The sequence below is a fragment of the Akebia trifoliata genome, chromosome 3 (assembly GCF_017979445.1).
Source record: "Akebia trifoliata isolate Shusen 1 chromosome 3, ASM1797944v1, whole genome shotgun sequence".
Taxonomy (NCBI): Eukaryota; Viridiplantae; Streptophyta; class Magnoliopsida; order Ranunculales; family Lardizabalaceae; genus Akebia; species Akebia trifoliata.
In genome coordinates, this window is record NC_141377.1 from 29,510,968 (window position 1) to 29,567,189 (window position 56,222).

Consider the following 56,222-nt stretch of genomic DNA (forward strand, 5'->3'; position numbering starts at 1 on the left):
ATGTTCTTCTCCGTTTGAAATCTTCTTTTGAAACTTCTTCTCAATTTTTCCAGCAAAAACCTCAAGCTTAGATGGTATCTATTTTACTTTTCAATATGAAATTCAACTATTCCAATGAAAGCATAGTTTCATGAATTTGGAGGAGGGAATCGACTTTATTATAGGAAGGTGTGAGGGTTTTAAGCATAGTTGTAACAAATGATTCCTAACTTAGGCCAAGTACATTTAGGAGTGATTACATTTTATTCTTGTCATTTAAAAGCTTTTCAATAACAACTAGGTCATCACAAATGCCTTTGAATGCCCGAATGTAATCAGAATTCTTACTCTTAGGGTTTTCATACCTCTGCGACAGTGTCAAGTTCGATTACTAGACCAAGGATTTCCTCTGATAATATACTAGTGACCCATCCACGAAAAAGACTTTTATGTTGGGTTTTAAATCTGATTAATAGAGATCTAGAGTCTAAACAAAATCATACACAATTATGAGTTCCGATCACATACCTGTAGAAGTGGAGATCTAAAAAATAAGGTTATATAGATTGAATAGTATCTTTTTCCTGTTCTTGATCTAAAGGTAAGATTCCATCAAGCTTAAAGTTAGACTTCTTATATTCAATATGCAAAAATAAGGGTTAATAAAATTGTTGTGCTTTACCCCACCCCCCTACACATGTTGAAACTAATAGGAATGGGAATTTTGTGATGTATGTGAAAGGGCAAAGTATCCATATTTTTAGACCATTATAGAAAATAGAAAGACTCTAACTAAGAGGATATCTCTACCTTTATTTTAGCCAACCACGTGATCAATATTAGAAATTAAATTAGATTGCACAATCGATTTTTAATTTATATCCTTGTATCATTTTAAACAACATCTCAATTGTTGCATACTTTATTGTGCACACTATTAAAAGATTAAGAAATTGCAAAAATACTATCCTTAATGGACCTTGAACTATGAATGTAACAAATCAAACCCTAGGCATCAAAATCTACAATGCAATAAAAATGATTGTAATAAAGGCATGACAAATAGTATAATGCAACAAAGATAACTTGAGGGGAAGCCCCAACATCGAACCTCAAGGATTGAGTTAGTACTCTTAAACTAGAGTTACTACGAACTAAACAAGAAAAACAGAAAGGGAAAAATGAAATTCTCAAGTGTGTTATGGAATGTGGGAAGCAAGTGTTATAAAATGTAAGTAAATGTGCTAGAGAAAATGTAAATGAGAACAAAAAATGGAGGGCCAAGACGTTAAGATTTGCCCCATCCCTTTTTGTTGATTCCTTAAGGGTGCAAATTTATAACATGGAGAAATTGAACTAACAAGTTGATTGTGGCGCCCCCAAATTCTAACATGAATCCCCATGATTCCATGTTAGAATCCAAAACACTAAAAATACTATCCAAACATAATATAATCATAAATATAATTATATAGTGATAACAACAATAACATAGCAACAAAAAAAGAATACTATATAACCAAATAATATCAGAATGTAGAAACTAAATATCAATTAAATTATGGTTTACTTACAATAATCCAAATACATAACCTCAACAAAATGAAATAAACAAATAAATCCTAAAAATATCTTTAAACATACAGGGATTACAACTCGTCGGTAAAATAAAATCCATGTATCATAAAACATTGCTTCTTAGGATTATATGATAAGTAACATGGGAGTTACCCAGCAAGAAACAAATATCTCAAACTAACAATCACCTAAGTATGGGGAAAACCATTCTAAATCATTTAGAATACATGCAAAGTTTTCAATAATTTTTTTTTCAAAATGCTTAAATCATACTATATTTTTTTAAAATAACTATCGATGATGTCGTAACATAAAATTTCTGAAATAAACAATAACTGAAAAGCAATAAACATACGTATCTTTTATGAATCTACTAGTTCTATTATATATAAAAAATACCGAGCTTTAAAACGTTATGGAATATTTTATAATATAATGTAAACCAATCTAAAAAATAATCAAACATTTTCATCAACCTGTAAATATTTGAATTTAAAATCTCGTTCTTCCACCTTTCACAAAATATTTCTTAACATCAAATAAAATATATTGGAATTATAATCACAATATTATTTAAAATAGTTTATAAAATAAATTTCAGTTTTATAAATTAAAATAAGCTAGGTTCAATAATTTAAGTATAAAAAATAGTAGTATGTTTGTTAAAAACATTGTGAACCATGACTGGATACATCTTAATCAGGATTTGAATTATTCTAGACTTCACCGATGCTAAACCCCATTGTTAGTTCCTGATTTTATGGTTGGTCACTACAATTTATCACATTCAGGTGACTATTTATCCGACTCAGGTTGGCCGTTGATTGTAGTCATAAGAAACAGGTCTCTTCGCAAAGTATCAATACATTCGATTGCTACTAAATAATTAATGATCATTGACTCGTCATCTTCATCCAATCTTATCAGGCAAACATATGGTTCCCTAAGACATCTTCATATTTTTCACAACTATCGTTATTGTAAACATGAGATGTTAATCATGGAACCTTAATACTACGTTATTTGGAGTCACCACCATTCTTGTTTGGAAATAGATGTGAATAGACACCTAAAATAATTTTTTAGGAAAATCATTTTTCATGACATTGTAGTGATTCTCATTCATAAAAAAGGTATAGTATACCTAAGATTTAGATAAAGGGATTCGATTAAAGAATGAGAAATGTGTTAGGCACCCCATTCTTTTAACCTAGGGTGATTACTTTTTTAATTTGATCATTTTTAAGATAATTAGATAAAAGAGTAACAAAATGCATAGGATGATGAATAGGTGGATATGTGCACATAGTGAGAATGCACCTTTTAAAAAAAATGATTTAATGTTAGTGTTGACATATGAGAATACCCTATAACAAAATATATGGAGTCATTATATTTTACATGAGTTAAAATGTTTGTTTAGGATTTTAGAGAGATTCTATTGATGAAATTTATTTTATCCGCAATCTTGATGCATACATGCTTGGCTAGGAAACTTAGTGTTTCAACTTTACTAAGAGAGTTACACATTTTTTTCATCATGCCAAGCATGTGTGGTGTGTGTGCATAGTGTACATTATGATGCATGAGAGATAAAAAGGTTAAAAAAGAGCTTCAACATCTATCATTTTGACCAAATCGCATCAAGTATTCCATACCCAAGGTTGAGGTTCAACCTACTTGAAATGAATGAGGGTTCTCTATTACATCCTAAGGATTTCTAAAAAGAAAAAATAAAGAAAAATAAAATAAGAAGTTGTAAATATTTAAAATAAAACTAAATCCTAACCTACCTTGTCTAGTAATAGTCTTGAATGAGATTGTCTTGAGTAGAAGAACTTGATATTGAGTTTTCGTTAAGTATTGGAGGTAAAAGATGAGTGATGATTTTTGTTTGAAAGATTGAAAGTTGAGAAATGAATGCTTAAGTTGAGTAGGATTTTAGAAGAGTTTAAGGTTAAGAGATGACTTTAGAGCATGAATTGTTCATAGGAAATGAGACTATTTATAAAGTTTTTAGAAAATTTTTACGGGTAAAGTGATTCAACCTTAAAAATAAAGATAAATAACATGAAGATTAAATTATTTATTTTTGGATTTTTCATTTTTATGGGGATAAATGTGAAATTTGTGAGAAGAAATCATAAAAATATTTTTGGTACTTTATTTTTTGGTAAATAAAAGTGAAAGAACAAAAGTACTTTTGAAAGGGTAAGTAGGAGAGTGACATGTGTAAAGGTGAAGTAGTAGGTAAAAAATAAATCTTGTTTTATTTGTAAATAATTCATAAAGTAAGGGTGTATATATATTTTTGAAATGGACTAATGGAAGAACTCCATATATGTACTAGAAGATTCCTACCTTTTAAGGATAAGATTGAAAATTCTCTCAACTTTAAAGATTTTACCAAAACCAAAGTACATTTTTGATTTGATATCACTTTTTGATAAGGGTATTCTTAGATTTTTTCTAGAGAGTTGACTCTTTAATTAGATTAAAACATTAGGCATTAGGATTTATAAGAGACCACCATGTGTTATATTTTAAGGGGGTATAAGAGAATAGGCTTAGCATTAGATTTTGATTTTGGACTTGGGTTATGGGCTCATGACGGTTTGGATTTGGATATTTGGCCTAGACTTGAAAATGGGCTTGGTATTGAGTTGGGTATGGATTATGAATTAATTAATGGAGATTGGATATGGAATTGGGAAGTGAGTATGAAATTGGGTTGAAAATAAGTTATGGAGTTGGATAGATTAGACTAGGAAAAAAGTTTGAACATGCAAATTAATATAAAATAATGTATGTATACACGTATGCATGAAGAAATGTGTCAAGTAGTAATTATTATGTAATGCGAATGATTTTAAGTTTTTAATAGAAATCAACTTGAGATTTTTGAAATTTTCTAATAGGTTCGTACAAATAAGACTGTCTTCAACTGTCCTTCTTTGCAGGAGTTCTTTGTAAAGAACTACAAATAATATATTGGACCCTTATTTGTGCGAACCAAAAATATGTATTATAAATGATTGAAAACCTTAGATGGATTTTAATAGAATTTGATTACCTAAGTGATAATTGTAAAAATTAATTATATTTATTCCTAATTTATGATGATTAATTAATGATAATTAGATTAATATGATTTAATTAGTTGAATTTTCTTTCTTGTATGTCTTGGAGGTTCAAAATGATATAAAAAGACTAAAGATGGATTTTTGGTAAATAAACTATGCAAAAGGTGGAAGAGCAATTATGAGACAAGTAAAAAGAAAGGATAAAGAAATAAAGAAAAATTTCCAAAAAATGAAAACTCTACACATTCTCCTACGTAAAGGAATAAAATTATCTCATATTTTGTTTTATTCTAAAAGATTAAATACATTTCTTTATATTTTTCTTATTTCTATTTCTCTTTAGCTTTCCTCCACATGTTAAATTCTCTCTCATCCCATACCTCTCGTCTTCTATTTTAATTGATTTATATTTTTCTCTATTCTCTTAACACTACTTATTTATCTCCATTTTTAATTTTTTCTTCTTATTCTCCAATCTTCATCTCTAATCTCTCTCTATTTCTTTAATTTCATTTAGTTTATTTTTTTAAGTTTTTTATTCAATAATTTTGATGGACTCGTTTATGGATGTTGTTGGCTAAAATCCTAATTAGGGTAAATGGTGAAACTTGAAGATTGTAATTTTATTTCAATCAATAATGGTAGATTAATGTTTATATTTTTTGAATTAATTTAAGGTGAGTTAATTATTTTTATTTATTATATATCTATAATTTTTTTTTTGAGTTTTTCTATTATCATCACATTGAATGCTTGAAAATTTTTCTTGATTCATTGTGGATGATTGTTACATTGATTGCTCAAGGAATCTCTGTAGTATGTGAATGTGCAACACTTAACAACCTTATATTTTCAAAAATAATTTTTTTTATTTAATTGTTAAACCATTTGATTATGAGGAATCTTTATTCGAACCTAATCAAGAAAAAATATTGAATGAATAAAATTATGATTTTTGAGTGGATCTTCGTTGTCTTAACGCTTTTTAATTTTTATTTTAAATATTTTAATTTTTAATCCAAACGATAGTATGGAAAATCATTTTTTAATAGTTTAGGTCAAATCTCCTTTCATCTCATTCGTGTTTTATTTTAATTTTTATATAATTTTCATGGATCAACTTTTGACTTTTGAGATTTTACTACTTTGTTACAACTTTGCACTTAGGAGTATTTAGCTTACACTATTTCAGTCATAGAAAGTTTTTTGGCACTGTTGTCGAGGATTGGCGTTAGTAATTGTTCGGATCGAGGATAATCATGAAATTTTCTTATTTTTTTAGTTTTTCTTCTTCTTTCCTTCTTTTAATTTTTTTTATTTTACTTTAGTTTTTTATTTCGTAGTTCTAAATTTTATTTTAGTTTTAAGGTGAAACGAATAAGAAGATCAAACTTTCTTTAAGACTAATTTAGAAGTAGAGTAGGATTAATTTAGGTTTAACTTTTTTAACAATATTTTTTTTACTCATTATTTGTTTTTAATTATTTGGAAAAGTCCGGATTGTAATAAAATTAAGGACGGAATGACAATGGGGCACAACTGTCTCAGCCCCTTGGATTCGTATTCCGTAATTGGTGTCAATGGTCCAAGTCGACTCAACAGGGCATTCCTCGTCTAAAATGGGAAGTATCTTTTCACACTCCTGACTTCCTATTAATGGATTATTGTATTGTCTTTATCTAATTATCAATTATACACATCTAGTGCATTGATATCTTTAGATTCGAGGGCACCCCTACAGGGGAGACACGATAAGATAGGAGTTGGATTTCATAACCAACTCTTGCCCTTCATGTTTAATAAAAATTGATTCACATAACTCAACAACCTAAATTAAAATTTGCGTAACTAAAGACCAGTCTTCATGCTCAATAGGAAAAGTCCCGTATCGAGTTAGCCCAATAATTTTTCTTGATCCTTAATTAGTGTCTAGCCTTGGCACCAATGACAACAATTGTAAGCGTACTTTTAGCACCGCCATTTTCTCTAGTTGACCAAACTGGTCGATTTTGGTGTTAGAAATATGAGTTGGAAGGCTTGTTGCACAATTTCACCTAGTTAGTAGCAGTCTAGTTACTAGAACCTATTAGTTGCTAGGTTTTGTGTTATTTTATTTTTTTAATTTTTTTTCTATGTGCTTCCCTTAACTAACTTCGGATATAGTTTTTTTATTTGTCTTTGTTAGTTGCATGACCATTTTGGAGTGGGATCGAACAAATCACTTTCAAATGATAAAATTAGTAATTTTTGTTTAAAATTAAAACTTAATTAAAGATAATCTAGTAAATCATAAAAATATGGTTGATTTGGAAAGTAATCATGATGACAACGAAGTTCGTAATACTCTTTGTATAATTTTCCCTACTAATACAAGAACCTTTGACTTGAAATTGACTAATGGAAGAACTCTATATATGTACTTGAAGATTCTTACCTTTTGATGATAGGATTGGAAGTTCTCTCAACTTTAAAGATTTTTACCAAAAATCAAAGTACCTTTTTGGTTTGATATCACTTTTTGATGAAGGTATTCTTGGATTTTTTTCAAGAGAGTTGACTCTCCAATTAGATTAGAGCATTAAGCATTGGGATTTATAAGAGACCACCATGTGTCATTTTTTAAGGGGGTATAAGAGAATAGGCTTAACATTGGATTTTGGTTTTGGACTTGGGTTATGGGCTCATGATGGTTTGGATTTGGATATTTGGCCTAGGCTTGAAAATGGGCTTAGTATTAGGTTGGGTATGGATTATGAATTGGTTAATGGAAATTGGATATGGAATTGGGAAGAGAGTGTAAAATTGGATTGAAAATGAGTAATGGAGTTGGATGGTTTAGACTAGGAAAAATATTTGAGCATACAAATTAATGTGAAATGATGTATGTGTACATGTATGCATGAAGAAATGTGTCAAGTGGTAATTATTATGCAATGCGAAGGGTTTTAAGCCTTTGATCGAAATCAACTTGAGATTTTTAAAATTTTCTAATACGTTCGTGCAAATAAGACTGTCTACAACTGTCTTTCTTTCCAAGAGTTGTTTGTAAAGAACTGCAAATAATATATTAGACCCTTATTTGTGCGAACTAGAAATAATGTATTGTAAATTGTTGAAAACGTTAGATGGGTTTTAATAGAATTTGATTACCTTAGTGATAATTATGAAAATTAATTATATTTATCCCTAATTTGTGATGATTAATTAATGATAATTAGATTAATATGACATAATTAGTTGAATTTTCTTTCTTGTATGTCTTAGAGGTTCAAAATGATATAAAAAGACTAAAGATGGATTTTTTGTAAATAAATTATGCAAAAGGTGGAGGAGCAATTATGAGACAAGTGAAGGAAAATATAAAGAAATAAAGAAAAATTTTCAAAAAATGAAAACTCTACACATTCTCTTACGTAAAAGAATAAAATTATCTCATATTTTGTTTTATTATAAAAGATCAAATACATCTCTTCATATTTTTCTTATTTCTATTTCTTTCTATCTTTGATCTACATGTTAAATTCCCTCTCATCCCATACCTCTCATATTCTATTTTAATTGATTTATATTTTTCTCTATTCTCTTAATACTACTTATTTATCTACATTTCTAATTTTTTTTCTTCTTCCTCTCTAATCTCTCTTTCTTCCTCTCTCACTCTTTAATTTCCTTTAGTTTATTTTTCTAAGTTTTTTATTCAATAATTTTGATGGACTCATCTATGGAGGTTGTTGGCTAAAATCCTAGGTAGGGTAAATGGTGAAACTTGAAGATTGTAATTTTATTTCAATTAACAATGGTAGATTAATGTTTATATTTTTTGGATTGATTTAAGGTGAGTTAATTATTTATATTTAATTATATATCTATAATTTCTCTTTGAGTTTTTTCTATGATCATCACATTGAATGCTTGAAAATTTTTTCTTTATTCAGTGTGGATGATTGTTACATTGATTGTTCAAGGAATTCCTGTAGTATGTGAATGTGCAACACTTGACAACCTTATATTTTCAAAAATATTTTTGAAAATTTTTTTTTGATTTAATTGTTAAATCATTCGATTATAAGGAATCTTTATTCGAACCTAATCAAGAAAGGATATTGAATGAATAAAATTATGATTTTTGAGTAGATCTTCGATGTTTTTACGCTTTTTAATTTTTATTTTAAATCTTTTAATTTTTACTCTATACAATAGTATGGAAAATCATTTTTTTAATTGTTTAAGTTAAATTTTCTTCCATCCCATCCATGTTTTATTTTAATTTTAACATAATTTTCATGGATCAATTTTAGACTTTTGAGATTTTACTACTTTGTTACAACTTTGCACTTGGGGTATTTAACTTACACTATTTCAGTCGTAGAAAGTTTTTGGCACTGTTGTTGATGATTGACGTTAGTAATTGTTCGGATCGAGGATAATCATGAAACTTTCTAATTTTTTTAGTTTTTCTTTTTTTTTCCTTCTTTAAATTTTTTTTTTTTTACTTTAATTTTTTATTTCGCAGTTCTAAATTTTACTTTAATCTTAAAGGTGAAACGAATAAGATCAAACTTTCTTCAAGACTAATTTAAAAATATACTAGGATTAATTTAGGTTTAATTTTTTTTAACAATACTTTTTTTTACTCATTATTTATTTTTAATCGTTTGGGAAAGTCTGGATTGTAATAAAATTAAGGATGGAACGACAATGGGGCACAACTGTCTCAGCCCCTTGGATTTGTATTCCATAATTAGTGTCGATATTCCAAGTCGACTCAACAATGCATCCCTCATTCTTAATGGGAAGTAAGTATCTTTTGATACCCATGACTTTCTATCGGTGGGTTATTATATTTTTGTAAAATCTCGAGTTTTCAATTCGTATCTCGAGAAGAAAAAATAGTGAAATTTTTATAAAATCCTAAAAGTGGGACTTAGGGTAAAACTATAGAATTTAGTTCTGATCATTTTTAATTAAATCTGACCTTATCATTAGAATCAAAATGATCAAAAAACATACTTTGGTCTGTAAGCATGCTCAAATGCAAGTCCGAATAGAAAAATTACCAAATCCTCGATTATCGAGTCGGATCAAACTAAAATAATGACTTTTTGCTAGAATAAAATTTTTTAAAATTTGATTATACCATTGGGTTTGTAATGAAAAATTATAAAATATATACTATTTACTTGTTATTTTTAGAGTCGAATTATCGTCAAAAACGAAAACGACGTTAATTTTAGGGTCCCCCTAGGTCAAAAAAATAAATTTTTGCTAGAAATATAATTTATAGAATTTGACTACACCATTAGATTCAGAACGAAAAATTAGATAAAATAGAATATTTATTCGTCACTTTTGAAGTCTGAACGGTCAAGTTATAGTCAAACGAAATAATAGCTAAAATACTGATTTCGTCTCAAAAACATATAAATAATTTTTTTAAATTTTTTTACTATTCATTGTCATTTTAACTCATCAAAACTAGTCAATGTAATGTAAACGAAAATTTTATTTTTCTTCAAAACTTCAACCTCAGATTTGTCGCAACGGTCCGCCTTCGACGACCGATGCAGAAGGAAAAAAGGTCTACAGCCTCGACATCCATAAAACCCATCCAATATCTCTTCGTTTCATTTTCTCTTTCGCCTCATATCATAAAAAATTAGTTGTATATATATACCTGAGTTTAATAACTTCGTCCTTGGATTTCGCCTGTTTCAGGATCAAACCGTCCTCCGTCGCAGAAGGGAGAAATGACGATGACGTCGAGATCTTTGAAATCACAGGGTCAAATTCAAAAATCAATTATCTCGAAGTTCGATTCACCTCGATTTCTATGTCAATCGTCTCAATTTTCGTGCACACACTTCGCTCATCTCGCATAGAGATTATAAGGACTCTCAATTTCTATCGATAACCTTATATTGTGAAAATTTTATTTAAGGTTTTAACGAAAACTTGTAATGTATTTTCAAAAGTATAGAATTTTTTTTGTTATTTTAAATTCACGTCAGAACTTGAACATTTGATATGTTTAATTGCATTTTATAACAAATCGTGAGTAAAATATTTCACCGGGTTATTTTCGCCAGTTGGGTTCTGTGCACTACTCAAACCCTGTTTTGATATAAGTTTTATAATTTTTCAATGTTACTGATAAAAAAATAAATTTTATAATTGAAAAAAAATGATTTAATATTCAAGGAACTCGTATTTAGTTTATCAATATCAGAAAGTGAATATCTTGTTCGAAAGATTGAGAACTACGAAAATTGGAAAAAGGGGATGAAACGGTAAAATGTCAGAATGTGATGTCTTTACTCTATATCCGAAAAGATGGGATGTCACACCTCGTGCACGTGCCAAACTGGGCCCATGATCAGCTGGGATAGCGATGTGTTAGTAGTGCTACACATGGTAGGCTCCATGAGCTGACACGTGACTACGAGTAGGAAATACGGTCAATGAGTGATGTGTGCATTTTACATTACGTGTTGTGTGTAGGTTGGTGAACGGATATCCAGGGATACTGATTGGTTGCATGTTTATTTAAATTCTGTTGGCGTAGAGGCTCTGAATTCTGTTATTTATTTTAGGCCGAGTGGCCACAGTTGCATGGTAGGAAACTGGATATCCATTCTCAATCTTATATTATTATATATATATATATATATATATATATATATATATATATATATATATATATAGCTATTTTGTGAGTTGTTAAAGAGTCTGTGAATGCCTGAAGGGATAGTACATCATATCATTCGGAGTGGTATACTATCCTGAAATGTACGGTAGGGACGACCAAATTCATACGTGGTATGAGACGTGTCACAATTGGAATCCAAATTCTTTCTTTCTATCTTTACTAATGAACTTGTAATGTAAAGGTGATAGTATATAAATAGATTGTATATTTGAGATTCACATGCACGTCTGATAGGCATAGACGAAGATGATTAGTCAGTGATCACTAACAATCTATTGTAGTTGAACGTTCTGACATATCGAAAAGAGACCCATTGCTTACGATCACGTCAAACGACCAGCCTGAGCCGAATAAATGGTCCCGCAAGTATGGTAAATATCAATCAGCTATAAAATCAAGAACTAATACTTTATTATGAAAGATCATATCCCGACTGGGAGTGATCTAGTCGTGAATCCCAACTCTCTAATTCTACTACTCCACCATTGTTTATTATGTATTTGTTGCATTATTTTGATATATAAAATGAAATGCATGTTTAATGTTTCCATTTGGTCAATTAGATTTGTATAAAAAGAAAATGTTATATTGAGTACTGTTGATTGATGTAATGTTAGTTTTAAAATATTTTTTTGCTCATCATGTACCAGTTTATTGTAGTTTTTTCTATAAAACTTTGTATTGTTAAAATGATTCAGTATGCTTATTTGTTTATGTTAGGAGGGGTTATTGGCAGAAATTGTTTGTTTTCCTACTGGGTAACCATTGTTACTCACCCATTCCTTTTTATTTATCTTTTAGTTCAGAGCCTGCAGTTACCGAGGTAGACGTAAAACCAACGAGTGGGGGCCATCTAGTGGGTCAGATAGACGACCAGAGCCCATTACCTGGTGAGTACTGGAGTTATTACCCCAAGTGGTGTCAGTTAGACCAGGAGTATTATAGATTTTGTATTGAGCGTTAGGATTTTTGTTAGAGTGGGGATTTTCAAAGTAATCCTATATATTGTTTATAATTTCGCACTCTAATCTATCTTACATGGCTAGATGTATATAGATCTTTCGTTGTTATTCTGTTCTTGTATGCATATACAGGATATTGTCGATTTTTTTTTATCAGGTGAAACAGGTTGAACGCCTTGGAATGCTAACATAAACAGAGGAGACCATGCCGAAATTTTGAGACGCCTCCTAGTACCTTAAGATCTAACATAAGACTTTGTGTTAGCGTTTGGCAAAATGCCACAATTGCCTTTCTCTAATTATCAACTATACACATCTAGTACATCGATATCTTTAGTTTTAATGGCATCCCTACAAGGGAGACACACGGTAAGATATGAGTTGGATTTCATCACCAACTCTTACCCTTTGGGTTTAATAAAAGTTGACTCACATAACTCAACAACCCAAATTAAAATTTGTGTAACTAAAAACCAGTCTTCATGCTCAATAGGAAAAGTCTCGTATCGAGTTGGCCTAACAATTTTTCTTGATCCTTAATTAGTGTCTAGCCTCAACAGTAATGACAACAATTGTAAACATACTTTTAGAACTGCCATTTCCTCTAGTTGACCAAACTAGCCAATTTTGGTATTAGAAATATGAGTTGGAAGGCTTGTTGCACAGTTTCGCCCAATTAGTAGTAGTCTAGTTACTAGAACCTATTAGTTGCTAGGTTTTGTGTTATTTTATTTTTTTAATTTTTTTTTCTATCTCCTTCCCTTAACTAACTTCGGAGATAGTTTTTTTTTATTTGTCTTTGTTAGTTGCATGACCATTTTGGAGTGGGATCAAACAAATCACTTTCAAATGATTGAATTGGTAACTTTTATTTAAAATTAAAACTTGATTAAAGATAATCTAGAAAATTATAAAAATATGGTTGATTTGGAAAGTAATCATGCTGACAACGAAGTTCGGAATGATGTGCCAAAATCTTTAAGGGAATATTTACCATCTATAAGAACAAATACTTCTTTTTGTATAATTTTCCTTACTAATACGGGAACCTTTGACTTGAAATTAGGGGTAATCCAGTTAATTCCTAAATTCCATAGCTTAGACTCTGAAAGCCCTTACTTGCACCTTAAAGAATTTGATGAGGTTTGTGCAACCTTGCACTACGCCAGCACTACCTTAGATGTGGTAAGACTTAGGCCATGTTCGTTTAAGCTTTAAGAACTAGTTTTTTTAGCTTTTAAGCAAAAAAATCAAATAAATGATGTTTGTTTGGGTTTTTTGGTTCATGTGAATTTCAATTGAAGTCCAAAAATAACTCCTAAAAGAAGTCCTCTACGAGAGGCTTCTTCAAATGATTTTTGCGGGAAGTAAAAAATGTAAAACGACTCAAGTGTAGTTACCAAAATACCTTTTATCTTTAATCAAATTTTCAACTAAACTTAATCTTAAGAAATGAAATGAGATTACTAAAATACCTTTCATCATTACCAATTATCAAAATACCCTTCATTTTCAAAATACCCTTCATCTTTAATCAAATTTTCAACCAAACTTAACCTTAAAAAATGAAAGGAGACTATCAAAATACTCTTCATTTTTCAAAATACTCTTCATCTTTAATCAAATTTTCAATCAAACTTAATCTTAAAAAATAAAAAGGACTTTGTAAAACTCGAAATTTTTTATTCATATCTCGAGAAAATAAATAGTGAAATTTTGAGAAAATTTTTAACGTAGGACTTAGGATAAAATTGTAGGATTTTATTTTGGTCATTTTTAATGAAATCTAACCTTACCATTGGATTTGAAATGGCTAAAAAATATATTTTAGCCTGTAAGTATACTCAAATGCGAGTTCGAATAGAAAAATTGTAAAATCCTCGATTTTTGAGTCGGACCAAATCAACATAATGACTTTTTGCTAGAGTAAGAATTTTTAAAATTTGATCATAATATTATATTCATAACAAAAAATTATAGAAAATGAATTATTTACTTGTTATTTTTGAAGTCTAGAAAGTCGAATTATCGTAAAAAAACGAAAACGACGTCAATTTTAGGGTCCCATTAGGCCGAAAAATTGAACTTTTGTTAAAGATAAATTTTTTAAAATTTGACTACACCATTAGATCTGAAACAAAAAATTAGACAAAATAGAGTATTCATTCATCACTTTTGGAGTCCGAATGATCAAGTTATTGTCGAACGAAATAATAGGTAAAATGTCGATTTCGTTTTACACTTATATAAATTATTTTTTTTAATCAAAATACTATTCATCATCACTTTAAATTGTTAAAAACAAGCAGAAGGTTTTAACAAAAAAAAAATTATTTTTTTCAAATCTTCAAACTCCGATTCATTGCGAACAGTTTGTTTTCGACCTCCAACATAGAAGGGAAAAACATCCGCACCCTCGTCCTCTACAAAACTCACCTAGTTTCATTTCATTTTATTTTATTTTTCATCCTGTATTACAAAAAATCAGTCGTATATGATACAAGGGTTTTGAAACTTCGACCCTAGTTTCATCTATTTTGAGGTCAAACCGTCATCCATCGCAGAAGAGAGAAATGACAACGACATCGAGATCTTCGAAACCATCGAGTTAGATTCAAAAATTAACCGTCTCAAAGTTTGATTTGTCTCGATTTCTGTGTTGATTATCTCAATTTTCGCACACGTGCTTCAATTCTGTCATTTAGAGATTATAAGGATTATCAATTTCTATTGATAACCGTAGATTGTGAAATTGCATTTAGACTTTTAACGTAAACTTGTGATGTGTTTCCAAAAAAATATAGAATTCTTTTTGTTATTTGAAATTCACGTCAGAACTTGCATATTTGATATGTTTAATTGTATTTCATAACAAATTATATGTGGGTAAGATATTTCATCGAGTTATTTCCGCTAGTTGGGTTCTATGCACTGCTCAGACCCTATTTTGATATAAGATTTGTAAAGTTTCAATTTAAATGATAAAAATGAATTTCAAAATGTGAAAAAGAATTTGATATTGGAAAATGAATATTTGAGTAAATGAATTCGAAAAATGAATGGTATGTTTGAAAACGTAAAAAAAGTACAAGAATAAAAAAAAAGGGAAAAGGAGATGAAACGATAAAATGTAAAAGTCACACCCGAGGGTGATGTCTGCATTTTACATTGTAATGTTGCGTATAGGTTGGTGAAGGTGTAAAATCTTGAGTTTTCGATTCACGAGGAAAATAAATAGTGGAATTTTGAGAAAATCCTGAAAGTGAGACTTATTGGTAAAATTTTAGGATGTTTCTGATCATTTTTAATGGAATCTTACCTCACCATTGAATTTAAAATGATCGAAAAACATACTTTAGCCTGTAAGCACGCTCAAATGCAAATCCGAACAAAAAAATTACAAAATTTTCGATTACCAAGTCGGACCAAGCTAAAATAATGACTTTTTGTTAGAGTAAGAATTATTAAGATTTGATCATATCATTGGGTTCGTAACAAAAAATTATTGAACATGAACTATTTACTTGTCATTTTTGGAGATCAAAAAGTTGAATTATTGTTAAAAATGAAAACGACGTCAAATTTAAGATCTCATTAGGCTAAAAATATAAATTTTTGTTAGAGACAGAATTTGTAGAAATTGACTATACCATTAGATTTGAAACGAAAAATTAAATAAAATAGAGTATTCATTCATCACTTTTGGAGTCCGGAAGTTATCGTTAAACGAAACAATATGCAAAATACCAAAATTGTCCCAAAATTTTATATAAATAATTTTTTAAAAATTCTTAACTATTCATCTTCCAACTCGTCCAAAAAAAACCAGCTAACGAAATTTTACGAAAGGCGGAGTTACAATTGGAATCCAGGTTTAGTCCTCTCTATCTTTATTAGTGAACTTGTAATGTAAAGGTGGTTATATACGAATGGTTTGTATATTTGGGAATCACATACACACTTGATAGGCATAGACGAAGATGATTAGTTAGTGATTACTAACAATCTATAGTAGTTAAACATTCTGACACATCGAAAAGAGACCTATTGCTTACGGTCACGTCAAACGGCCAGCCTGAGCTAGATAAATGGTCCCGTAAATATGGTAAACAGCGACCAGCCACAAAATCAGGAACTAATACTTTATTACGAAACATCATGTCCCGATTAGAATCGATCCAATCGTGAATCCCAACTCTCTAATTCCACTACTCCACCATTGTGTATTATGTATCTATTGTCTTATTTCGATATATAAAATGAAATGCATGTTTAATGTTTCCATTTGATCAATTAGATTATTATAAAAAGAGAATGTTATATTGAGTACTGCTGATCGATGTAATGTGAGTTTTAAAATGTTTAGTTGCTCATCCCTAACTATATGTACTAGTTAATCGTTGTTTCTTTTGTAAAATTTTGCATATTTTAAAATGATTCAGTATATTTATTCGTTCATGTTAGGAGAGGTTATTGACAGAAATTGTTTGCTTCCCTACTGGGTAACCATTGTTACTTACCCTTTTCTTCTCAATTTTTTTAGTTTCAGATTTGAAGCTTGGCGAAGCAGGTGTAGAACACGAGTGATGACTATTTGGTAGGTCAGATAGATGACCAGAGTCCGTTACCTAGTGAGTATTGGGGCTATACCCCTATAGGAGTATCAGTTCATTCAAGTAGTTTTATGGATTTTGTCCTGAGTGTTAGGACTTTTGTTAAAGTGAAGAGTTTTGTATAATCTTGTATATTAATTCCTTCTTCCACATTCTGATCTATCGTACGTTATTAGATGTATATAGGCTTCCGCTAGTTATTATATTTTGTATGTATGTACATGATAATCTATATCGTTTATCAGGTGCAGGTTGAACACCTTGGAATACTAACATAAACAGAAGAGATCATGCCGAAATTCTGATGCGCCACTTAGTATCTCGAGATCAAAGCATGCACATCATAGAGATATATCAATCAAATCATGGCATATTAGATAGACAATCAATTAGATCATGGCAAAATAGAACAAAAGTAATCAATCAAAGATGGCACATAAACATTGAGATAGGCACAAGAAAATTTTTTCAAAACAAAAGGATTTTTATTTTTTTTATTTTTTATGGTCCAATCAAGGATCACTTTGAGCAACCCGAAACAAATTGAGTTTTCACCGAACATTGAATTGAAGATAGATTGATAGTTGTAGAGATAAGGAGTAATAAACCTTTTTTTATTTTTTTTAAATTTTTAGAATTTCATCAACTATAAACACGTGACATTGGATCATTTTTTTTCGGGTGTCACGTGGCAAAGTCAATGACCCTTAGTAAGAAAGAAACCTCACCAAACTAGTAAGCCTAGCCCAAGCATTCTTTTTTTTTTTTTTTAAATAAAACTATTATTAATTAAAAAAAAAAACTAAAATGCTACCTAAAAAATTATGTTGCCACACCAACTACACTTTTGGAATCAAAAGCAAAGTCTTGATGCAATGCTATGAGTAAAAATTGGTGTGACAAATAGTAACTCAAAAAAATAAATAAATAAATAAACAATAAAAAAAATTCTCAACATCCCAAGAGAAAGAACTGCTAGCAAGTATTTTTTGTTTTTATCTTAAAAAAAGTGCAATTATGATATTTTTTTTTTTTTGCTTTTTTTTTTAGCAAATTATTTTTTTCAAAAAAAGACATTTTTTTTTATTTATTAAAAAAACAAAACAAAGAGACTTTTCTTTTATTAGACAAGAATCAAATCTTTTTATCAAACAACTTATATTGGCTTCAGTTTCACAAAGGTAGATTTTGACTAGAGATTTAAGAGTATTAAATATCGTAACTTGTGAGGAGCACATAAAAAAAAAATCTCAACCCCTTTTTCTCTCTCCCATCATATGTGTGATCTCAACTTCATATTCAACTTATTTTCTAACTTTCTGTTGACCTCCAAAATACACCATTGTTGGGATAGCAAGTAAGATAAAATGTAACCCATACAGGCGCATTGGTTTCCTTTAGTAAGCGAACCATCCATAGGTCCCTGGACAACATCATCATCGGCTAAGGTACGCATTAACCTGAAACAATCGCATCAACACTTCATTAAAAAACGTGAATCTTCCACCATTATCGCCCAAAAACCCACTACTTTCAAATTTATCATGTCGACCTCGACAGAGATCGTCCGATTCTCAAAAAATCATCGTTTTGTCTATTTGAGTATGGATCAATAAAAGAATTCGTAAAGAATACCCCAGAGCGAGAAATTTATAGATCAAAAATTAAGAGTTATGATTGATAGTTAGTAATTTCTGGTTTGGCTGCAAATTGTGGGTTTATTGATCAAGACTTTGATACTAGAAAAAAAAATAGATCTGCTTTAGAAAGCTCATCCTCTTCTTTTAAGTAGATGGATCGAAATTGTGAATATATTTTTTTTAAAAGAAAATATTTTGAAGAATGTGTGAACCGAATTGGTAGAGTTTCTCTGAGCATGGGAACGAACAGGAGCTCTGTTTGTTTTTGAAATCACCGCAAATCTAAATATATGAGAGAGAAAACTTTTTTTTTTCACAGAGAAATCAAAATTTCTACGTCTTGGGTCTTTGTTGGGCTGTTGTAACAGAGGCAATGGAGTAGCAATAGGTTGATGGGTGAGAAATAAAGAAGATGGCAGAAGTTGTTAGTGGCATGAAGAAGAGGTGATGAATGGGTTTTCATGATAATTCTCTCCATGTGGTGAGACATCAATACAGGGAGAGAAAGAGCACACATTACCTTGGATTTTCCACCTTTCAACGCCAACACCTAAACAGCAACCATGTCTTCACACACCCTCTCATCGTCCTCTCCATCACCATCATTACTCCCTAAAAGAACCGCTTTGATCGCCCTCTCAAATCAACAATGGTCCAGAGATGAAATCTTTATGATTAGTTTGACATCCAAATCATTGATTAATAGAAAAAATCAATCGATCCATTCGAATTTCTTTTCTTTTCGGGTTGTTTGCCTTATTAGTCGAGAAAATCGGGGATCTTTTGGTTGAGAAATCAAACAAAGAGAAAAAAAATTCAAGGGGAGAGATCTCCTCTGTTTTCTTTGACGCTTGGTTGGTGGTTGTTCTCTATGGAGAGTTCAAGGCCGTCTAACGTCCGAGATGATTTAAAAATAGATAAATATAAATGAGTGATGGAGCGAGATATATATATATATATAGAGAGAGAGAGAGAGAGATGAAGGGAGAGGGATGAAGGCGTCCCTTTCTTGCTATCTTCTTCTTTCTCATCAGAGAAGAAGATAGAAAATAGAAAAAAAATAAAACATTAATAGCACACCACCCACATAATAAACCCAATAGGTGTTTGATCATTAAAAAACAAATTTACTGGGGGCACACCACCCTTAAACAGAACTTTAGTTGCTGTTGTTTGTCAACAGCACGCCTAAGAATTTTTTTTTGATTTTTTGATTTTTTGATAAAAAAAACTGATTAAAAAGGTTTTTTTATTTTTTTTATTTTAAAGTTATTCTTATAACAACATTCCCAAAAGAAAACGCCTTAGTTGTTGCTATTTGTCAACAGCACATCTAAAAGATTTTTTATACATTTTTTTTTTGAAGAAAGAAATACACCATCCAACATTTTTTTTTTATAAATATTTTATTGGTCAGCAACAACATAGCAGAAAAAAATAAAATAAAAAATTTGAAAAAAAAAGTTTGAAGAAAAAAGGAGAAAGTCTTTACCCTTTTTATTATTATTTTTTTTTACCATTCATCACGTGAAAAAAAATTACCAATTTAAAATAAAAAAATGATCACTTCCTATCCCCACCACCATTATTCCATCCTTTAATGAGACTAAACTCTTGAATTATTTAGTGTCATCTTAAAGGACCTTCGGTTGAACCAAAGAAAATAATATACCAAATCAACGCACTCAAAATCGTACCGAATAATTAATGATTGGACCAACAAATATAGTAAAAAAAAATCGATAAGCAAACAATAAAAAAAACAAAACTAACTAAAAATTAGATAAAAAAAATAAAAAACTAGGCCGTTGGCAATGTTCCCATACTTGGGATTTTTCAAGTCTGATCCTCAAAAGTCCCTAGTGGAGTCGCCACTGAAAGCGCCCTCGATCCGCGAGGTGCACGATCCGCTTTTGACCTTTGAGGTTTGGGAGTCGCCACCTACTTATTACTGTCTAGGAACCGAACATCGACCCTAAAAGGATAAAACAACTAATCTACCAAAAAAAACTAAGTTCGGGGATAAAGTTACGGGGTTGGAAGGTGTTAGGCACCAACCCCGCCCGGCAAACGCCGGTCTCTATTAATTCCCAAATAAAACTACATTGCTAACAAGACCTAAATAATAATAAATAAATAAAATAAAAATATTTATCTTTTTCAAAAGCAACGATTTTGTTCCCTCAGATCTGATAGAACAACTCATTGTATAGTATTCTTCGCTTCGTTCTGTTGCCGGATCTGATTTCTGATATCCCAGTTGAGGTATCTTCTTCTTAGATCAGTGAGTTTTTCAATTTTTTTTTTATAGATTCTAAGGTATTTTAGAAGGGTTTTTGAGTATTTTTTGAGCTAAAGTTGGGGTATGGATGTTAGGTAAAGAGTTGGGGCTTCAAAATTAGGGTTTATGGGAGGCTAGGGAAGCTTTTTGACCTACTTTTGTAGGATTTATTTTTTGATACGAAAATAGGTTGTAGGGACCCCTATTTATAAATTTTTTAAGTACTTATTTTGATAGAGTTAGTGTTTAATTATAATTCTTTTAGAGAGACTTATTGTTTAATTAGAATTATTTTAGGTAGAGTTCTATTTTAATTAGAATTATTTTAGGTAGAGTTATAGTTTAATTAGAATTGTTTCAAATAGAATTAATGTTTAATTAGAATTCTATTAGGGTTTTGACTTTTAGTCTCACTTGATTGACTTTAAGATTTTGACTTCTAGTCTTACTTGATTGACTTTAAGATTTTGACTTTAATCTTACTTGATTGACTTTAAGATTTTGACTTTAGGCTCACTTGATTGACTTTAAGATATTGACTTTAGTCTTACTTGATTGACTTTAATTTTGACTTTAGTCTTACTTGATTGACTTTAAGATTTTAACTTTAGTTTTATTTGATTGACTTTAATTTTAATTAGGATTTCACTTTACATTAATTCATATTTTAATTATTAATTTCAGAATTTTTAATTATTAAAATTGTAAAATTATCGTTTTACCCTCGGAGAGGACTTTTTACGTTTTAAGTCGGTTTTAAGTCGGTTTTAAGTCGGTTTTTGACGTTCTAGGATGTTTTGAAATCGATTTTTCATAAGGAATTCAATGAGAATATTGGTTTGTGTCATTTATGAAATTTTTGTGCGAAATGGTCGTGAACCTTATGAGGGGCATTTTCGTAATTTTGTCGAATATTGTGAAAATTGAAGAAATGGTTTATTTGATTTTGATTTTTTGTTTTATGTATTTGAAATGATTTTCTTAAGCGTAATGATATTTTCAGGTTAGGGGTATTTTGATAATTTGATTATTTTTTAGCGATTTTTATCGTAAAGCTTATTTTTGTCGACAAGATGATGATTTCTACGTTTTTAGGGTTATATTTTCCTAGAAAAGTGTGATTTCTATAGTTTTATCAGTTTGAGATACCTCATCTGAATTTTTGAAACATATCTAGCAACAAAATATAGCAATGGAATAATCATCCATCATTGGGAACCGTTGCAATCGGGTTAACGAGTTGATTAATCAGGTGAGTGCAAAAATGGGGTGTCTACACTTTTCAGTTTATAATTTGAAATATAACAACAGATACATAGTACAAGTGGTGGAGTAATGGAATTTGAGCGTTGGGATTCACGACTTGATCGCTCCCAGTCGGGATGTGATATTCCTCAATAACATCGTAGTTCTTGATTTTGTGGTTGGTTGTTGTTTACCATGCTTGCAGGACCATTTATCCGGTTTAGGTTAGCCGTTTGACGTGACCGTAAGCAATGGGTTTCTTTTCTATGTGTCAAAACGTTTGACTACTACTAGATTGTTAGTGATCATTGACTAATCATCTTCGTCTATGCATATCAGGCGTGCATGTGATTCCCAAAATAACATTCCACTCGTATACGACCACCATTATAATACACGTTCACTGGTAAATATAAGAAAGAAATGGACCCGAATTCCAATTGTGACTCCACTCTCATACAAGTCTCATACCACGTATGAGCTTGGTGGTCCCTACCGTACATCCCAGGATAGTGCACTCATCCGGATGATGTGACGCACTATCTCTTCAGGCATTCACAAACCTTTTAACAGCTCACAAAATAGCTACATATATATATATATAGTTTTTCATTTAAAACAAAAGAGAAATTAACAGAACAGGGTTGAGAATGGATATCCAGTTCCTACCATGCAACTGTGGCCTCCTTGACCTAAAAATAAATAACAATACTCAGCGCATGTGCTAACATAATCTTAAATAAACATGCAACCCTTTCATTAATAACCTAGATATCCTTTCACCAACCTACATATAACATATAATGTAAAATGCAGACATCACCCCTCGGGTGTGATTTTGACACTTTATCGTTAATCATCTTTTTTCATTCTCTCGACATTCTCACTTTTCATCTTTTCAAATCAAATCATTCATTTTTAATCTTTCAAAGTCATTTTTGATCTTTCCATCGAAAATCATCAAGGTTTATTCAAAACGAGGTCCCAGCGATGCACGAAATCAACGTTGTTAAAAATAAGAAAAGTTGGTGAAAATTTGGCTAAGTGTCGGAAACTCAACTTTTCAAAATTCTCGAAATTGAAAACGGGTTTTTGGAAATGAAAGCCTCAAACATGAGATTTGACATCATATAAAATTTTATAGCTTAATTCAAAGTAAAGCGAAAGTTATTACATCTTGAAAATTTGTCGAAAACGTCGAAATCTACGTTTTGTTCTTGAAATCAAAATTTGGATTTTGATCCTTTGAGATTCGGATCTCGAAACCATTCCCATTGTTCCGAAATTGGGGTTAAAACATTAATTTCATTAAAGAATTTAAAGTAAATGGAATACTTAAATATTTTTAATGAAATACATGGTGGGAAATCATGTACAAGTCATGAGGAAGGTAACCCAAAAGCCAGAAGCAGTTTTGATCAAACTATTCTGTCGGTGGTAGAAACATGATTCTATTGGTGGGACAGCAAAATGGCCTTCGGCAGGTGTCGGTGGAACTAACAGCTCCTGTCGACAACACTGAACACATTCGCAAAATTTTGATCTATTTTTTGGATTTTTCTTCCGTTCTTCAAATCATTCAACCCACCCACGAGTTTATTGTTAAAACTTGATAAAATATAATCAAAACATCTACTTCTACCATGAATTTGAAATCAAACACCAAATTTCTACGATTTAAATGCAAATAATAAGTTTTGTTTCAAAACTTAAATGCACATTTTGGAAATCTAAAGTTATTAACAAGAATTGAGAGTCCCTTATCATTGTGGACGCCAAGGGTATAAGCTAGCACTACAAATCAAGGTTGGATGGCTCGAGAGTTGAGGTTGGACTGACTTGGATGCAAAATGAGTGAGGGTTTGCAAGGTATCCGACAACGACGTTCTCCTTCTCCTCTATAATAAAATATAGACCTAACTCCTAACTCGATGAAGCCCTCGGATGGAGTGTTGAGGTTCACTCGAGCTACCCGACTGGTTTTTTATGGAGGTGAAAGCGCCCTCGATCTGCGGGGGTGCGCGGATCCACTTTTGACCCTTGAGGTTTGGGAGTCGCCACCTAGTTATTACGGTCTAGGAATCGATCAATGACTCTCAATAGATAAAGGACTAATCTAGAACAGAAAAAAAAAATTGAATTCGGGGATCATGTTACGGGATTGGAAGGTGTTAGGCACCAACCCAGCCTGGCCAAAGTCGGTCTCTACTAATTTCCCAAATAGGTTATATTGCTAAAAAAACCTAGATAATAATAAAATAAAAAATAAGAAGTTATACCTTTCCGATAGCAAAGACTTTATTCCCTCAGATCCGACAAAAATTGCTCCTTGTACCGTACTATTTGCTTCGTTCTGTCTCCGGATTTGATTTCCGATCTCCGAGGCAAGGTATCTCTTCTTTCTCAGATATGAATTATTCGAGTTTGTTAATGGATTTTGGGGTGTTCTTGAAGGGCTTTTAGGTGTTTTTTAGGCTAAAATCGAAGAAGGGATGTTAGGTAAGGAGTTGGGGCTCCAAAACTAGGGTTTATGGGAGGCTAGGGGGGCTTTTAGACCTACTTCTCTTAGGGTTTATGATTTGATACGAAAATAGGGTGTGAGGACTTCTATTTATAGAATTTTTTAAGGGTTGATTTGGATAGAGTTAGTATTTAATTAGAGTTGTGTTTTAGTTAGAATTGTTTTAGGTAGAATTATGTTTTAATTAGAATTGTTTTAGGTGGAGTTGTGTTTTAATTAGAACTCTACTAGATAGAGTTATTATTTAATTAGAATTCTATTATAATTTTAACTTTTGATCTTATTTGATTGACTTTTAATATTTTGACTTTAGTCTTAATTGATTGACTTTTAATATCTTGACTTCAGTCTTGCTTAATTGACTTTAATTTTGACTTTAGTCTCACTTGTTTGACTTTAATACCTTGACCTTAGTCTTGCTTGATTGGCTTTAAATTTTTGGAGAACCCCCCTCTATTATATCTTTAATTCTTTGGACCCCCAAATGGAGGGGTCCTTAAAGAAATATCTCACGAACCTCAACAATTTTACTTGAAAGTCCGATTGATCGATTTTTTTAATTCAAAATTTTAAATTAATTTCATTAATGTTTCACTTTAATTATTTAATATTTTATTTATTAATTTTGAAAATTTTAATTATGAAAATTGTGAAATTACCGTTTTGCCCCCGGAGAAGACTTTTCACATTTTAAGTTGGTTTTTAATGTTCTAGGATGTTTTAGAATCGATTTTTCGTAAGGAATTCAATGGAAATATTAGTTTGTGTCATTTATGGAATTTTTGTGTGAAATGGTTGTGAACTTTATGAGGGGCATTTTCGTAATTTTGTCAAATTCTGTTAAAATTTGCGAAATGATTTATTTGGTTTCGATTTGTTGTTTTATGTGTTTGAGAGAATTTTCCTAAGTGTAACATAGGTTCTAGGATTATTTTTGAGGTTAGGGGTATTTTGGTAATTTGATCAATTTTTTAGTGATTTTTATCGTAAAGCTTCTTTTTGGATCTGCAAGATGATGATTTCTATGTTTCTGGAGTCATATTTTCCTAGCGTAGCGTGGTTTCTAAGGTTTTGTCAGTTCAAGATACCTCATCCGGATTTCTGAAACATTTTTGGTAACAAAACAAAGCAATGGAAATAACATTCATCATTGGGAATCGTTGCAATTGGGTTGACGAGTTGATTAATCAGGCAGATGCAAAAATGGGGTGTCTACAGGAGGATGGGGAAAACGAACAAGAATGGACAACCAAAGATGGTGAAGTTGTAGCCATCGTCGTGACCGACAACTTTGCCTTCTTCGTCGAGGTTCAACTCGGCCTCGCTCGCACTAGAATTTGATGGGAATGGGTTGAAACCCTTGGGTTGGGAAGTAGCTGTCATTTGGTTCTTTGGAGAAGAAAAGAAATGAATAAAAAAAAAGAACCTAACTTTCTTTTAATCAAAGAGGCTTGAGGGTAAACTTGTAATTTGTTTTCATGGTTTCTAGTTTTGGCGATAACTCGACTATTCGGACTAGAAAAATGACGAATGAATATTCCATTTTGAATAATTTTTTGTTGCAGACCTAACGGTGTCATCAAATTTTCCTGATTCTTGTTCTAACGAAATTTCACTATTTTGGATCCCACTTAACGCAAAATTCGAGGATTGTATAATTTTTTCCTCCAAACTCGAATTCGAACTTGCTTACAGGCTAATGTATATATTTCGATCCTTTTGAATCTAATGGCAAAGTCAGTTTTCCTTGAAATTTATCATAATAATATTCGAATATTTTACTCTAAGTCCCTCCTTTGGTATTTCCCTCGAAATCTCACCATTCAATTTCCTCGAGATATGAGTTGAAAATCCGGGGTATTACAGAATCTATAGAGATGAGAAAAACAAAAGGATGGAGGAACACTGTGAATTTTCGACAAAGAAACACGTCCAGCCCCATTCTCTATCTCTCTCTTGCAAATCGCAACCCAACAACATCTCCTTTTATGATGTCATTCTTCATAGTGTAAAAGAGAAAAACTGAGAAAAAAAGGAAAATTAAGAAACTAAATTTTTTTTGTTTCATCTATCACTGTTTTGTAGGTTTTTACTAAAAAGAAAGGGGGCATTAAGTCATTTTCTATCATCATAGAGGGTCAAGGCCGAGATCATCATGATCTCCGAAATCCGATGATCATCATGATCTCTGGTCTTCGATGATCACACTAGTATCCTTTTTATCCAATGAAGTAGTTGGAGGCGTTTGCAAATAGGTGTTGTAACTGCCCCTGTTTCAACAATTTTATTTAAGGGTAGCGTTCTTTTGACAAAATCCTAGACAACATTCTAAACAAAGTTTTGTCTTATATGACAAAAAGGTTTTAGAATGGACTGATTTTTGTAAGAATAATCTCTATTGTCAGTAGATCATCCTCACAAAAAATCAGCAAATTCTGAAACTTCTAAACACATGAAAAGTGGTTACAAACTAACGTTAAAAATTGATGATTCACGATTCTTGATCTTATAAACTAGGGTTAGAAATTTCAGAATTGACTGATTTTTTGTAAGGATGATTTTATCATTATAGAGATCATCCTCACAAAAAATTAGTCCATTCTAGAATTTTTAGCCCATATAAGACAAAATGCTTTGTCTAGAATGTTGTCAAAAGAACGCCACCCTTTATGTTAAAAAAAAATGTTTTCTTGATAGAACACATTTTGTACAAGTAATTGTGTTGAGTTTAGTCCCACATTAGACACAAACTCTCACCTTAAAGCTCCCGGGCCTCTATGTTCACTGCCAATTTGTTTTGAGTTGGACCCTCGGATTTATCATGATATCAAATCAGCCCTTTTTTAATTCATATCTCCATGTGTGAAAACCCAAGACCAGTCGAGACTAACATCATGGTCAGTAGATGTTTTTTTGCGGGGACAATTAAAGATTGAAAAAAAAAAGTAGTTGCGTGGGCAACTAGGAGTGAATTTTTTATTTATTTATTTTTTGTTGTGTGAGGTCAATAGTGGTAGATTTTTTTTTATCTACCGCTAAAATTTGTTGCAATAGCTCTAATCCATTTGAAAATTCTTGTGGGGGCAAGTGCCCCCACTATATATCTGCCCCTGGTCAGGGCCAATCTACTCTTGAGTCCCTCAAATTTTTTGAAAATTACTAAAGATCCCTTCTAAAAGGATGAAATTGTCCACGGGACCCCAAAACGCTAGAAAAACGTTTTGAAATCTCGACAAAGGTTAAATTGACTTGGGGAACATAGAAATTATGAATTTTTAAGAAGGTATTTGAACTTTTTGAATCATCGTCGATGTACATTTTATCGATTGGCCTTCTCTCACTTAGCATTATAAACCTTTACTTACTCAAACTCTACAATGAAACCTCAGGCACATCATCTAGAATAAATAAATAAAAATCATTGTTTAAGTAGCCCAAAGTAATGTTGATGCTCATCCATTAATGGAAATAATTTGTCCAACTCAATTGCTTTATTCATTCCAATTGTCTTTGAACTAAATAACCATCCATAACTGCATTGAAAAGGAAACATGATTAATAACACAAACTTTATCTTCAAGGGATTCTTTGTTTAATATTTCAATTCGTGCCAAGAATTAGGTCGAATTGATCAAGGCATTTTACGACATGCTAAAAACTTTCCACCCCGTTGGAACGAATTAGGTGCTTCATCTAATATCATATTTTGGTAAAAAAAATTTGATATGTTATATGTCTCATAGGATCACATTGGTTAAACGTGCATAAACCTAGCCACTTATGTTCTAGTTTGATTCAAACACTTCCACTACCTTTTGACAAGAGAGTTATCATTATCTCTCTATCATACTTCTGACTTCACTTGACTTCGTAAATCACCTTTTGACAAAATCAATAATCTTATGGAAACTAGAGCTACTTTGAGGTCTTAATGAGAATTAGATGTCAAAATGTAAGGAAACTACAACCTCCATAGGTTAGTCATCTTTTGGTAAAGCGCAATTCTACTTCAATACGAGTCCTCAAACGACCACCTAACTGGTCTTTCTAAACCCTTATAGGTTAGACCTAACACTTGATAAGGGCAAAACATATATCTAAGTTTATTGGGGTAAATATCATTTTGCTAACATTAATTCACTCTATTCTAGCTAATGCGACAATTTATTTTCTTCAGTTATATATTGAGTTACTTGATAAGTTATGGACGAGAGAATGTATGTGAATATCCTATTTCTAATTTTTCCAAGAACGCGATCTTCAATTTATTACACATGCCAGCCTAAGCATAAAATCTATGTTCATCAAAATGTACATCAGGTTACAATATGCAAATTGGTCCAGAACATATCCAATTCATAGAGCTCGAAGTCTTCATCTATTTGATTACTTATCGGCGCCTCAAATGGACTTAAGGTAGGGCCCAAAAACTTAAAAACATCAACCAATAAAAATACTGGTCAAAGATCTATAGACTAATCAAATCGATAGAGCATTATGCTTTGGTTAATGAGTTACATTTTTGGTCAACTGAAGTTGACTTGATTTAGTCAAAATCCAAGAATCCATTCTAACAAGTGAGATATGCATTGAGTCAATGGATACGGTCAAACATGCCCAAAACAGCTTCTGAAATAATTGATTCTATAAATTACAATTATGGCATCGAACATAATAAATTCCCCAAAAAAAATTGATTTTGCATGCAAATGATGCATTAACAGAATTGATTCTAGAGTAGATTGATTTTGTGAATTTATCATACAGAACCTTATAGAACAAATTTCATATAAACAGATTCTAAAAAATAGATTTTATAATGTCATCCGAAAAAGCACCTTTCATATTAGCTGATTATATAAAGAAGCAGTTTCTTCAAAATCATGCCCAATAGTGCCTTGAAAAGCAATCAACTAAGAGCATTACAAAACCGGTCATAAATCGAATCTACTGTAAACTCTATCAGGAGAATGGCTCGGGTCTGACCCATTTTAGTTTTACCAAATGGATCACGGTTAGTTGGATCCTATTAATTGGGTTGGGCTTGATCCATTTAGTTGAAGTTTTGGTTTATTGACCAACAAATTCAATCAATAAACTTTGTTGGTTTTGGTTCATTGACTAGGACCATTTCTTATGGGCTTCCACATTAGATACTGATCTCTTAAGGTCCATTCAACCTTTCTACCTCACCAAGAGTTTTGAAACAAAACCCTAATATTACACGTTTAACGCAACAACTACTAGGGGGGTTTGATGATGAGCTGGCAAAGCTTATGGCTGGTGCCTTGGTTGGTTGATAACGACAAGAGTTTAGATGAAAATGAAGTTAGATCAACGAACGATCGGAGATACAATGTTTGAGTTGGGCAATAAATCAAAGGTAAAAATAAAGTTTTGATAAAGAATCTCTTCTGAATAAATAAATAAAAACACCGATTTTAACTATTCAAATATCGCATTTGATTGAATGTGAAAACTCGAGCCTTGCTCTGATACCAATTGTTGGGTTTTAAACTCAATTAAGACATATCTAGAACTTCAAAATTCAATCAAATAAACAAAAATCATAGACACTATATATATGTAGATAAGGGAGCGTTCAAGGATATAAAGTAAAAAAACATTCATTTTTCAAAATATGGGCTAGAAGCTAGAGATCATCCTCACAAAAAATCAGCTTAATCCAAAACTTCTAGCCTATATTTTGAAAAATGTTTGTTTTTTTCACTTATGTCCCTTGAACGGTAATTCATTTCTTGTTCTTGATTTCAAAGTTAAGATTCTACCAACCTAAGAGGTTAAACTTATTTTTTCTTAAATCTACAAAACAAGGGTTAATAAAATTGCGATGTTCTACCCCAACCCTACACACGTTGAGACCGATGGGAGCAGAAATTTTGTAACGTGTGTGTGAGGGATGTTCTCCACCTTTTATCGAAACTTGTATCCTTATTTTCAGCCCATCATAGAAAATAGGAGGATGCCTCTCCCTTTTATTTTAGGCAACACATGACCTACAATTAGAAACTAAACTAGGTTGCACAATCAATTTTTAATTTGTACCCTTGTTTCCTTTAAAGCAACATCTTAATCCAATTAGGAAACCTGTTTGTGTCAGACTAAAGGAAAATTTTATAAAAATAAAAAATATCCCTTGATTTTAGAAAATGGTCTCTACTAAAATTTTCAACAATCTGACTTCCCCCTTATAAATTTAGGATTCATCACAATGTCCCCAATGGTATCTTATATCATTGGCTAGGTTGTGATGTACCGTGGTGGTGTTAGAAAACAACCATCAAGGAATAAGGCTTAAAATGGAACATATTTTATCCAAAATCTGAGTGATCCGAATCCAAAATTAGCGGATTTGGTTACATTAAATATGTCCGAATTAAAATATGGTTTATATATGGATTGATGTCTCATGATAGTTCGTATCTGGTTCGAATACGGATTCACCCTATACATCAAGATCTAAATGATATATTTCTTTGTAAGTTGTATTTTTTATATTTTGCAAGTCATCTTTCATCAACCAACAACAGTTGGGTGTAATGCTCAATGCCTCTCTTCAAAATAAATAACTCTTTAGTTCAAGTCAACATTTGTCCACGTTCTAATAATATTATTTGAAATAATTTTGAACGATTTGACATTATCCTACTCGAATTAATTCGATTGAAGGTAAAATAGTTTGGGTATGGTTTTAGTTAATAGGATCTGAGACGGATTCCGATAAAAATATATATAGACATACTCACATCCGACACGAACCCAACCCGTTTTAAGTCCTATCTAGGAAACAAAGCATATCTTGCAACTCAATGAGTCCCATAAATTGAGTTTTCTACAAAGGAAAGTTGGATTATTTTCGTTTGATAGGTACAAAGTTTCCTACATTGTGAGTATTTCTAGGTTAAGGATTAATCATTGGAATTCATAGTTATGGTCAAGAGATTTTTGGAAGTAAATGTGGATTTAGGCAGATCGGTCCGATTGAACTCACCTTGGAGGCTCTAATACCATAAACATTTTTTAAACAATGAGTGTTTTACTTGAACTTCACCTTCTCTTTCCACAATTTAAAAAGATAAGTTTATATGCAGCATGTGTGCATTTGTCTATGTATACTCCCCCTCAAATTGGGTAGAAGTGATGGCCAAAGGCCCAGTTTTGCTCATAAGGGCCTGAAAACAACAAGTCATGGTTTTGTAAAGAGGCTGACGGCTTGATTATGCGAGTTAACAAACTTAGTGATTAACAATTAAATAACTACTTTCTCTCACACAAAGTAATAATCTATCTCAATATGTTTCGTTCTTCCATGAAACACGAGATTAATTGTCATGTAAAGTGCAGACATATAATCACAAACTAGGATGGGGGTCATGTAGAGTTGATGACAATTGTCGTTTAGAATGAACATGATTCAAACTTGGATGGGGGTCATGCAAAGTTGAAGGCAATTGTTGCTTAGAATGAACATGATCCAAGAATGTTCTGTTGTAATAAAGGCAAGAGCACGATATTTTACTTCGACACTTAACCATGCTAGGGTGGGTTTAAGATTGCAAATTCAATTTTAATATACAACTTGAGATTTGTGTGATTGACCATCTTTTTGAATTATGCTATATAGTCTCTTAAGCATCCGATTAATCTTCAAGGCACGTGCAATCACCTCACTGATTTGCATTGGGTAATTTTTTGGATAAATCCCTAAGAAGGGATTCGAGCTCAAGACGTCTGCCTTGGCTATCTGAGCAACCCTTTTGATTATTGGGATTTGAACAGGTTTCATCTCAAAGTGAGGAGAATATCCACCATAGAATTTATTTCTAGTCAACTTATTCTAATCAACCATGATTCTAGGAACCATCCAAGCAATGTTTCTCGTTTGTTTTACCAATGGCATGACAAACATCTTAGAATGGTCAATTCAACTCTTAGAAGATTAAAATTTTAATAAAATACAAGTACAATATTTTGAGTTTCCTCATGTGTAAGCTAATATAATTCCCTGATTAGACACATACTTTCCTGATCATCAAGAAACTTGCACTAATCCCTAGAAAACCTCAATCGTTAGAAACACAATGTTCAACAACGTTGGACCCTAAAAAAACTCATAAATTCGGGTAGCCACGTAGAGTCGTATTTGACGTCGCTGACTATAATTGTAGAAATCTTACACGAAAACCATCGCTGATCCACGTCAAAACCCACGCGCACATTCTCCTTTACCTTTTTAAACCCACACAATCACACGCGCAACGCAAAACGCAAAAAATGTCCGTTTCGTGCGGAGTCGAATGCGTTGTCTGCTTAGGCGTCGCTCGCTGGGTCTGGAAACGCTGTACCTACGTCGGATCCGACGACAGTGCCACGTGGTCTCTCGCCACCCTCGAAGAATTCGATCCAATCCCTCGAATCTGTCGCGTAATCCTAGCCGTCTATGAGATGACCTTCGAAACCCTAAATTCCCTCCCAACGGTGGATACCGCTTGAACCCAGATTGGGTTGTGAAACGCGTAACATACGAGCAAACCCTAGGCCGTGCCCCACCTTATCTCATCTACATCGATCATCAAAATCAAGAAATCATCTTGGCCGTCCGTGGCCTTAATCTAATCAAAGAGAGCGATTACAAAACTTTGCTAGACAATAGTTTAGGTCTGCAAATGTTCGATAAAGGCTATGTTCATCATGGATTGTTGAAATCTGCGATTTGGTTGTTGAGCGAAGAATCTGAGACGTTGAAGAGTTTGTGGATTGAGAACGGATCGACGTATAAGATGGTGTTTGCGGGTCATTCTTTGGGGTCTGGTGTGGCGGCGTTGCTTTCTGTTGTGGTGGTGAATCATGGAGATTGTATTGGTGGAATCCCTAGGAGTAGTGTACGGTGCTACGCTGTCGCTCCAGCAAGATGTATGTCTCTTAATTTGGCTGTGAAGTATGCTGATGTCATCCACTCTGTTGTCTTACAGGTAAATTAGTTGGAATCTCCTCAACCTCTAATTTCAGTTAATTAATTATAATCTCATCACCATTGCATTTGAATTTGAATTATTGTGTAATTTGATCTACTGTAGTTTAATTGATTTGTTAGGGTTAGAAGGAAGTCTAAGAGATTGACCCATGAAATTGGGTTTATTTAAACACTTATTGACTTTGTCAAACACATTGACCTTGTTCATTGACGATCCTTGGTTCTATACACACATTTTGTCTTGAAAATTAAGAAAAAAGAACTTTCCAATATGATGATGATCAAGAAGTCAAATGTGATGTTGATCGAAATAATGCAGTCAATTTTCCTACATGATGATGGTCAAGAAGTTGAAATTTGAAGGGTTGTTATTGACTTATTGTCTTGTTAAAGAAATGCTCGAAAGGAGGAAACTTGAGACATTCAAATTTGATATCTTTTAGAGATGTTGCCATGTACTTTCAAAGATTAACAACCATTGGATATGATTAGTATTTGGAGTTTTCACCTTAGATAAAAGAATTTGACATTGTTGAGATTGTCAAGGTCATGAAGACAACAAGACCTAATTATAGATCGATGACGTTGCCCATAATCAAGATTGCACGTGTGGTTATCGTATGGTCCTGTATGTTGTTAATTTAGCTTGTGTTGGGAAAATGAAGTCTTAGAAAATAAGGAAATTAGAATTTTGGGATTTTTTAGGCATGAAAAGATCGCTTTCTTTAAGATTCTATTTGTCTCCACTCGTTGACGAGTTTGTTGATACGTTATCGACAAATTAGCCTCTAAGATACAACAAAGCTGCAGTGAGAATTTGTGACTAATAAGCTTGAGAATTCTCCTACGAAACAGTATGTAATCTCTGACTTAACAATTTGAGAAAATCAAACACAGTGTTGAGTTCTTAAAAACTTGAGTTGAATTCTTGAAAAACATGAGTGATTTGGCCAACTTGTCAATCCAATTTATAGAGATTGAAAGGATTCTTAAGTGTCTCTCCATTAAAACACTTGAGCAAATAGATGTGTTTATTCATGAATAGTCTATAAGTATGTCCATTCATGAATAATTAAAAGGTGTATCCATTCATGAAAATCAAAGAGACATGACTCTCCATAAATAACCAACTATTTGCATCTCTTTAAAAAAATTATTAATTAAAAAAATCAAATCTTATAAAATATAAAATCCCAACAATCACCCACTTTGATTGAATAAGTTAATATATATTTAAATATACATTGATAATACCATGAATACAAGAAGGTACCATTCGATTTAAATCTTCAATTAGTGTAAATATTTCAAAGTTCTATTATAGTCATTGATGGTATTGGCTTTAAACCAGATACTCTTTGCAATAGAATCGGAAATACAACACACATTAGACTATCGTGTTTCAACGAGAAATTTCAATATACTTAATACTATTATGGCCATGTGCTACCTCCTAGTTTTATTAACACTCTTGAAGGTAAACCTAGAACTTTCATGAGAAACGACACCATTTCGATGTTCATATAAGTGAAGTTCCACTTTGCATTCCGAATAGTTGGACACATTTCCTTTATAGTCTTAGGCTTTATTAAGAGTTACAATCGACTTCCAATTTCATATTAAATCAATTAGAAGTTTGATGTATGCTATATTATGTACAAGATCATAGATTTATTTTTTTTTTGTTTCTAAGTTGAGCATGTTTACTTGTAATCCTAGTATGGAACACTAGAAGGCAATCAATAAAATTTTGGATACCTTAAAAGAACCATAGACTTTGATTTGTTTTATAATAAATATTTGGTTCTATTAAAAGGATACCCCTGATACTAGTTTGATTACGAGTGCATAAAACAATCATATGGATGGGTATTTACTATTGGTGGAGGTACAATTTCTCGAGCATCAAAGAAACAAACTATATATCACACTCGACAATGGAGTTTGAGTTCATCACCTTTACATCAACAGGTAAGGAGGCAAAATGGATTAGGAACTTACTTTAGACATTAAGTTGTGGCCTAGACAAATGCCATCGATTTCCATTCATTGTAATAGTGAAGTTACTTTATTAAGAGCTTACACTAATATCTACAATGGTAAGTTTTGACATATTAGTCTGAGATGTGAATTTATAAAATAACTGATACAAAATGGGATAATTACTATCAGTTATGGAACGTCAAGTAAAAAATTTGGCAGATCCTCTTACTTGACCTATCAAAAGATTGATAAGAATGACATCAAATGAAATGGTGTTGAAACCTATTACAAAAGGTCACTAATAATGATAACCTAACCTAATATTTTTTTGATAAGTAAAAAAAATTAGGTTAGGTTATCATTAGGAAATGGGTAAAAACAAGTTATTGATATGTGACTACAAGCACTAAATGTGTGAGCCCTTTCTTTGTGACTAGTGTTGTTCGTTACGATATTGGAGGTTAAGTGTAATTCTTAATGAAATCCAAGACCACAAAGGAAATGTATCAAGGTAAAAGGGATGCAAAGTGAAACTTCACATATATGAAAATAGAAGTGGTGTTGCTTCTCATAAGAGTTTTTTAAGTTTATTTTCAAGAGTGTTTATGAAACCCAGAAGTAGCACATGGCCATAATAGTGTTAAGCATATTAGAATTTCTCGCTGAAACAGGATAATGTGATGTGTTGTATTTATGTTTCTATTGCGAAAAGTGTATCTGGTTTAAAGCAAAGACCACCAATGACTTTAATAGAACTTTGAATTATTTACATTAATTGAAGATTTAAATCGAAAAATACTTTTTTGTATTCATGATATTATCAATGTACCTCTGGCTATTATATTATTTTTCAAAATTTATTGAATCAAAGTAGGAAATTGTTGGGATTTTATTTTATAAAACATGTTTTTTAATTAAACAAATTTTTTAAAGAGGTGCAAATAATTGGTTATTTGTGGAGTCATGTCTCTTTGATTGTTGTGAATGGACACATCTTTTGTTCAATGAGTGGATACATCTTTTGGGTTTTCATGATTATTCATGAATGGACATACCTATTGACTATTCATGAATAGACACATCCTTTTGTACAAGTGTTCTTTAGGAATCCCTTCAATCTTTATAAATAGGATTGGCATTTATGCCAAATCAGTCATGTTTTACAACAACTCAATCAAGCATTTTTAATTTTCTCAAACCGTTAAGTCGAAGATTATATATTGTTTCATAAGAGATTTCTCAAGATTGTTGCTTGCAAATTCTCATAGTAGCGTTGTTGTATCCTTGAAGCTAATTTGTTGGAAACCCATCAACAAACTCTTCTACAAGTGAAGACAAATAAATTCTTAAAGATAGTGATCTTTTCACGCCTCAAAGTCCCAATATTCTAGTTTTTTATATTTCTAGGACTCCATTTTCCCAACAACTTGTGTGATCTTAAAGAATACTTGGCCATTAATTTCATGTTTCCAATCAATTTTAAGGTGAATACAATTAATTCGACCATATTTGAGAAGCACCAAAATGAAGTGATCTCTCGGCTTACAAATTGTTTGACCATTTTGTTTGCAAAGTTATTGTTGCCAACTTCATAATACAATAGAGTCATGGAGTATGTGTAAAGAAGGATATATTTGCTTCGATGCAGGTTGGGATCTTGGTGGTCCTATGCGAGAGTTTTTTTTTTTCAAATGTGTAGAAGGTGCCAGAGGGGTTTAAATACTGGTCTGTCATGGTACCACTCTCAAACTTTACCAACTTACTAAATTGCATCTTCATGGAAATGTCATTTTCAAGAAGGGTGGAAGATTAGGTACCTATGTATTAGTAGTAAGGGGTACAATAATATGATAGCTTAAGCAAGGTTAACTACTAATCCTAGGGTTTGTTTTTAGAGGGTCTTTCAACCCGTATAGGGTTGGTTTGCTATGGGGCCAAAATTAGAAAAGACAAGTGAAAATATAAAAATTGAAACAAACACATCTGCATTGGAACCCCTATTACATCTTCAAATTATAATATGAGTCACAAACATGACTCGAAAATATGATTCAAGGTAGACAAACATAAAATTATCTAACAAGGGGAGTGCAAAAACGAGGCAAAATAGTTCTAAAGAGATATGCAGTGCATCCAAATTTGGTTGTATTGCAAACTGAGGCATATACTAGTTGCAAAATAAGCAAAACTTGACCCAAGTATCAAAAACTAATCTTTAAACAAGCCACAATCCTCAACAGTCAAAGGATGAAACAAATTGGTATACTGTATGAAAACTAGAAAGAAAAGAATAAAAGAGGGAGATCGTAGGAGGAGACCATTAGAATTCCAAGAGGGAGATCATGTATTCTTGTGAGCGACACCGCGTAAGGGTATACTTCGTTTAGGAAATAAAGTGAAGCTAGCCCCAAGATTCATTGGAAATTCATAACTCGATCATCCTAAAACAACTTTTGGTGTATCATACCAATTCAGAAAGAGGATTTAAATACTCACCATATAAAATACTAGATTTCATAAAATAAATGCTTTTGTTTCCCGAAAACACAGAAGAGCACTGTTACCCATTTCATTTATTAGAACTCAACAACATGTCATTAGACATCTAAAATTCCTATCCAACTCCTTTCTTATTGAAACTTAATGATCCTAGACTCTATAGAAAGAAGAAGTCTAGAAGTTAGCGAAAATATCTAAAGGATCTATAAACCTTGTTTCTGTATTTAAAATATTTTTACAAACCAGAAAGTATAAAAACAGTTTTGTGTAGTGTTGTTTGGTAATTTGCACAGTAAAATATGGAATAAATAGCTTCGATATTCAAATGTTATAGGTCCAAATCCTAAAAGAAGACTCACAACCCTTAATTGAGTCAAAATATCAAAATCTGATTCGAAATCTGAGTAGGCTAAACGCCTAAAACAAACAATTTTCTGGGTTACATTCTACTGAAAAATAAAAAAATAAAAATTTCAACAAAATTGAAAAAAATATATATAATGAAATAAAGCTTCCAGACACGGAACTATTCCAATTGGTCTCGTGTCGTTTCAATGAGAAATAAATGTTTTGTAAGCGTTTTAGTGTAGACTGTCCAATGAATTCAACAACAAAAGAAATATATATTATTTAACTAGATGATGGTTAAAGTCCTAAAAACACAAAAACATCCATATTCTCCAAACAATATTAAATCCATATAATAAACATGTAATAAAAATAAAAATTCCCCTAAAACCCCGTACATCCATGTCCAAATGTGTGATAAACATAAAAGTTATTCAATAATCCTTAGATCATTCCACTCCAACGATCCGTCATTGACCACGATATCTATAAAAATAAAGGTTGAGTTGCAAGTCCAATAGGATTTATTCCCTAGTGTTATTCTAATGTCACAATTAAAAGCATGATAGACAAGTACAGAAAAATAAAACATGGCATGCATACATTCTTTCTATCAAACTTGATCATACAATGATTTTATTTGATTTATACAATTCAATCTATAACAATCCCGCCCCAACCAAGGGACCTTCCTTGAGGGCTGTAGGGTTTTACACCCATGGTCCTAGTTGCTCATTTAGGGCTTCATGCTAAATAATCATAATAGCTTTTTACTAACAATCAATGCTTCAAGCATATCGACAACATATTCATTCTCAATCAAGCATTAACTTAATTATAGAAATCAACATATTTTTACTCATGCCTTAACATCATCATCTTTATTTTTCTTCACATGCTAACATACTATTCTTTTGCTAGTTTAAAATAATTCAAGAGAGTAAGGTAGAAAGAAGTGCTTGGCCTTTGGAGGAAAAGAATGGTTCTTGAGGGGTTCTTTGGGGAAGATGATACTGGTAGAAAATTTTCAACAAGGCCCTCACAATGGTGCCTACAAATTTTTCATTGCTTCCTTAAAAGGATCTCTTTGATTAATAATACATGACACATATTCCTCCATAAACTCCTAAATAAATTAATACATTATTTTCTCTTTCCAAACACCAACAACTTTCCTATATTAGCTCATACAATCCTGTTGTAACTTCTCAAATCAAATCCACAAAACTAAACAAATTTCTCTAGAAATTTATGACACTTGGATCTTTGCCACATGGCTTCCCTAGAGACCATCAATTCTTGTCTTTTTCTCTCAACCAATGAGGATGAGGCACATGGACAATCTTTTTGACTTACTTTTCGAGCATTAATTAAAAAGGGGAAGGTATTAAAAAATTTGAAATTTCTCCTACCTTTAATAACTCCTATCATTCTTAAAACAGAGAGAGAAATAATTTTCTCCCTTGTAGTTGTCACCAGGAATGCTTAACTTGAATGGTATGAATCTCATTCATGCTCTCTTAAAATATTTTTATGCCCTCTTAATTGATAGCATGTTAAATTTAAAATAATTATCTTCCTTATCCTCTTCTCAAAATGTTTTATTGACTTTTTAAGGTACTCTTTTTTTTTTTTTTGAAAAGTCTTTTTAAGGTACTCTTGACAAGGCCTACAAACTTAAATAGATTTAGTCCATGGGCTTAGCCCACTAACCAAGGAAGAATGGTTTGGGGTTCTACAACCTATGCTTCTAAAAGGGAATTTTGAACTCGAAATTCTAAGGACGTACCTTCTTCCTTGAACAACTAGATATAATTGTTGTTGATTTCGAACTTTAGTTCCCAGGTAGCTTCTTTTGCACTATGATGTTGTCACAAAACTTTGACCAAAGGAATGGTTTTGGTGCATAATATATGTCCCTTGGTGTTGATGATTTGCATTGGCGTTGCCTTGTAGGTCGTATCTTTTTAAATTTGCATGTCCTGGCACTGGATGATGTACCAAAGATTTGGAATACATTTACGTAGCATCAATACATGAAATACATTATGAACTCCAGATAACTGTGGTGGTGAGGCCAAGCAATAAGCAATTTTTCTTCATTCCCTTCCACCAAAAGTATCGCTTTAAGTCTTGATACATTTTGTTCCCTTCTGGATGGATAGCGTGCCTTGATCCATGAGCTTCACTAAGCACATCATCTTTCAACTGCCAATCTTTCGGCACACAAAGTCTATCCAAGAAATGCAAACCACCATCTGAGCACATTGACCAACCCTCGGGTCCACTTTCGTCTGCGCACATCACCTAATGCAGGACATGCAAATTCAAGAGGATGCGATTTATGAGGCATCCCTATGCAAATCATCGACAACAAAGAGCATGTATTACACACCAAGACCATTCCTTTGGTCAAAGTTTTGTGACAACGTCATGGTGCAAAAGAAGTTACCTGAGAATTAAAGTCCGAGATCAACAATATCTTGATTTGTTCAATGAAGAAGGTACGTCGTTAGAATTTTGAGTTCAAACAATTCTTCCTTTGTTAGTAGGCTAAGCCCATTGACTAATTCTATTTAAATTTGTAGGCCCATTTAAGAGTTAAAAGATGACATTTTGAGAAGAAAGTAAAAGATGTAATTATTTTAAATCTAATAGGCTATCAATTAAAGGGATATAGAAGTCTTTTAAGAGAGTAAGAATGGGATTCATACCATTCAAGTTTAGCATGCATGGTGGCAACCACTAAGGAGAATATCTCTCTCTTTTAGGAATATTAGGAGCTATTAAAGGTAGGAGAAATTTCAAAAAATTTAATACCTTCCTATTTTCATTAATGCTCAAAGGTAAATTAAAAAGGTTGTCCATGTGCCTCATCCTCATTGGTTGAGAGAGGAAGACAGCAATTGATGGTCTCTAGGGAAGTCATGTGGCAAAGATTTAAGTGTTATAACATTCTAGAGAAATGTGTTTTACTTATTAGATTTGATTTGGGAAGTTACAAAGGGTTGTATGTAATTTAGGAAAGTTGTTGATTTTTTAACAGAGAGAATAAAATATTAATTTATTTATGGAGGAAAATGTGTCACATGTTATTAATCAAAGAGATCATGTTAAGGAAGAAATGGAGAATTCTTAGGCACCATTATGAGGACCTTGTTGAAAATTCTCCACTATTGTCATCTTCCCCCCAAGAACCATTATTTTCCTCCAAAGGTCAAGTTCTTCTTTCTACCTATTTTCTTCTCATTTTTCATTATTGTATGCCACTAACCATCACAAATTTGAATTTCTAACGAGAAGAACCAAAGAGGGGTTGCAATATGACGATATGTCTAGGCAAACTGGTCATCTACCAAACACAAGTAGGTTTTTATTCCCTTGTATTATTTTAAAGTAGCGAAGAATAGTACGTTAGCATGTGAAGAAAAATAAATATGATGATGTTAAGGTATGAGTAAAAATATATTGATTTTTATGATTAGGCTAATGCTTGATTGAGAATGAATATGTTGTCGAATGCTTGAAACATTGATTGTTTTTTTATCGATAAAGATAAATTTATTAATAATCAAAGAAAACGAGGGGTTCGAGGGGGCCACCCCAAAACAAAGGAAAGTGACACAACAAAGAAGAAACGTGAGCAACAAGCTATTCTCACGGCAAAGAACAAATCCTATCCCATCTCACAACAAAATCTTCAAAGAAAATCCCCTTAAATTCCTTGTAAAGTTTGTTCTAAGAGAACACAAGCGCTAAAATAGATATAACTAATCCTTCCAACATAGAAACTTTCTCCTAAAAAATGCAACTGTTTCTTTCTTTCCAAATACCCTAGCAAATCGCAAATGGTACCAAAATCAAAGAATCTGTTTTGATGACGTGAAGGAGTCTCCCCAAGACAACCAAGACTCCAAAGCCAACTTAATCGAGCGAGGAAAATAACCTACTAAAACGAACAAACACAAGAAATGCGACCAAATGTGGTGAGCCACCTGGCGATGAATGAGTAAGTGATCTGCCATTTCTGCATGAGATCTACATAGACAACACTGATTCGGAGAAATGAAGCATCTTCTAATTAACTAGTCCATAGTTGAGAGTTTCCCCAAGGCCACCAACTAGATAAAGACCGAGATCTTAGAAGGGATCATACCACCCCAGACAAAAGAATGAGGAAATGACGTTGCACTCCTTGGAGCAATGCCATCATACATAAATTTGACCGTGAATTTCCCATCCCTAACACCACCCCACAATCTTCGATCGTCCGAGGAGCCCTCCATATAGCTATTCTCTACCAAAAAAATAATCTCCCTAGAGTTTCCACCTCCCAATCATTAAAAGTTCTTCTAAACTCAAAGTCCCAGTTTGTCACCCCATTTCCGAAGTTTTTGAAAAGAGAGATAACTTGTTCTTTTTCAAAGACAAATAAAAAAAATCCGGAAAAGAATCCTTAAGAGGTCCATCCCCACACCACCAATCCTCCCAAAATCTCACTTTACTCCCACTCTCAACTTTAAATTTCATTCTTTTCTTAAATAACGGAAGTCTTCTTAGGATACCCTTCCATACCCCAACGCACTTCTAGCTGTCCCACTCTCCCACTCATCCCCACTCACCCCATATTTATCCACAACTACTTTCCTCAAAAGACTTTCCCCTTCCTCCCCAAACCTCCAAAGCCACTTTCCCAACAAAGTCGAATTCATAGATCTAAAATTCTGAAATCCCAATCCACCATTCTTCTTTGGCAAACATAACTTCCTCCAACTACCCAATGATGTTTCTTCAATCCATCTTTGTTGTGCCACAATAAATCTCGGCAAATTTTATCCAATTGCACTTCCACACTCCTTGGCAAGGAAAACAACATAAATGAGTAGATAGGAATGCTAGCCAAAGTACTTTTAATGAGAGTAATTTTTTCTCCTTTAGATAAAAGCTTAGCTTTCCAAATACTTAACCTCTTTCTCATCCTTTCAAGCTCCGGCTCCCAAATCTCTTTACTTATTTACCCCATCCCTAAAGGAAGTCCCAAATATGTGGATGGTAGGACCTCCATCTAAAACATTGATTGTTAGTAAAAGGCATTATGATTATTTGGCATGAAGCCCTAAATGAGCAAGTAGGACCATGGGTCCTTGGGTGCAAAGCCCTCGAGGAAGGTCTCTTGCTTGGGACGAGATTGTTGGAGACCAAATTTGTGTGAGTCGAATAAAATAATTTTATGAACATGTTTGCTAGAAAGAACGTATGCATGCCATGTTTTTTTTTTTTTTTTTTTTTTTGTACTTGTCTATCATGCCTAATTGCAGTATTCAAATAATGTTATGTAATAAATCCTATTGAGCTTATAGCTCGACCTTTATTTTTCCAGCTACCATGGTTAATAACAGATCGTTGGATTGGAATGAGCTAGGGATTATTGAAGTGTAATGAATTACTTTTATGTTTATCTCACATTTGGACATGGGTGTATGGGGTCTTAAGGGAATTTTAATTTTTATTACATGTTTCGGTTGGAAATCCATTTCCTTTTCTGGTAGGTTGAAGATTCTTTGGAGGTTAATATCCTTTGCAATTTGTTGAGGTTTGTGGAAAGAAAGGAATTCACTCACGTTTGATGGCAAGGACAATAACTTACAAGAGCTTTTTTTCAACATATTGGGTTTGTTATTCATTTGGTGTAAACAGTTGAAGGATTTTAAAGGTTTTTTCTTTGAAGATTTTATGTTTAGATGGGAAAATGTAATTAGGGAGTAATTGTCTTTTGTCTTTCATTCGTTTGTACTTTTTTGGAGGACTTTTTGTCCTCGCATCAATAAATTTTATCTTATAATTAATATATATATATATATATATATATATGGGAAATGTTCAGCACCCAACCATTTACCCAACCATTTGCCCAACATGTTTTGTCCTACACCGTAGAGATCATCCTCACCAAAAATCAGCCCATTCCAAAACTTCTAACCCCACGTTTACAAGTTGAAAAATCGTGGACCGTCCATTTTTGTAAACCATTTGTGATGGGGTTAGAAGTTTTGGAATGAGCTGATTTTTGGTGAGGATGATCTCCTCACCATAGAGATCATCCTCACCAAAAATCAGCCTATTCCAAAACTTCTAACCCATGTAGGACAAAACATGTTGGGCAAATTGTTGGGTAAATGGTTGGGTGCCAAATGGGACCCTATATATATATTGTTTAGAGAATATAGATGTTATTTTGGTGTTTTTAGGACCTTAACCATCATTTAGTCAAATAAAATATATTTCTTTTGTTCTCGAATTCATTGGACAATCTGCACTTAAACGCTTATAAAACACTTATTTCTCATCAAATGACATGAGATCAATTGGAATAGTTCCGTAGATTTGTTTTGGGTTTTTCAGTAGAGTGTTTTTGTTGCTGGTGTTAATGGGGAGCAAGAATACAAAACCCAGAAAATTGTTTTTTAAGTGTTTTAGCCCACTTAGATTTCGAATCAAATACTGATCTTTTGACTCAATTAAGGGTTCTGAGTCTTCTTTTAGAATTTGGACCCATAACATTTGAATATCGAAGCTATTTATTCCATAGTTTTTACTGTGCAAATTACCAAACAACACTACAGAAAACTATTTTTATACCTTCTATTTTGTAAAAATATTTTAAATACTCAAATGAGTTTTTAAATCCTTTTGATAATTTTCCCAACTTCTAGACTTCTTTCTATAGAGTCCAAGATCATTAAGTTTCGATAAGAAGGGAGTCACATAGGAATTTTAGATATTCAGTGACATGTTGTTGAGTTCTAATAATTGAAATATGCAACAGTGTTCTTCTGTGTTTTCGGGAAACAAAGGGTGCATGCTTACTTGGGTTAACAGGGGCTTGGTGGGGCTCAATTAGGATAAGAAGAGTGGGTGCTAGTCTGACAATTAACTGTGGGAAGATTTATTGGTGTGCTAATAATAAAGGAGATGGTTAGGAAAAGTTTTAGAGTTAGGTTTAGGGTATGTTAAATAGTACATAAGCATTAATATCATACGATTAATAAGCTAAAGATAGTTGTATTTGAATATATTAATATTAGATTAAAAAGATTTCCGTTGTATGTCTAGTGTGTGATTATGAGATGGCACATGACAATCGACATGGTAGAGTTTCATAAAATTAAATATAATTATGTCTATAGAATTAGAGTTGGAGGTTAAAGCGGAGGGGCACTTCTGGAGTACTATGTAACAAACCATACCAATCAAATCAGAGAGGAAAATTTTATAAGATGGTAATAAGATCAGCTGATGCTCTACGTAGTTGAATGTTGGGCCATCAAGAAATATCATGTTAATAAATTGAGCGTGTTAGACGTGAGTATGTTGAGATGGATGAGTTGAAAGACTTGAAAAAATAAAATTAGAGAGGAACACATTCTTGAAAATGAATGAGTTTCTATAATAAAAAAAAAAAATAGGAGTAGCTCCAATAAGCAATAAACTAAGAAAAAGTCGACTCAGATGGCTTGGGCATATTCAATGAAGGCCAATTACAATCCTAGTTAGAAAAAAATATTTAAGTTGAAAGTCTTGGAAAAGCAAGAAGAGGAACTAAAAAAATGTGGATGGAGATGGTAAAAGAAGATATGGACTCACTTTCAATAACAAAAGCCTTGGCTTTGGGATAAGGGTTTGTTGTTGTTGTCGTTCTTCTTCTTCTTATTTTGTGTAAGTTCCTCGTACTTCGAAACTAACAATGATACTTTAATGTGATCTCTTCAGGATGACTTCTTACCGAGAACACCTACACCATTGGAAGATATTTTTAAATCAATCTTCTGGTTAGTCTTTTTTATTTATTTGATACTTCTAAGTTCATGCCATGTCTTTTATCTTTTCTTTATCTTTGTGCCTTAATATTCATTTTGAGGTAGCAAAAACAACCCATAGCTCAGTTGGTTTGAGTCGTGGGTTCAAGTCCAGCTTACCCATCAAAAGTAAAAAAAAAAAAAAAAGGACTGCTGTTGTTTCAATTTGAAGGATTCTCTCTTAAGGCTGGATCTTAATGCTTTGGACAGCTTGCCCTGCTTATTATTTTCTGTTTGCATGAGGGATACGTTCATGCCTGGAGGTAGGAAGATTAGAGATCCAAGAAGATTATATGCTCCTGGAAGAATGTATCATATTGTAGAAAGAAAATTTTGCAGGTATCAGAACCTTTAAATTAATTTGGGCTGATATATTACCTCTCAAAGATACTATTACTACACACCATTCTAAAGAAGCTCCTTTTCTTTTAGTTTTTTTTTTTGTTGTTGTTTAAGGCGGGGCACCCCTCCAGATTTTGGTGGAAATTAGAGATACCTCCCTGTGTTTTCAAACTGATGACATACCCTCGACTTCATTCTTGCATGAGAGACTATCATAAAATGATCAGAACGCCCTCATCTTCAATCTCATGAAAAAACCCTGAATTTTTCCCCAATTGTCTTCAATCTCCCCTAAATCCCTATCTTGTTTTGAAGGAATGATGGTTGAAGGAGATAGAATTCTTAGGTTGAAGATATTTCATTGTAAAAGTTAAAGATCATGGGATTTCAAAGGAAAATCAAGGGGTTTTGGAAAAGGTTGAAGACAAGGACATTTCAATCATTTTTTGTTAATATTCCATGGAAGATTGAAGTCAATTGGGTATATCATCAGTTTGAAAATACAAGGTGTATCTAGTTTTTACCATAACCTGGTTCTTCAAAATTTTCCAGCCTTAAATAAATGGTGTGGGCATATAATCTTTAGTAATATAATTTTGTTTTCCAAAAATGTCCCCACAATACATTTAGTCTTACTATCAGGATTTATTTTGTCAAAACCAATAAAATTGTAAACACATGACTCCCATAAAACACATTAGTTAATTTGATGAAATTACAAAAAGATCCTTTTAATCTTCAATATTATAATCAGATAACAGTCTAGTTCAAATTCAAAATTAGCCTAATTAATTATTTTAAGTGTTTGTAATTTATGTGCATTTGCACGTCACCTTCTAGTATTTAATGATAATTTCACTTATGGTGTGATTTAATAATATATTGATGTGTAGCCATTATATTATTAGTTTGGGGCACAAGTTTGGAAAATATTGTTATAATAATATGCTAACTGTTAACCACTAACTCCACCAAGCAAAAAAAAAAGTTTGGAAAATAGTGTTTGACCAACCATGCACTTTTCATTCTTCACAGTTATTTGTGCACACGCCAATTCCTTCCACTTTGAAATACAATTATTATGAACTCTTTTTTTTTCTTTTTTTCTGCTTTTGATCTTGCTGGGTTCCCCATACCCTTTTGAGATGGGACTAATCCCTATGGTCGCACATCCCAATCCCACGGACTTATTATTCAACTCCTAATCATTCATGATTACACCTTACTATTTTGATCCGACAACACTAGAACAAATATTCTGGCTCTGAGTACAAGTAAGTCACTACCCAAAAGAATATTCTTGGTATGGCTCAAAGGTGCTCATTGCTTACTGCTGAATAGTCTATATTGTCTTTAGATAATTACCCCACTAATTTGCGCCACAAAGTAATTTTGATTTGTGAAGTATGCTGCACAATATCATCACAGTAGACATTGCTGGTTTTGTAATAAGCTCAATACATAGCCTTTTTTGGTCCAACATTTTATTTATCTAATCTACAAATCAAATTACCTTGAAAATTTTCTTCTTAAATTCAATAATCTTTTTTAATTATCAATACAAAAAAAAAGTTCAACATATGCTACTTCCATGTGGTTTCCCTCCAAAACAGAAGACGTGGCTCTAGATAGAGTGGAATGGACGAACAGAAAGCATTTAGCTGACCCCAAATCTTTGGAATACAACTTTGATGATGATGATGATGTTGTTATAACCCATCATTTTGTGATATTGTAACTCTGTAGGAATTCCTTTCTAATGCTTTTTTAATACCGAAAAAACTACTTTAGGTGGTTATATTGAATTTTGTGGTTTTTCATTTACAGATGTGGGAGGTTTCCTCCGGAGGTTAGGACCGCTATTCCAGTTGACGGTAGATTTGAACATATAGTTTTATCATGCAATGCCACATCCGATCATACAATTATTTGTATAGAAAGAGAAGCAGAAAAGGCGTTAGAAGTAAGTGCAATATTCTTTCATCACTCTTCTCTTTCTACTGATGATAGATAATCTTGTCTTTCCAATTTTTTAACACTGAATACTTCTATAGTGTAGATTACTTACCTCAAAAATAAATTGGCTTGACCCCCTTATTGTGAAGTATTGGTTGTCCATAAACTCCAAAGTTTCATAAAGTTTATTGAGTAAAGTCTAAAATATTGTGGCTCAAAAAGAAGCTTCTTGTGAACTTCTTGTTGGTTTTCATCCATGTAAATGAATGGAAAATGCTCACTTCACTTTGGATTGGAATTTGGAGGCTAGATTTTACAAATAACTTTTGAGCCGTGCCACACTGACATCCTACAACACTTTCTACGGGACTGTTTGTGCAGAGAACCTTTGATTTTCCTCGATTGTACAACACTCATTTTTTAGGAGAATCATATATGGTTGTGTGTGCATAACACCACGTCAGTGCAGTGCTGGGGGCAGTGTTGTAGGAAGTCAGTAAAGCATTTTTTTTTTTTTTCGTAACTTTTAGGGTTTTTTTTTTTGGTTCATTTCCAGTCTGCATGTCTGAAAATTTCATGTCACCAATTTGCAAGCACTTTGTTCATGCGGTGAGGCAGGGATCTGCTTCATGATCGATCCAAAATAACCCGAAAATAAGAGGATATATGGAGAAATGTAGGGAACACTTGTGAGCAATCTCGGAACAAAAATAGGGATATTCGTATGGTCGAACAAATGCTGGGAAAAATACAAAGATGGCCATCACATTTGTCAAACATATACTAACAGTGGGAAGATCATTACCAACTTCCTCAACAGCTAATTAATGTCAGCAGTTCCAGATACCCTAAGATTGGAGATACACAGTTCTCAGACCCCCTATTGAAATTGAGTTTTATACTGAAATCTCAGTTAATGTTAATTAGCCCTTGGATTGCACTCATGCCTTTCTTTCTGAAAGCACCGCACTTTCAAGGCAGCATTTGGCCTCCTTTCTTCTCTCTTTAACAAACTTCCTTTCAATATCATTTACAAAGAACATGTTGGCAGCTGACAATGCAAATATTGAATGTATGCAGAATTGTACATTAAGATATATAATTTAGTTTTTTTGATGAGTGCAAATTTATTAAAGAGGACCAGAAGTCCACAGAGAAGAGAACAAACAAACTTATCAAAAGGCAAAAGAGGCAAAAAAATCAACAAAAGAAAGAAAAACAAAAACACATGCACAAACAAATCACCCTTTACAAACAATATCCCTTCTGCACATGAGATCTTCAAAGAATACCCCTCTGAACTCTTCGAATTGCTTGCTCCAAAAGATGAGCAGGCCCGAAATGCTTAAAATTACTTCCTTAATTGGAAGCTCCTTCCCTTGGAAGATTCACTCATTCCTTTCTTTCCAAAGTTGTATGAATGTGTTTGGGTATTTTGGGAATATCATGGATTATGAGGAAGTATGAGCATCATGGTCAATAGAAGTATTGGATACTTAACCATGTGATTGTATAATGGGGATTTAATAACAAGAAGATAACCGTTTTAGATGAGAGCATTCTACTTCTTAGTCGATGGAAGCCAACTTAGAGAAAGTCAACTGAGATGGTTTGGGCATGTTCATCAAACGGCGATTACAGCCCCAGTTAGAAAAAATATTGAAGCTAAAGGTGCTAAAAAGAGAGAAGATGACCCAAAACAATGTGGTTAGGGATGATGAAAACAAATGTGAACTCACTTTCAATAATTGAAGACTTGGCTCCGGACATGGTGGAATGGAGGAACATGCTTCATTTATCAGACTTCAAATCTTTGGGATAAGGCTTTGCACTTGTTGTTGGTTAAAATAAAAACACTATGTCAAAATCGATTGTCATTTTGTGGCATGAAAGGAATGTTAGGGTTTTTAAGGCTAAGGAGCGAGAAGACCACAGGATGATCCTTAATTTTTGGTTCTTTTATTCCAACTCCAATTCAGTTTTTATTAAAGCAAAAGTAATCATTTTTGAGAATTTCATGGGGGAGGTGGGATTGGGTTTGTAATCATTTGGGTAGTTCTTGATCTTTGTTTTATCTTATTTTCTTTCTTTTTCTCGTATTCCTTTCCTCAGGTTGGTCATATTGACCTCCCCACTTTTTGATAAAGTATTTTCATTCATAAAAAAGTGTTATTTCATTACTTGCAGAGGATGAGCGAGAACAATACCGAAACCATTACAACAGCTCCAACAGTGCAAAGACTCATGAGGCTACAGACCCTTGAAAAAGAACACAAGCACGCACTTGAACAAGCTGTTAGTTTGAACGTGCCTCACGCCGTGATGCCCGAAGAACCGCCAGAGATCCAAACACAATGACTTCCCAGAATCATGAGAAAGAAGTCTCTCACATGAAAGCAAAACCCAGTGGTGGAAGAACAAACTGGGATGATCTGATTCAAAAATTCTTCCACAGGACTGAATCAGGAGAGTTGCTTCTGAAGAACATTGATGTCCTGGAATGACAGCAGATTCCATTTCCTTGATCCTTACTTCTTTGGGCTTGTACAAATTCCTCCTTTTTGCACTCAAACAGGTACCATTTATATATATAGTAAAGATTGTACACAATTTTGTCACATAAATGAAAGATTTGGGGTCAGCTAACGAATTATATTCCTCCATTCCTCTCTGTCTAGAACCAAGTCTTCTATCATTGAAATTAGTTTTATAGTTTCTTTATCTGTCTCCATCCTGGTTATTTGAGATCAACTAAATGTTATTTTAGGACCTTTATTTGAATATTTCTTCCAATTGGGGTTGTAATAGGCTTTACTTGAACATACATAAACCATAGCATTATTGTAAGATTGTTTTTATAATATAAATGGGTACTTCACATTTTTGAGTTGCAAGTTGTAACACTGGCTTTTACTAAGTCTTGCTCACTCTTCATAATGTTTTAAATGGATGGAGCACCAAACCAATTTTGCTAAAACTTTCATGGCTGATTCTGGACCAAACAATTTAATGGAAGTGTGAAGGGTTCCACATTTCCACTTGAATCTCTTTGTATGCTTACCATGGTTTTAAGACCTCGGGTGAGTTATCCCTTTCTTGGAAGCAATTGGGTGAGAAATTCATTGTGAATCATGCATCAATATCTGAGATGATTTGCCAAATATTTTGAAAATCTAGGCCGAATTTATTATTAAAAGAAAAATAATGCAAGTCAAATTGAATTTGGTGTTGCTTGATATAATATAATTAATTTTTAATGATTTAAATGTTGTGTCTATGTGAAAAAAAAGAAAAAAAAAAAGATTCTAGAGCTTAGCATTTAGGGCTAGCAATAAATTGGTTCAATACCGAATCAGTACCACTCCAATATCGATCCAAATTTTTTTTAAACATGTACCCAATCCAATCGGATTAATGAATAGGTGAACTGAATCCAATCCGATCTAATCTGAACACATGCCTTATTTTCAAATTATTAAATGTTCAAAAAATTTAAAATCATATAAAATTTTAAAAAGTCTACTTTCCAATTATAGATATAAAGGAAATCAAAAAGATAAATGTTTTATCTATATATACTTATATAAAATTAAGAATAATAAAAAAGGGATGGTGGTGTTCAAACTCATTATCTACTCTCATCTAGACTAAATAAGCTCATACAAGTCATCAGATCATTAAAATAAGTTAAAATTTTTGTTATAAGAGGGGGCCTAATCACAATAATCCATCCAGTCATCTTGGACAATGAAATTCCACATGTAACTCAATGGGTGCTTTCTAAGTAAGGACTTGGCTTGGAAGAAGAAAATGAAATACAAAGATTGATTTTTACAATGTTAGTTCTTGATCCAGCTTGAAAGTTCCATGTGAAAGAAAGACAAGTTATCGTGATGAATGATTCATATTGCTCACCCCAAGCCTCTCAGATTGGGATGACTTGGCTGAGTCAATGGTTGAATCTTAAAATCATTGGGGGTGTCTCAAATATGGTGAGTATTTGAGATATCATAATTCTCCCAAAATACCAAAATAACTCCTCACAAACGAGATTGGTGATCCAAACACACAAATACTTTTAATTCCCCATCGTAGTCAAAAGCACTTGGAAAAGCCCATCATCCCCATCCAAAATGACACAGTATGTTTTCAAATGCATTAAATACCCTCATCTTCAACATCTAACTAAAAACCTTTTTCTTTTCCTTTCTCAAAAATCTATTGTTTTCAAACTCTAAAAACTAAAAGCTACAAGATAAATTAAATTACTTTTAATCTTATTCAACCTCAACCTCATCTTGACCTCTTGTAATTGTAAAAAAGTAATCTTTCCATGAAAAATTCCATCAATCTTTGCAAATCCAAATATATTATTTTGTTCTTTGAGGGGTTTTTTGTTAGAAGGTAGCAGCTGTTCTTTGAGAGTTTGAAGTGAATAGAAGCTTAAAGGTTGAAGATGAAGGTAAAATCATATTTATTTATGGGAAGCATTAAAAGCCAATTTTGGAATAAAAATCCTTGTATTTTTTTTCTATAGGAATTTATATTGTTTATTATTTAAAAAAATAAAAAATTTCACTCCATACACTGAAGGTCGACGTGTCATGTAAGGCGGAGGGAGGGTACCCCAAAATTTTGAAATGAGATTTGAAATTTAACCTTTCAAGAGCTTCTATTAACACACCAACATTTACTTATAACACACCAATTCTTTTAAGACTGCAATGATGAACCTCCCTTTCGTGGACTGAATATGATAAAATTCCGGCCTCAATAACCAACAAATTCATGAGTTTGTCACTTTTAATATAAGCAAATTCATTGATTTTAAAAGTGCAAATTAACTATACATGCATGTTTTAGGAATTAAAATGAAGACTTGTACTTGTTTTTGGAAAATTCCAAACAACTTAATTTCAAAAGAATAGTGTTATAACTTTGAGTAAAGGTTGGTGTGGGAGTAGAATTTCTCAAACTTTTTAGTTTTTAGTAATAAACCGGAGATTCACCAAAACTTGAAGGTGTAAGATCAAAATCACCAAAGTAAAATTAGAGAGAAAAAAAAAAAGATCATCCTCAAAGAAACTTAATTAGCTTGTTGCATATAATGTACACACCACACAATCCTCATCCAACTACAAGTCTACAACAACAAAACACAGTTCAAAAAAGCAAAAAACAATTAGAGAATTTTTTTTAAAAAAAAGTGAGAAACTTCCACCATTAATCAACTCTTCTACTCTCTCTCAATCTAAACCTACTGCAGGCTTCACCTTTGGTGGTCTTCCACGGGGTCTTGGTGGCCCTGTACTCTTCACAACTGGTTCAGCTCGAGCCTTCTTTGGTGGACGCCCACGCCCACGACGCACCTCGCCATCCGAACCTACCGCTACTGCTTCTGTAACCTTTGTTTTGGGTGGACCTACAATGGCATCAGATTCTAATGGAACCTTTTGTTTAGGTGGACGACCACGGCCACGTTTCAGAGGAACACTAGGGTTTGGAAGCATGTAATTGTTCTTCACCATCACGAGTTCTCCACTTTCTTTCATCTGATTCAGATGGTCTGATAGAAGGGTTTGGTGGGTTGAAGAAACTTCTCCACATGTGGATTCGATATGCTTTGAGATTGAAGATTTGCTCGATCCGTTCTCTTCGTTTAGAGATGTGATTGCTGCAACTATCATCTGGAATAAAGAAATTAAATGAAATATTAGACAAAAAACCCTAATGAAATGAAATAGATTTGTTTAATTTTGGGGGAAATTTTGTGAATCTTTTGATTTTTTTTTTCAGAAACCCACTTCTTTATTTATTTACCTCTGAGTATTGGGGGAGAGATTGAGGTTTATTAACCTCTTCAGTCGCCATGAGAGTGAAGGAAGGAAGAACACACACAGTGAGAAAAAAAGAGAGAGTGATTTGAGAGAAAATGAGGAAATGTTTGGAGGGATTTAAAAGGAGTATTTGGGATCGCAAGGGAATAAAAAAAAAAGAGTGGATTGAATCGACGGTTGGGAATCTATCATTGGGTTATCAACGGTGAAATTTTATTGAAGATAAAAGGGATCACACGGATCGCTGACGTGGTAAGGGAATATTAGGGTTTTTTTTTTTTAATTCCATTATTTTCAAATAGGTCTTGTTAATGTGTGCCGTAAGGGCACACTTGAAACTGCAATAACTACACTTTGGGAATCAGCATCTTGGGGTATTTTGGTAAAAAAAATATTGTTTTGACGGTATTTTCGGTACAAAATTCAATTACTTCAAGTTTTAAAGTAAAGGGCCAATGCAATTAGGTCAAAAAATCTGCTCCTTTCCCAGTTTGCTTATTATTTGTTTGTCTGACCAATAAAGATTTGCCACGTGGAGCATGTTTCTTAAAATTGATGGAGACCGAGTTGACTCAGGATTGGGTGACTCTTCGTCTATCGAGAAAGATATTCAATGTTGAATCGTTCATAACTCGTCCGAGACAGTCTTGGCGGGTACGAGATTAGATACTGATTTTGAAAACCATGATACTGAGCGGGAAATAACTCAAATCATGTCTAAATGTTGGCCCTCCCATCTCTCTTTCTTAATATCAAGAATTTTCTTTTTCTTTTCTTTTTTTTTAAGGAAGAGATTATATTGCCACATCAACTTTGCTAATGCCACACCAATTCATATGTAAATCAACCGAGAATTAACACACATCTTGGAGTGGCCTGAGCAAAAGTTGGTGAGGCAATATAACTCTTTTTGACTTAGTCCCCTAAAGGGTTGAGATGTCTTCAAGTGTGTATCTTTGATCATCAAATTCTACAAAATTGTAAATTCTAAGAAGCATCCAAAGACCCTTAATAATATTTAAGATAGTGTCCCAACTAAAAAAATAGACTCAAGATAGGCTTGGGTGACCCATCTAGTACAATGGTCCATCTCATCTATTTGAAGGTGCCAAAGTACCAAAAGGTCTCCACAAGTACAATTAGAGAACTCTTTTGATTTGAGTTTCCTACTTCTCTCCTAGAATACTTTCAAGAAGAGTCGTGCTGCAATAACATTGAAATTTACATTATTTGGGACATTGGTGTCCACAGAATCATAGACGCTTTTGAATTATATATCGATGAAAAGAATCTATGATTCTATAGACACATCCTTGTCAACAATGTCCCAAATGATGTCAATTTCAATGTTATTTCAACATTTTCCTTTCAAGAATAATGATTTTTGACACCCCCTAACGTGGCATATACTAGAATCATAGATTATTTTATCGAGATACAATTGTGTATCCTAAGGGAAAATCCATGGTTCTAGTCCAAGCCACGTTAAAGGGCGTCAAAAAATCACAACTCTATTTTCAATATTTGGATAGTCATCTGGATCTCCATAAATGTGCTCCTTAATCTCAATCTTCATACTTACATGATGATCTTAAATCAAAACATCTCCATTGGAAGGAGGGCCTACAATAGAATTTCACTTAAGGTGTGTTTGATTACATGAAAAGTCATTTTCCGTGGAATTTGAAATCCATGGACAAATTGACGTGAAAAATGGGTAGGGTAAAAACATCAAATTCTATTGTTTGACTGCATTTAAAAAATATTAGGGGAAAAAAAAAAAAAACAGAGTGAGAAA

The 56,222-nt window shown here is 32.6% G+C and overlaps 1 protein-coding gene and 1 pseudogene across 2 annotated transcripts; one reads left to right on the top strand and one right to left on the bottom strand.

Annotated features, from left to right (window-relative positions):
- The first annotated feature begins 32,817 nt into the window (after window positions 1–32,817).
- On the top strand, window positions 32,818–51,233 carry LOC147406305 (uncharacterized; annotated as a pseudogene). The gene is made up of 5 exons (XR_015176386.1): window positions 32,818–33,601; window positions 46,204–46,262; window positions 46,500–46,628; window positions 48,459–48,594; window positions 50,775–51,233. The product of XR_015176386.1 is annotated as an uncharacterized LOC147406305 (transcript).
- Window positions 51,234–53,657: 2,424 nt separating this feature from the next.
- Window positions 53,658–54,560, bottom strand: LOC147406306 (HMG-Y-related protein A-like). The gene is made up of 2 exons (XM_086434261.1): window positions 54,408–54,560; window positions 53,658–54,274 (listed from the first exon to the last, which is right to left on the bottom strand). Exons 1-2 carry the CDS (start codon window positions 54,456–54,458, stop codon window positions 53,834–53,836), a joined length of 492 nt encoding a protein of 163 aa, XP_086290387.1. The 5' UTR covers window positions 54,459–54,560; the 3' UTR covers window positions 53,658–53,833.
- Window positions 54,561–56,222: the final 1,662 nt, after the last annotated feature.

Bases quoted from the DNA above. Each gene is read 5' to 3' on its own strand.
- LOC147406306 (XM_086434261.1), bottom strand. From the start codon at position 54,458: ATGGCGACTGAAGAGGTTAATAAACCTCAATCTCTCCCCCAATACTCA. The intron at 54,275-54,407 runs GTAAATAAATAA...TCTTTATTCCAG, and splicing joins CTCTCCCCCAATACTCAGAG to ATGATAGTTGCAGCAATCAC.